We start from the raw sequence: 71697 nt of genomic DNA, 5'->3' as shown, positions 1-71697 counted from the left end.
AGTGTTGTTTGCTGGGCTTATGTATCTTTAGACATATAAGGCACAAGAATTGTATATACCTGTTTCTGTCCTGCAACCAACACCTGAGCATCATTCCGCATCTTCAAAGGGGAGATGAGTGGGCACAAAAGACAAGACAGGAACACAATTAATACAGTTGTAATATTACAATAGCAAACCATGCCAAAGAGCAGGAAAGGGGGGGAAATAACAGAAGAGGCCATTAAAAGCAGCACAGCTTCCTTCCAGCAATTGAAACAATTCAATAAGAACTGAAAAACCTCTCTTAGCTCAAAAGCCTTCCTCAAAATGAAATCACCAGTGCCCATATACCATTTTCATATTTTGGCACTCCCATGATCTCTTTTAAAATAATAGAATAGAATAGAATAGAATAGATTCTTTATTGTCATTACACAAGTGCAACATTGTACAAAGTGCAACGAAATTGGATGCCATCCCTTAAAACATCAAAAGCAAAACAACAACAACCAAACAAACCACATTCCAGCCACACCCACACCACACCCATCAAACTCCCAGGTCACACTATCGAGTTACAGCATTCAAAAAGGCCACAGCTCTTGGATAGAAACTGTTTTTCAGTCTATTTGTCTTTGACTTGATGTTTCTATATCTCCTGCCAGAAGGCAGTAGTGCAAACAGACCGTGTCCCGGGTGAGATGAATCATGCAGGATGTTATTTGCTTTCCTAAGACAACGGGAACCGTACAGTTCTTCCAAAGATGGGAGAGGATGACCAATAATCCTTTGGGCTGTGGTTATGACCTTCTGGAGCACCTTCCTCTCCCTAGCTGTACAACCGGAGAACCAAGCACAAATACAGTATGTAAGAATGCTCTCTATGGAGCCTCGGTAGAAGCACACCAGCAGTCTCTCACTCAGATTGTTCTTCTTTAAAAGTCTGAGGAAATAAATAAAAGCCCATTACTTAGATCAAAATGTCTTTGAACTTCTTTTTTTAGGCATTTTATATCATCCTTCATATTTGTTTCTGGCAGTTTACAATTTTTTCAAAAAAATCAGCAATAACCTGGGACCTTTAGTTACAGATAGGTAGCCGTGTTGATCTGCCATAGTCAAAATAAAAAAATTCCTTCCAGTAGCACCTTAAAGACCAACTAAGTTAGTTCTTGGTATGAGCTTTCGTGTGCATGCACACTTCTTCAGATACACCTTTAGGTGTATCTGATACTGGGACCTTTAGGTCAGACATCATGCTGTTGGTTGGGTTGGAATGTCATGATTCCACAAACATTTTCTAGTTTTCCATTTTTTATTCTCCCTCCCTCTCTCGCTCTCCTTTCTGCTTGAAGCTGCTGCAGTCCCATTACTATGGGCTTTGCTGCCACCATGTGGAACGCCAAAAAAATTCTCACATTTGATAGAACTGTATTTGTCACAGGTTGACATACAGTGTTACCTCGGGTTAAGAACTTAATTCGTTCCAGAGGTCCGTTCTTAACCTGAAACTGTTCTTAACCTGAAGCACCACTGCCGCACCGCCGGAGCACGATTTCTGTTCTCATCCTGAAGCAAAGTTCTTAACCCGAGGTACTATTTCTCGAACCCACAAACCTGATTCTCAGGCTCTACTGACTTTGCAGCTACAGTCTGGAACATGAAGAACTACACAACCAATTATTCTATTTCTTTCATTGTTTGTTTGATTTAAAGATTTTCTTGGTTTATGAAAGTAAACCAAACCTTGTCTCTTTTTTCGGGTTGTACAGTCTCTTACAAATCAGTTACATTTGGTGTGAGGCATTAGTGTTGAGTACAGTATAAGGTTGGGGGAGAGGAGAGGTGGGGTGTTTATATAGTGTACATGTGGGGTTTGGGGTCAGCGTCAACTGGATAGGTTCTCTTTCTATTACTATTTATTCTATTTACTATTCTAATGTAGTTTACTATTCTAATGTAGTTTACTATTCCAATGTATTCTAATATAGTTACTATTCTAATGTAGTTCTAATACTATTCTAATGTAGTTTATCACATTTCCTTGGTAGTGAGAGGTCTTGTGGGGCAGGGTGTTGTTGGTTGGCTGTGGTTTGCTGCAGTGGGGTTTGTTTGCATTTGTGAAGGGGTGAGGGCTTGTTGGATCAGGAAAGCCAGAATGATTCGTATGCTATCAGTGGATTCTTCTTGTTGGGCTGTGTATGTGATAAACGGGAGCCATACTGGTGTCCTCTTCTATTTGTTCCCATGTCAGTTTCAGTTTACAGTGGTGCCTCGCAAGACGAAAAGAATCCGTTCCGTGAGTCTCTTCGTCTTGCGGTTTTTTCGTCTTGCGAAGCAAGCCCATTAGCGGCTTAGCGGATTAGCGCTATTAGCGGCTTAGCGGGCTTAGCGGATCACCTGATAAGCGGTTTAGCGGCTTAGCGGATCAGCTGATAAGCGGCTTAACGGATCAGCTGTTAAGCGTCTTAGCGGCTTAGGATCAGCTGATAAGCGGCTTAGCGGCTTGGGGAAAAGGGGGGGAGGGAAAAAACCCCGCAGGAACTCGCAAGACATTTTCGTCTTGCGAAGCAAGCCCATAGGAAATTCGTTTTGCGAAGCACCTCCAAAACGGAAAACCCTTTCGTCTAGTGGGTTTTCCGTCTTGCGAGGCATTCGTCTTGCGGGGCACCACTGTATTGGTTAGCTTTTCTAGTAAGGCCGTTTCCCATACAATTTGATACCATCGGTCCATGTTTACTCCTGACAGGTGTCTCCAGTGTCGGGCTTGTTAGAAACACACCCTGGGAAGGCTGCCAACCTCCCACGTCTTCGAAGCATCTCTCATGGTGGTCCTCTCTCTCTCAGTCCAGAGAGACTAAGCGACCCTTCTCTCCTGAGAAGAGCACGCTAGTCTTCTGGTATATCACAGCAGAAGAAAGACTCAATCGTAATTCTAAACTACTTTATTTACAGTCTTATAATACAGAGACTCCATCAGTACATCTGTGCCCTCTGAACACCAGTACAGTGGTACCTCAGGTTAAGTACTTAATTCATTCCAGAGGTCCTTACTTAACCTGAAACTGTTCTTAACCTGAAGCACCACTTTAGCTAATGGGGCCTCCCGCTGCCGCCGCGCCACCGGAGCACAAGTTCTGTTCTCATCTTGAAGCAAAGTTCTTAACCTGAAGCACTATTTCTGGGTTAGCAGAGTACATATGTAACCTGAAGCGTATGTAACCTGAAGCGTATGTAACCTGAGGTACCACTGTACAAAAATTGTGACGCATACAGAAGTGAAACTAAATTCCAATAGTACTCAGACTTCCTGCTTCACGCTCTCTCAGACACTCACATGATATATACAAAACAGTACCACTGCTGGAGCAGCTTGGATAGATAAAAATCCTAACAGGGCTATGAGGTTTCTGGCTGCTGAGAGTAGGTGGGTTATAAGCTCTGTATAACGTGAGTGGTCATTAGGATCTTGGAAGATGTTCATTAGGGCCAGTTCTGGGGTGAGTTCTAATAGCTTTTTAGTTATTTTGCATATCTCTTGTAGGACTGCTGTCCAGAAGGGTTAGATTTTAGGGCAATCCCACCACATGTGGCGGTTTGAGGTTCTCCAGTCGTTGCAGGGTTTCAGGCATGTCAATGGCCATGTGTTGTGTTGTGTCAGTTGTTACAAAGAGGTGAAGGGGGAAGCCCCATCAGTACAGTGGTACCTCGGGTTACAGATGCTTCAGCTTACAGACTCCGCTAACCCAGAAATAGTACCTCGGGTTAAGAACTTTGCTTCAGGATGAGAACAGAAATCACGAGGCGGCAGCACGGCAAGAGCGGGAGGCCCCATTAGCTAAAGTGGTACCTCAGGTTAAGAACAGTTTCAGGTTAAGCACGGACCTCCAGAACAAATTAAGTTCTTAACCTAAGGTACCACTGTACTTGATTCCTGCTTGTTGAAGACATTGGATACATGGGCGTAGGTGGCTTAGGGTCTCACGATAAATCCTGAAAGGCCAGAATTGGGGTTGGGTTTTTTCCCATATCGGAGGTTGGTTGAGTTTCTGAGGTTGTTCCATACTTTTTCTTTCTTTTTGTAGCGGGAGAAGCACACAAGGATGTCTCATGGAGGAGTGTTGGCTTTCGGCATGGGTCTTAGAGCTGACCTCTGGACTTTGCTGGTGTGGATTGACCCCCGGCCTTTGAACTTTGGACTTGACATACTGACTTGTCACCAGGTATGACAGGGGTTCAGGACAGTTAGGCAGTTAGTGTTTAAGAAGAGTCATACCCAGCCAGGTTCGGAAAGCAGCTATAAAATTAGTTTTGTAACTGTCCTGGGATGGATCTACACACAGGGGGGAAACCCACTATAAAAAATCAGAAATTAAATCTTTATAACAAAAGAAAAAGACACTATGGAAAATTGCAAACGCCATCTAGTGTTGCATGTTTATAACACATTCAAAATGCTGGTGTTTTTTTTACTAATGTAGCTGAGTGCCTGGTTTTTATACTAACATTTTGATCTTACCAGTTGATTGAACAGTGGATTGTTCCATATTCTATGTAACTTTTCATTTGACAGACTCCCTCGAAATATGGTGGACTCTCCTTCCTTGGAGATTTTTAAGCAGAAGTTGACTGGCCCTTTGTCATGGATGCTTTAGCTGAGATTTCTGCAATGCAGGGGGTTGGAATAGATGACCATTGGACATAGCTGTCAACTTTTCCCTTTTCTTGTGAGGAATCCTATTCAGAATAAGGGGATTTCCCTTAAAAAAAAGGGGAAACGTTGACAGCTGTGCCCTTGGAGGTCCCTTCCAACTCTACAATTCTATGATTATATGATTCTATGGGCCTGGTTTTCTGTACTTTTAAAAATTTCAAAATCTGCCCTTCCCTCTTTTCAGCCAGAATAATTTAAAAAACACTCATCAAATTAGAAGGGGGGGGGAAGTGTAGCAGTTGTGGAAAGAGGAAGCAATTAATTGGATTGAAACCAGCAGGAGGAGACTTTAAAAAAGAAAAAGAAAAACAGGAATCACCTGTGGAGATTCTACTATAAATCTGCTCCTTTCTTAAAAATGTTGCATTTTTCTGTGGTGGGCGAAAACAGGGGGTGGTTGTTGAGAAAAGAGGCTGATTACTCAAGGAAAGAGAGGTCATTTGGATCCCTCATAAAATGTGTGTGAACAAGGCATGGCTATTCGACTCACCCAGAAGCGGCTTTATTTTTAACTCTGTACCCAGAGCATGAGATCTGGGGCACCGCTGAAGATTTTTCAAACTCTGGTGGACAAAAGAGTGTTATTATTCGCAGATCACAGAGCCTCCTTGCTGATCTCCGGTTCTGCTTCCCTCGTCTGCTTTCATAAATGCTTCTTGTAATGAAAAGGCAATGTATTCCTGGTTGCTGATGGTATTCAACCTCTGGGTCACTATTTTCAAAGCCCTCTGAGCAGCTTAAGAACATATTTAGGTGGCAATTTCAACTGCCGTTCGAAAATGGAGAGAGTAGAATGGGAATAATAATACAGGGTTTAAACACACACAGCCCATAAAATTTATGTTTCCATATCACGGGGGGGGGGAGAGATGGTATGTATATGTGACATAATGAGAAAAAGAGATGAACACATACAAAACCAAGCAGCTTGGACCCATCTTTTCTTCAGATGTCAAGGAGATAAACAACTACCTGACATTTAGAAGACATCTGAAGGCAGCCCTGTTCAGGGAAGTTTTTAATGTGTGACATTTTAATGTATTTTTAACCTTTGTTGGAAGCCACCCAGAGTAGCTGGGGAAACCCAGCCAGAGGGGCGGGGTACAAATAAATTATTATTGTTGTTGTTGTTTTGTTGTTGTTTTACAAAAATAGCAGTGGGACAATAATAATAGAATTGTAGAGTTTGCCACATGGGGGCAGTGAGCAGCTGTTCCCTGACAAACTGAGTCAAAAATAATTTTCTGGTGATATATTTCTTTAATCCCCCACCCACATCTTTTCTGGGGCTGCTCTTGAACTATTGAAGAACATTCATAGGATCATAGTGTTGAAAGGGGACCCTGAGGGTCATCTAGTCCAACCCCCTGCTATGCAGGAATTTCATCTAAAGCATCCATGACAGATGGCCTTCCAACCTCAGCTTAAAAACCTCCAAGGAAGGAGAGTCCACCACAACTTCCCAAGAGTGTCCATTTCACTGCCGAACACCTTTCTTGTAATAAAGCCATTGGCTTGAGTCCTACCCTCCAGAGCAGGAGAAAACAAGCTTGTTCCATCTTCCATGTGGAAGCCCTTTAGATATTTGAAGGTAACTATCCTATCTCCTATCAGTCTCCTCTTTTCCAGGCTAAACATACCCAGCTCCTTCGAGCGTTCCTCATCAGGCTTGCTTTCCAGACCCTTGATCACCTTGGTTGCTCTCCTCAGCACACCTTCCAGCTTGTCAACATCCTTCTTAAATTGTGGTGCCCAGAACTAGACATAGGACTCCAGGTGGGATCTGACTGAATAGAGCACTACTATTACTTCCGAAGAATTGATGCTTTTGAATTATGGTGCTGGAGGAGACTCTTGAGAGTCCCATAGACTGCAAGAAGATCAGACCTCTCCATCCTTAAGGAAATCAGCCCTGAGTGCTCACTGGAAGGACAGATCGTGAAGCTGAGGCTCCAGTACTTTGGCCACCTCATGAGAAGAGAAAACTCCCTGGAAAAAACCCTGATGTTGGGAAAGATTGAGGGCACAAGGAGAAGGGGACGACAGAGGACAAGATGGTTGGACAGTGTTCTCGAAGCTACCAGCATGAGTTTGACCAAACTGTGGGAGGCAGTGGAAGACAGGAGTGCCTGGCATGCTCTGGTCCATGGGGTCACGAAGAGTCGGACACGACTAAACAACAACAACAACAACAATTATTTCCTTTGATCTGGACACTATACAGTCGTACCTCAGGTTACATACGCTTCAGGTTACATACGCTTCAGGTTACAGACTGTGCTAACCCAGGTTAAGAACTTTGCTTCAGGATGAGAGCAGAAATTGTAATCCGGCGGTGTGGCAGCAGCAGGAGGCCCCATTATCTAAAGTGGTCTTCAGGTTAAGAACAGTTTCAGGTTAAGAACGGACCTCCAGAATGAATAAAGTTCTTAACCCGAGGTACTACTGTACTTCTAGGAGCATTTGAGATCTTTTAGTTTGGAGAAAAGGTAACATAAAATAAGTTTATAAAATCATCATCATATGGAAAAAAGTGTACAGAAAAAATTGTTTCTCTCCCTCTCTCATAGCTCTAGAACCCATCCAATGAAGCTGAATGTTGGAAGATTCAGGACAGGGCCTAGTTAAACTATGGAACTTCCTCCCACTGGAACCAGTGATGGCCAGCCAACTTAGAATCATCGAATTGTAGAGTTGTAAGGGATCCCAAGTGAGAAAGAGATAAAACTACAGTATACACAGAAAAGGAAATTTGATATAAAAGCACAATTTAAAGTCCTGAATCAGCAGTCAGTTAGTGGCCCTTATTCTGATTGCCCCTGCTATGAACCTAGCAATCTTTGCTGTTATCTGCTCATTTTGATCTGATAGAAGAAAGGACATTGTGGCAGTGGTTGAGCGCCCTGGGATGGTTAGTACGAGTGGGGTGATGATCTCATTCCCCAGGTCTTTGTAGAGACTACAGGACAGGAGGACGTGTGCCGCTGTTTCGGTGCTACCGTCTCCACAGGGGCAAAGACGTTTCTCAGGCGGGATCTTTTGGAATCGACCCTCAAGTACCGCAGATGGCAAAGCATCCAGTCTTGCAAGTGTAAAAGCATGTCTGTATTTTGGGATAATAAGCTTGTGCAGATATGGAGCCAGAGAATCAAAATGGAGAGGTGGAAACTGGACATACCAAGGGCAGAATTTCCTTATAGTGGCCAGGTTGTTCTGATGCTTGATATCGTTTAGACGTTGACCAATTAGACTAGTTACAGATAGGTAGCCGTGTTGGTCTGCCATAGTCAAAATAAAAAAATTCCTTCCAGTAGCACCTCATTATACATGACTAAGCCATTTCTCACCTTCTCACCCCTTGCCTTAAAGACCAACTAAGTTAGTTCTTGGTATGAGCTTTCGTGTGCATGCACACTTCTTCAGATACACTGAAACAGAAGTTGCCAGATCCTTCTATATAGTGAGAAGGTGGGGAGGGGTATTACTCAGAAGGGTGGTGGGAATGGGAGATTGGCAGATAGCTGAGATGAGCCTGTTGACGACTCTTAACGACTGTAATAGGTCTTACAGGAAAAGGCAAGGGGTGAGAAGGTGAGAAATGGCTTAGTCATGTATAATGAGATAAGAATCCAATGTCTTTGTTCAGACCAGGTCTCTCCATGGTTTTAAGTTTGGTAATGAGTTGCAATTCAGCAGCTTCTCTTTCCAGTCTATTTCTGAAATTCCTTTGTAGTAAAACAGCTACTTTTATGGGAGTCTTGAAGTACTAGGGATAGTAAACCGGGGGGATTTGAAGGGACCCTACGAGTCATCTAGTTTAGCCCCCTGCAATGCTTGGATGGCTTTAAAAGATGACTGGAAAAATCCATTGGGGATAACTCTATCCATGGCTACTATCAGTGGCTATGCTCTGCCTCCACAATCAGAGGCAATAGCGTGAGAGGTCTTCTTATGTCCTTACATAGCTTGCCGAGAGCAAATAAGCAAATAACAAGCTACAGTTCCCAAGATTCTTGGGGGGCTTTTTAAAGTGGTGTGATACTGCTTTAAATCTACAGTGCAGATGGGGCCGTGATATTTGACAAAGACCTGAATTTGACACAGTCTAAAAAGTGGCCCTGGGTGGTAGGGGTGCTGCTGCTGCTGGAGGGATGCTTAATCCTTCTCCTGCCCCCTTATTTCTCTATATGCTCACCTCCCTCTTCTGTTGCCCCGTCCTGAGCTGGAGGAATGTGGTGGCTACTGGGGGGAAAGCGGGTGGCAAACTTAGGGGAAAACCTGAAGTTTGTTGGAGGGGAATAAGATCACTTTAAAAGCTGTCCAAGATTTCCCTCGCTCTCTTTCATAGACCTGGAACAGATGGGATCTTTTATCAGAGATTTGCAGTTTTCACCCAAATAGCGACAGACAAGAAAGCAGCACAATGTCACTCTGGAAACAAAACAAAGAGAAACCGAGTCCCCAATCTTGAGCTCATCTCCCTTTGCTGCTATCAGCCCTGCTTCCCTTTAAAGACCTCAGTGCAATGAGATAAAACTAATCTTTGTCAGTTGCTAAATAATTAGGGTACCCTAGGGTTCTGGCAGTCTGGAATGCTTGAGATAAAGATCGCTTTATTTTGCTAGCAAGGAACTAGAAAGGAGATTCTGACTCAACAACAGGAAGAAGTTTCTGACTGTAGGAGCTGTTCAACAGTGGACTCCCAGGAGAAGTGGTGGACTCTCCTTCTTTGGAGTGTTTTAAGCAGAGGTTGGATGGCCATCTCTCGTGGATGCTTGTGCTGAGATTCCTGAATTGCAGTGGGTTGGACTAGATGACCCTTGGGTCCATCCCAACTCCATAAATCTACGAGCAACACCAGCCTATGAATGTCCAGCTGAGTTAAAAGGGCAATACTCCCAAGTAAGCATGCATAGTATAGCAGTCCTTCTCCTGCATAGACAGGTAAAGTGTGTACAGAATCAGCGCCTTTTGAAACTTTGCTTCACCTTGGGTCAGACTGAATAAGAGCCAGTTGCTCTCAGCCTATGCTGTCTCACAAGGCTGTTGCGAAGAGAAAAGATGGCCGGGCAGAGAAGACCCACATTGCGCTTCCTTGGAGGAAAGGCAAGATATAAATGCAATAGAATAGAATAAGGAGCAAGGACAACTAATTGGCATAGCCCATTAGGTACGATTGATTGGCTACTGATGTAAGGATACTGTGGGGGGAGTGTTATTGTTTTCATGTGTTACTATGCTATGTGTTTTTATATTGTAAGTTTCCCTGTGATCCTTGGATGGAGTACAGTACAGTGGTACCTCAGGTTAAGTACTTAATTCATTCCAGAGGTCCGTTCTTAACCTGAAACTCTTCTTAACCTGAAGCACCACTTTAGCTAATGGGGCCTCCCGCTGCCACCGCGCCGCCGGAGCACAATTTCTGTTCTCATCCTGAAGCAAAATTCTTAACCCGAGGTAATATTTCTGGGTTAGCGGAGTCTGTAACCTGAAGTGTATGTAACCTGAAGCATATGTAACCTGAAGCGTATGTAACCTGAGGTACCACTGTATAGAAACTTAATGAAAGAACAAATAAATGGGGAGCAACTGGAAGATATGCAATTCTGTTTTTATATTTTGTTGTTGTTATAACCTTGAGTGAATAAAAAGAAGAAATTATACTGGTCCTGTAGGGGATGTGAATCATAGAATCGTACAGCAGACCCACGAATTGTCCATATTTTCCAGGGAGGTCCCTGATTTAGAGAAGCCACGCAGTTTCTGATTTGATCTCTGGATTGTCCCCATTTTTACTGGAGAAATGTTGGAGGGTATGGAGTTATCCAACCTCAGAGCTGTCTGAAGGCAATCATGTAAAGGGAAGTTTTAAAAAATGTTTAATGTTTTATTATATCTTTATATAGGCTTGCCATATGTCAGGAATGGATGGGTGGATGGTAACGTGATGGAAAAAGCAGCGGAAAAAGATTAAAAGCACTATTTTTTGGGTTCGGTTTCTCCAAAAAAAACTCTACAACTTTGTGGGTGTCAGGAATTTTACTTTTTGAAATATGGCAACTCTATGTTGGAAGCTGCCCATAGTGGTTGGGGGCAACGCAATAAGATGTGTGGGATATAAATAGTAAAATTGGGGAATGGGACATCCCTATTTTCATCAGAGAAATGTTGGAGAGTATGGTAGAGTTGGAAGGGACCCCAGGGGTCATCCAGCCCAACCCCAAGCAACACAGGAACCCTTTTGCCCAATGTGGGGCTCGAACGTATGACCCTGGGATTCAGTCTCCACTGACTAAGCACATGCAGAAAATCAAGTAGGAAAACGCTTAACTCCTTCGCAAACGGGAACTTGCTTTTTAAAATCTAAAACGCAGATAGCTGAGCAGATAAAAAGGAAGGAAGGAGGTTGCTTAGAGAGAGAGAGCTTTTTGTTGTTGTTTAGTCATTTAGTCGTGTCAGACTCTTCGTGACCCCATGGACCAGAGCATGCCAGGCACTCCTGTCTTCCACTGCCTCCCGCAGTTTGGTCAAACTCATGCTGGTAGCTTCGAGAACACTGTCCAACCATCTCATCCTCTGCCGTCCTGTCTCCTTGTGCCCTCCATCTTTCCCAACATCAGGGTCTTTTCCAGGGAGTCTTCTCTTCTCATGAGGTGGCCAAAGTATTGGAGCCTCAGCTTCAGGATCTGTCCTTCCAGTGAGCACTCAGGGCTGATTTCCTTTAGAATGGAGAGGTTTGATCTTCTTGCAGTCCATGGGACTCTCAAGAGTCTCCTCCAGCACCATAATTGAAAAGCATAAATTCTTCAGCGATCAGCCTTCTTTATGGTCCAGCTCTCACTGCCATACATCACTACTGGGAAAACCATGGCTTTAACTATACAGTGGTACCTTGGGTAAGAACTTAATTCGTTCTGGAGGTGCGTTCTTAACCTGAAACTGTTCTTAACCTGAAGCACCACTTTAGCTAATGGGGCCTCCCACTGCTGCTGCACCACCAGAGGATAATTTATGTTCTCATCCTGAAGCAAAGTTCTTAACCCAAGGTACTATTTCTAAGTTAGTGGAGTCTGTAACCTGAAGCGTATGTAACCTGAAGTGTATTTAACCCGATGTACCACTGTACGGACCTTTGTTGGCAAGGTGATGTCTCTGCTTTTTAAGATGCTGTCTAGGTTTGTCATTGCTTTTCTCCCAAGAAGCAGGCGTCTTTGAATTTCGTGACTGCTGTCACTATCCGCAGTGAGAGAGCTACCAATGCCTATTTTGTTGCAGTGCATATTTGGCACACAGGCAAACGGGAGAAGGGCGCCCCTTCCTCTGATTCTGGTCCCGCCCCCTCCGCTCCTGCCCCGCCCCTCCGTCGGGGGATTCCCCAGGCCTGCTCCCTCCCTCCGCCCGCGGAGCCTCTTCCCTAGGCCGCCCCGTTGCCCCGGCAACGGGAGAAGCCCGCCGGGCCCTCCCCGCAACTGCCGCCCGGGCGGAGGGGGCGGGGCCTGCGCGAGGCGGCAGCCGCGGCGGGAGGGCAGGAGGGCGGCGGGGCGGACGGGCTCCTTCCCCGCCAGAGCGAGGGCAGCCGCGGCTCGCAGCAGCAGCAGCGGGGGAAGGGGCAAGGTAAGCGGGCACCCACCCACCCACCCATTCTCGGTTTCTGAGAGCTCTGCAGGCAGGGAGTCTTCCTCTGGAGAAAGGCTCTCTGTGCATGCTCAGAGGCCCTCTTTCTACTGCCCGGTTTCTGCGTGCTCCAGAGCTATTGACTGTCTGGAGGAAGCCTCTCTAGCTATGCTCATAACCGTAGGGGTCAAGACCCCTAGAGAGAGCCCTCTGTGTGTGTTGGTGGCATGCTGAGAGAGGATGGACAAAGCTGTTCTGTGCATGCTCAGAGGCTCGTTTTTTTTATCTCTTCCTTTCTCACTTGCTCCAGGATGGAGTATGGAGTTTGGAAAAAAGGCCCCTCTGCATATGCTCAGAGGAACCATTCCACCCTTTCCCACTGGCAGACTGTTGAGAGCAGGGAGGGTTGTCTGTGGCACTCCACATAATGCTAGTATCTGTTACTGGGAACCATAGAATCAGAGTGGGAGAGTTGGCAGGATACCCAAATGTCATCTAGTCAAACCCTGTGAAATGCAGGGATCTCAACAAGCAGTCTCCCATCCAGTTGGAAACCATACAGGACCCTGCTTAGCTTTGCAAATGTGCTAGCAGTTTTGTTGCGTCAGAGTGCTGTTCCCTTCTCATCATCCTGCTTCCAGGTTTCCTTTCCTCTAGTCAGCCACTGTGAGAACAGGATACTGGACTGGCTGGGCCACTGGCCTGATCCAGCCGGTTCATTTTATGTTCTTACATTGGATTCCAGCTCCCTTAATCTGCGACCATTAGCCATCTGGGGCCGGTGGGAGTTGTAATTTAACATTTGGAAAGTCACAGGTTTGCCTCCGTGACCGAGTCTGAACTGAGGAATCCCCTCTGTATATGCTCAGAAGCACATTCCTCCCCAAGTCCTATAAACTCCAGGACAAGGTATGCCCCTCGATGTTCACAGAAAGCTGCCTTGTACCAAGTCAATGGGTCCATCTAGCATAGTATGGTCTACTGGGAACTTCTCTTGAGGGTTTCAAACAGGGTTTCTCCCGCCAACCCTCCCTGGAGAGAGCAGAAATTGAACCCAGGACCTTCTGCATTTAATGCGCTCCATTGAGCTTTGTCTCTTCTGACTCGCTAGGTAGCCTTAGACCAATCTGTTTTCTCTCTCAGCCTCCACCCCCACTATAAATGCTAATTATTGTCTCATTAGTATACCCCAGTGACATGCTGCTTGGCAGCTCAATTCTGCACCTGTTTAACTCAGAACACAAATAGGTTCCAGCGGATTCTACAGGACATATTTCCAGTTAAGAGTATATGTAAAATTGCAGCCTCCAAAAAGCCATCTCACATAGCCTGCCTTGGTTGTTCAACACCTTGGTACTCGTACGTTTTGGCTCCTGAACGACCGAAACCCGGAAGTGAGTGTTCTGGTTTTCAATTTTTTTTTGGAAGTTGAACGTTCAACGGGGCTTCCGGTTGGCTGCAGGAGTTTTGGTTTCCAAATGTTTTGGAAGTCAAATGGACTTCTGGAATGGATTCCGTTCAACTTCCAAGGTACGACTGCATAGCTTTTGCTAATGAAATCACCAGATTTGAGGATTCCAAAAGACTATCAGAGACTCACACAGATCTCCTGAGGGGATCCTTTTTTCACCGTTTGAAAACAGGTAATCATGGATGCTTTCATTGAGATTCCTGCATTCCTGGGTGCGCTTCCACCTCTAAGAGTCTATGATGCCACATAGTGAGCTCATTCTGAAAAGTGATGAGAATTTTATCTCTCCCTGCTTCCCTCGACCCGTCAGTTTCTGATCAGGCACAAATCCACCACTGGGCTGGATGTTTTATTGATTTAATGAAGCTATGACCCACCCTTTAATGTCAAGATATTTCCAAAGCAGATTAATAGTCCCATCAGTTGAAGACCGCATATTACGTGCACATTGATGTTAGCTTAACAGTTAAGCCACAGCAAACAGCCCTATTCCCACCCCACTGACCTGACATGTTTTCACTTGGAATCATAGAACTGTAGAGTTGGAACAAACCATGAGTGTCATCTAGTCCCCCAATGTAGGAATTTTTTGTTTGACACAGGACTCAAACCCACAACCCTGAGAGTAAGACTCTTGTACTTTGTTACTGCTGTTTCTCAAGTCTCTCCTTTTAACTATGAGTCTTCTATGTAAATGAATAATTAAGGGGGGAAATATTAACCCACCCACCCCCAAAATATTCTTAATAGATTGGAGAAATGCTAAAATGGAGAAGAAAATAGAAGCACTTCAGGAACAAATGATGACTAGGTAGGTTGACGCATAATAATTTCCTGGTCATTCCTGGTTTATCTTCGCTTATTTACTCCTGTACGCTCAATATGATGTAGAACTTAAAACCTTACACTTAAAGATTTCAAAGTTCTGTGGTCTTTTGATTCTTCATTACTGCTTATCTCATAAACACTAGGCCGAGACTGCTCAGCAGCAACTATATTGAGCAGGAGTGGCCACCTTGTTTGTTTGTTTGTTTATAAAAATATTTATTTACCACTATGTCACTTAAAAAAATCAAAGCAGTTTATAACAATAAAACAGTACAATGAAAACCACATTAAAAAGTTAAAAACAGACATCACTTAATCATTTGTGGTAAAACGTAATAAATCTGTTCTTAGCCATACCGTAATGCTTGACATTGATGAGTTTACTATTTTGTATATTAGGCAAACCATGAAGCGGTAATGCGGCTTATTGCTTTTAATGAAGAGTGCACCCCTAATTGACCTACATTTCTTATTGAAATTACTTTTCAGGCCTGGTCAAAGCAGTAGTGGCATCTTTTGTTTAAAACCTTCAGAGTGCATAACCTTTCCAATTAGAAAATGTTACGATCTGGAAACTGCACTGTAAAACTCACCCCTGTCGAAAGACTATTGTTGGGAAAGCTTTTTAAAAATCATTACCTAATTAGAGTTGTTCGGAAGCCTTATATAAACAGAATAAGATTACTGTATCATGAAGAGGACACTTTTTTTAAAAAAAAATCTTTTTCTGCAGAAGTGATGTCATCAACCTGCTTCAGATTTCTTTGGGCTCAGCTATACACAATTAAAATGTTTTAAGTGTGTTGTAAAGTGCATTCTACAAACGTGACACTAGATGGCGATGGTGACCTATGGCAAATTCAATATATTTTTTCAAACCTTTTTTTGTAAAAAAGCATCTTCACAACGTTTTTTATATGTGTCTAGATTCTACCTTTATCTTTTTGACATTTTGATTGCAAAATTATCCTGCTGAGACTTAGTCTGATGTAGGTGTTCGTGGGATTGCAGTTTTATTGTATTTATTCAATACAATTAACTGCCCAGAGTCAAAGATTGGGCTGGTTATTTGCAAATCAACATGTGAAAACATCGTTTCTGACCTTTGCAGTTCCTGATCATGCAAAACTCATTCTCTCTCTCCATCTAGGACAATGGTTGGAGGCAGGCTGTTAGATGAGGAGGGTGGGGAGTTTGTCGAGGAGGAAGCAGAGGTGGCAAAAAAGTGATGTTTTAGGGGACCAAAGATACTTTGTTGCCCAAGTGCCCACAAAAACCTGGAGCAAACTAGTTACTTTGGTGGGGAAATTAACAAACCATCTAATCATCATTGTTCAAAGGAACAAATATAAAGATTCTTTCCTGGCATAGTAGCACTGTTTCATTGTTCATGCAAGTGAAGATTAAATGCAAATATTAATTATTAAATATTTATTATTGCTTGTAAGCCGCTCTGAGCCTGGCCTTGGCTGGGGAGGGCGGGGTATAAATAAAAAATATTATTATTATTATTAAATATGCCTGTCAGCAGCACACCAAACTTTCTGGCTGCTATGAACATCACAGACTTGACTGTCGATACTTCCTCTCTCTCTTTTCATTTGGTTTTCTGTTTGCATTTTCAAAAACAGGAACAGAGAGCATCTTTAACCCCCTTCCTTCCCCCCTCCCCCTGTCCTACCTACAACTTCGTACCAAATACAGCATATATACATATACCATATGACTTCACTTCCACCCTTTTCCTGGTTCCTTTGCTTTTCTGCTACTCCGCGTAATCCACATCTTTTTAACCATCTAATTTGTTGTCTATTAAAAGCTCTTTTATCTATTTCAACTCTGCTGGATTTCCTTGAGACCTGCTAAGCTGTGTATTTGTTTATACTGGTTCTTAAAATATTCAATAAACATTATCCATTCCTCCTTATGTTCCTTATCTTCGTTTTCACTTACCCTGTTCGCCAGACCAGCCAGTTCAGCATATTTGAACATTTTACACTGCCATTCTTCCTTAGTGGGTACTATACTTATTCTCCACCTTCGTGCCAATAAGTTCTAGCTGCGGTGGTGGCATATAGTAATAAACCCTTTTGTTTTTTTGAGGGGGATCTACATTGTTACCATCCCCAAGAGGAAAATCTCGGGGGGGGGGGTGTTTCCCCTCCTTTTAAAAAATATTTCGAAACAAAAAAAAATTACAAACATCAAATTCAAAATCCATATTCATTTTCTAACATAAGCCTATTATATAGATTACCTAAACTAAAATGTATCTAATTGCTCTAGGCTGAGGAAAATCTTTGGGGTTTTGGGGAGAAGTTTTTTTTAAGTATCCTTTTTAATTCATTATATATAGTTTCCCAATATTCCTTAATTATTTTACAGGGCCACCACAAGTGAAAATAGATCCCTCATTTTCATCACACTTCCAACATACACCTTTTTCTTTGAATGTCAATACTTCCTTATGGCTTACACTGACAGATTAGTGTCTTTGGTTGGTTGGTTGGTTGGTTGGTTGGTTGGTTTGGTTCGGTTTGGTTTGTTTGTTTTTAGCAACTCTCCAGGTCTCATGCAGAGATCTTTCACATCACCTGCTACCAAATATCTTTTAAACTGTAGGTGCCTATGGTTACCAGACGTCCCCGTTTCCCAGGGACAGTTCCCGGATTTACAAATCTGTCCCCGGACAAAATCCGTCCCCGCATTTCATTTAATGTCCCCGGATTTATATTTTAAGTGTTGTAGATTTATTAGTAGGGAATGAATGTTGCGTGATTGGTTTAACAGCACAAGACACATCATATGGGGACTTCTGGTGAGTCAAAATGGCGGGTGGTACGGCAGCGAGCAGCTCCTGAAGCCAGCCAGAACCAACTATGCTACCAGGCTGGCTCCAGGCTGCTGTGACTGTCGTTGCCGCTGCCACTGCCCGGGGGGAACCGGGGACGCCCGCCACGTCAACTGGGGGAACCGCTGACACACACACACCCCGCGACCCAAATTGAGCTGGGAGCGAGAGCGCCCGGTCACCCCGCCAACTGCCCAGTGGCGCTCTGGGGCCAGTAAAAACCCCAGAGCTGACGTAGGAAGAAGGAGGAGAGGAGAAGGAGAAGGAAGAGAGAGGAAGAGGAAGGAGAAAAAAGAGGGGAGCCCCGACCTTGCCCCGCCGCCGCCGCTGCTGCTGCTGCTGTCGCTGAGGAGAGGTAGGAGAGCACCGGGAGGGCAAGGACATGTGGTCGAGCCCAGGCCTAACCAGAGCCTACTCCACAGCGGCTAGCGCTCCAAGAGAGCAGGCTGTGCGACAGAGGAGACCACAGAATAGAAGATATTACTTCTTTTTTAAAAAAAAAATTAAAAATAACTTTTTTCTCTTTTTTTTAAAAAAACTGTCCCTTGAGTCTTTGAAAAAAATCTGGTAATCATATGGCAAGGATTACATTTGGTACCTTTCAGAGAAGGCTGGGCATATGCTTTCCCTGTATTTCCTCCTCTCACTTCACTGAACCACTCCCTCTTAGTGGTCTCCTTCCCTGGCCTATCCAGCCTCACTTTGCCTCCCTACTGCATCCTCCCTCCCTAAGCCTCTCCTCCTGTCACTACTTTCCCTGTGGCTCTTCTGCCTGCCCTGCTCCTATTCCTTTGTAAAACCTGAGCAGCTCAACCAGTAAGGACACGCAGACCCCTTTCTGCCCCTCTTTAACCTTAAGGCATTGTAGTTCAATCACTGCCAGAGGCTTCAGCATCACAACAAAGGGCAAAGTTGCCCATCCCTCCCTAACCTGCTGTCACTCACAAGAACCCATTGCTCACATATAAAAGCTGAAGGAATACGGGTGAAAAGGCAGGAATTATGTCAGTAATATGGCAATTTCCTGCAGCAATCCACGGCCACCTTCATTCCTGGCCTCCGGAGCAGTTTCCTTTGTGAGAAAGCTACTCCACAGGGATATGAAAGCAACTGTAGATTCGACAGCATAGTTTTAGCAAATTGCATTTTCTCCTAGCAGGGCTGCTTCTTCTCTCCCCTCTATCCTAGCATACTCAGCTGCTTTAATTCCTTCCATTTTGTGCTGTCACATTTCCACAGCAGGTCTTGTCCGCACACAGCTTGCTGTCTGGCCCGGTGAGGAAACAGAGCCCCGCTGTGGCTGCTGAAAGCACAGTTCAGGATCCCTGACAGAGAGGATGCCAAGGAGATTTGGCACTGGGGCCTGCATCCCTGTTTAGCTCTGCTTTAATTGCAGCTTTCCCAGGCAGATGATGCGAGGCCTGTTGATCTGGAGGCCCCATCAAAACACAAGGCGGGTTGCAGGCAGAGGTGAATCTGTTCAGGCAAACTGACCAGCGCTTGGGCACATGTGTCTCTTCTCTAAAGACAATTTTTGGGGGGACATACCTGGAGCGTTTACAGGGCCAGATGAAACCTTGTGCGCCATATGGCACCTAATAACCACTTAATAGGCATTTCCTTCCTATCCACTGTAGGGGTGGCATAGAAGTTCCACATATACCAGTGGCACACAGTCAGTGGACTAGGGGGACTAGGCAAGTTCCTTAAATAGGGGTAAATTAGAGTGTTGCCTCCTTCCCAAAGCCTGGGGAACTTCTGCCTGGCTTAGGGAGGGAGGTGTGATGCTCCAAAGGGTGGGCCCAGGTGCCTTCCCAAAGACCACCTGGCTTTAGGAAATAGGCAGCCAAGCTCCAGCATCCTATCAGTGAAGACCTTACTTGGAAAATATATACAACCCAAGTGGTTAAGAAAGCCCAACAGAGACTCCATCTCCTCAGAGTATTGCGGAAGAACAGTGTCAATCAACATTTGATGATCTCCTTCTACTGGTCAACAATAGAAAGTGTCCTTTCATACTGCATCACGTTGTGGTACGCTGGTTTGACATCATCTGATAGGAAGTGCCTACAGAGGGTGGTGAATACAGCACAAGATATTATGGGCTGTCCTGTGAATCCTCTGGATGAAATAGCGGAAGAACGTTGCCTCAGGAGAGTGAGGAAAATTCTCAGGGATGATTCACACCCTGACCGGCACTTTCTTGATCTCCTGCCCTCAGGCAGAAGATATAGAAGCATGATTAGTCGCACCAACAGGGTAAAGAACAGCTTCCATCCGTGGGCTGTTAGGCTGCTGAATGAAAAGATAACAACAGGGCAACTGACTTTCGGGTTTGGTGGGTGTGCGTCAGTAAACGAGGGGAATTAAGACTAAGAGATCTGAGTGGGGAGTGCTCGAGTAATCTCACTGTATACAAGTTGGACAAGTGACAATAAAGTATTTCAATTTCAATTTGTTTCAGTTTCAATCAGAGCCCTGGCACCTCCTTCCCAAACCCCAGGGAGCTTATACCCCGTTTAGAGAGGGAGGCAAAATGCTTACGCATGGGATATCAGGCCCCCAATTGCCCTAACAAGCCGGCCCTCTGGCCCTAATTGTTCCCTTATGAAAAAAATCGCTGCACTCCTCTGACATATTCCATCTTCTGCCAAGCTGTCTTGGCGATGCAGAGAGTCTTGCCAGCAAGAAGAATGGAGCGAAAGGAGTCTGTAGCCCAACCAGTGTGTGGCGGGACAGGGTGTTTTTTTATAGGGCCACGACTCACATGGGCAGGTTCATTTTTGAGCTGCTGCTCTTTGTTTCTCACCAGGTGGGTAGCTAGGATGAGGCACCGTAATACATTGCGTTTGCACCAGGATCATAGAATCATAGAGTTGGAAGAGACCACAAGGGCCATTGAGTCCAACCCCCTGCCAAGCAGGAAACACCATCAGAGCACTCCTGACATATGGTTGTCAAGCCTCTGCTTAAAGACCTCCAAAGTAGGAGACTCCACCACACTCCTTGGCAGCAAATTCCACTGTCGAACAGCTCTTACTGTCAGGAAGTTCTTCCTAATGTTTAGGTGGAATCTTCTTTCTTGTAGTTTGGATCCATTGCTCCGTGTCCGCTTCTCTAGAGCAGCAGAAAACAACCTTTCTCCCTCCTCTATATGACATCCTTTTATATATTTGAACATGGCTATCATATCACCCCTTAACCTCCTCTTCTCCAGGCTAAACATGCCCAGCTCCCTTAGCCGTTCCTCATAAGGCATCGTTTCCAGGCCTTTGACCATTTTGGTTGCCCTCCTCTGGACACGTTCCAGTTTGTCAGTGTCCTTCTTGAACTGTGGTGCCCAGAACTGAACACAGTACTCCAGGTAAGGTCTGACCAGAGCAGAATACAGTGGCACTATTACTTCCCTTGATCTAGATGCTATACTCCTATTGATGAAGCCCAGAATTGCATTGGCTTTTTTAGCTGCCGTGTCACACTGTTGGCTCATGTCAAGTTTGTGGTCAACCAAGACTCCTAGATCCTTTTCACATGTACTGCTCTCAAGCCAGGTGTCACCCATCTTGTATTTGTGCCTCTCATTTTTTTTGCCCAAGTGCAATACTTTACATTTCTCCCTGTTAAAGTTCATCTTGTTTGTTTTGGCCCAGTTCTCTAATCTGTCAAGGTCGTTTTGAAGTGTGATCCTGTCCTCTGGGGTGTTAGCCACCCCTCCCAGTTTGGTGTCATCTGCAAATTTTATCAGGATGCCCTTGAGTCCATCATCCAAGTGTTGATGTAAATGATAGCAAGTGTTGATGTAAATGATAGGCCACAGTTAGAGCAAGCCAGGATTCATAAAACAACTTCAAATCTAAGATCCTGGTTTTACAGCCTCCAACAAACCATAGCTTGTGAGGGGGCCTAGGTTCCAATATACAACCAAACCATAGGGCGGTATTCAACTTAAGTTTTACTTAGGGTAGGTCTGTCAAAATGAATGCACCTATCTTAGTTGTGTTCATTAATTTTAATGGGTTTTACTAGGAGTAAAACTTAGTAGGATATCACCTGTAGTTTAGCTAAACAAATCACGGTTTAGTGTTACATCCAAACTGGACCAAAGAAACATTGACTAAGGGGAAAAAAACATTAAAATAAGCCATTTGGTTATTCTCAAGTTCAATATGAGCTCACTGGAGGGAAAAAATAGCCTGAAGAATAATATTTCAATCTGATCATTTTAAAAAGACCTCTTTTTCTTTTTTTTAGATCCGTCCCTTGCAATGTTGAGCTTCAAGAATTAATGCATCAGATTGATATCATGGTAAACAACAAGAAACGAGAATGGGAAAAGAAACTGCAGGCTTTAGAAGCGCGAATGACTGTCCGGGATCAAGAATTGGCAAGTGCCCAAAGCAGGTTGGATCAGAAAGGTCTAGAGGTATGGGATGCCTACTGTTTTGTGAATGAAGCATTGACCCGGAGGTACTACTTAATTGCTCGCTTTATTAACATACATGTTCAGTGCACTTATCAACAGCTCTAATCCTGTACCCAGCCGTGAACATTTGAGTACACATAATTCCCCTCACCCCGGACCCTCTGTGTACGGTGAGATCAGAACCGAGTTTCTGACTCTTTTGCACTGTCTTGGGTATATGTGTGGAATGTAATGGCTCGGCTGGGATATAGGACACTGGTTTGAAGCTCTGGATTCCCTAACTTGCAAAATCCAATCCATATCTGAAAGAGTAATATGCCTAAGATCTGTTCACTGCGTGTAGATTTGGCTGGGAGGAATTAGGTGTCTAGATGTAACATACATGTGTTTGCATCATGTATTATATGTCCAATATCCCAACATTTTGCCACTCGGGTATGACCAGGAACCCAGGACGGGGGGACGCAGCAGACTGTTGTGGTGAGGGCAAAACTTGCCTTCTATCCTGACACAGATGGTCTAGTCCTTGCAGACTGGAATCCTGCCAGGGAGTGCAGTGTGTCTGTTTGCAAAGTGCACCAAGATCAACTGTAACCCTGGCAGCAGTGCTTTTTTGGGGGTGGTACTTTTTTGGGGGTGGCACATGGGACTCGGGTGGTGCTGTGGGTTAAACCACAGAGCCTAGGACATGCCGATCAGAAGGTCGGCGGTTCGAATCCCCACGACAGGGTGAGCAGTTCAAAAGCACGTCAAAGTGCAAGTAGATTAATAGGTACCGCTCCGGCGGGAAGGTAAACGGCGTTTCCGTGTGCTGCTCTTGTTCGCCAGAAGCGGCTTAGTCATGCTGGCCACATGACCTGGAAGCTGTACGCCGGCTCCCTCAGCCAATAAAGCAAGATGAGCACCGCAATCCCAGAGTCGGCCACGACTGGACCTAATGGTCAGGGGTCCCTTTACCCTTTTACTCACTGGCACAGAGTACCATTGTCTCATTATTTTGCTGCCCGCTAGATACCAGCACCTCATTTTATTTAACTTTATTTTTTTACCAAAAAAGCAATGGCTATGGGCATTTGCAACACATAGACCTTCTCTTTGCAGCTACCCCGCTATGACCCACCATCTTGGACAAGTCACCCAATTTATAATAAACTGTGAAAAACTACCTACCTTGGACCTGAAATCAAGCCGAGATCTGCCCCAGCCGTAAAGTTTTACAAAACAATTAAGCCCACATTTATATCTAACCATTGCAATAATGCATTAGATGTATTGGGGAAGCTTTTTCACCAGTTTCTCCTCTCACTCACCTCGCCTTCAGATGTATTAATCAGTACTCTTTGTATGAAATCCAGAAGGAGCAATTGCTTCCTTTCTAAGCTTGGTTCAGAGTAAGTAAGTATGCTGCTACACTAGGTATTTGTTCTAGAATTTTGTTCATTTGCCACCCATTGTTTGTTCTTTGTATGGGGTGCCTATCATCAAATCGTTCTCCTGCCTTTCCCCCATACTTATCCCATTTCTTTTGAGAACTCAACATACCTGAGCAGCACCTGAGCAGCAAAGGTGCCCATTGCCTTTAAATTTCTCTTTGAAGATGCACTCGTATTTTCCTGATGATGCTCTTCAGAAAATCCAGCATCACATGGAAGATCCATTCTGTTGGCTTGGAGGGCTCCTGTCTCCTGATCAAAATGGAGCCATCTCCAGCTGAAATGTCCATTGCCGTCCTTGCAAATCTGGGAAAGGCTCCATTTAAAGGCAGCAGCAGCAGAGTGTTCCAAATTAGGAGGGGTGGCTTATCCCTACTCCTAACAAAATATATTGTTTTGGAGTGCACAGCTATTACGGCATGGCTTTTGAATTGTGCTATGTGTACCCATGTGATACCCAAGGATTTGACATGCGCTTCATTCATGTCTACTAGTTCAGAACTTCATAGGCACTCTTTAAGGCCAAACAATTGCATGAATGTTTTTATAGTTGCAAATAGCAGCCTCTGGAGAGGCAGGCAGGATCAGGGCCAATAGGATGGAGAGGGGGAGCTTAACCCTTTGTGCTCTGACATAACCCTGACGAAAATCCCCTTGCCCCAAGATCCTGTTTTCATTACAAGCAAAATTAGTAGCATTTTTGTAGCCTCATAAAGAGAAGAAATAAGATACATTTACGAGATTGTGAGAACCCTCTTAGATTAGGATAATCTCAGCTGCACTCTTATATGGTCTCAATCTACCACTGTGTGCCTTTCAGACACAGACTTCAAAACCACTTATTTTGATTTAGTCTCTTAGGCTGTGGTCAGGCAGCTTCAGAACATGAAATGTAACGACTTGAGATTTAATCAAATGCAAAAGGTTTGTAGGGGGAAAGTGAAACTTTTCAGAAGATTCATAGATCTCCCTTTATGATCAAATTGATGTAAAATTCTCGCAGTCCAACAAAAATGGATCAGAACATGCATCTGGGTAGGCTTGCCAAAACAAAAATGTTTTTAGCAGGTGCTGAAAAGGTAAAGGTAAAGGGAGCCCTGACCATTAGGTCCAGTCGTGGCCGACTCTGGGGTTGCAGTACTCATCTCGCTTTACTGGCCAAGGGAGCCGGCTTACAGCTTCCGGGTCATGTGGCCAGCATGACTAAGCCACTTCTGGTGAACCAGAGCAGCGCACGGAAACACCATTTACCTTCCCGCTGGAGAGGTACCTATTGATCTACTTGCACTTTGACGTGCTTTCAAACTGCTAGGTTGGCAGGAGCAGGGACCGAGCAACGGGAACTCACCCTGTCGCAGTGCTGAAAAGTGTACAGCAAAGGCTACTGCCTGATATTAATATGCAGGGAGTTCCCAAGGGCAGGTGTGCACTGGAATATCAAGGTCTTACAAATGTGGAATGGGTATTATGTGGTGCATGTAACTTGCATTTTATGTTAATAGCATGCTGTTTGTTAATTTTTTAGCAGTGATATCTTTATGCTTTTAAAAATGCCTTTGGCTTTTGGAACTCTTTTGATGCCCAGTATCATGTCCACTTCAAATACAGGTTGGGCTACTGAGGCAGAAACTGGACAGTTTGCAAAAGACAAAATACGAGATGGCTCAGAACTATGACACGCAGCTTCAAGCCCTGAAGAATCAAGTAAGGAAGGGGAAATCTCATTCCTATTTTATAGTTCGTAATATTTCAAGCTAGGTTTAGTAGATTGCAGGCTGCTTTGTAACTAGCTCAATGACTGCCTATACTGTGGTGGCTGATCTTTTTCGCCCTGAGGGTCCAGTTCATTCTAGCCAAACCCGCCAGGGCCCAGGGGCTGATAAGCCTTCCCATCCCCTCATGTGTGCAAACACAGGATATACCGTATTTTTCGCTCTATAAGACGCACCAGACCATAAGACGCACCTAGTTTTTGGAGGAGGAAAACAAGAAAAAAAATATTCCGAATCTCAGAAGCCAGAATAGCAAGAGGGATCGCTGCACAGCGAAAGCAGCAATCCCTCTTGCTGTTCTGGCTTCTGGGATAGCTGCGCAGCCTGCATTCGCTCCATAAGACGCACACACATTTCCCCTTACTTTTTAGGAGGGAAAAAGTGAGTCTTATAGAGCAAAAAATACGGTACACAGCTAGAGAGGATGTGTGTATATACGTGCATATAGGCACACTGTCTGGGTTCTCCTGTTACTTTCACCAACCCTAATGGAGTTTTCAACAAGTGACACATTTATCCAGCTTAGTGCAGCCCCCACCCCACCCAAGTGTCAGGCTTAAAACTTATGACAAAGGTGATTTTTATTTTTTTTAGATCAGGATCAAGCTAGTTAACCCCGCTGTCTAACTCTGAAGAACTATTAAAGCACCAACACAAGATGGCGCTAAACTGATGCAAAGCACTTCCCACAAACACCAGGCAAGACATCCCTGTACATCGGAGCTTTCCAAACTTATCATGCTGGGCACACGCTTTTTAGACATGCATTGTTTCGCGACGCAGTAAATAAGTTTTACTAGCAAGCTGCAGGTTAAACTACCCCCTTTCCAGCTCTGGAACACACAACACACCTACACACTGCAGCCAATGCACTAACGTGACGTGACACAGATTTTGGAAAGCTCTACTCTACATGGTAGTATAAAGCAAATATCCAGGCAATCTGTGTTTAAAAGTGCAGTTATTTAACATCACAGCACTGGAAAGCACTGGCTTGTTCACCCTTAACTGTTTAGTTGTAATAGCTGGTACAGGTGGCTCTCAATTTCGACTGGGATTGCATTCCTGGGATAGCACATAAAGCCAAAATCAAGTACAGTATAGTCGAAATGTATTGGGTTCAATGGGGGGTGGGATTGCCAAAGGCTTTCTTCCCGGTTGCCCCCTTCCTTTCTGCCTCCCTATTTTCTTTAATTTGCCAAGTGCATAAAGCTGAATGTGCACCAGTTAAATGCACGTTAAGTTGCTGTACTTGAATGCACGCAAGTTAACTGTATTTTTTTAATAAAAAAAACCCCAGCAACCCAGATTAGATGGCTGATTAGATCATTTAAGCTTAACTGCCTTTGCCAATTACACCTCCAAAACCGAGGCAAAAAAATAAGGCGTTTGTGACGTTCATTCCTCTTCCAGTTTGCCAAGCTGACACAAAGCTACGAAAAGCTACAGCTGCACCAATTAAAACAAAAAAAAGCTCACAGCTTGGAGAAATGTACAGAAAATCAAGAAGCCCCATTTCAGCTGAGCAGTTTGAACCAGAAATTGGAGGTCAGTTCCTGTATCAAAAGGAGCCTATTTCTTCTTCTTCTTCTTCTTCTTCTTCTTCTTCTTCTTCTTCTTCCAAAAGTATGCCTTGTGACCACAGGATTCTTCTCAGTTGTGTCTTAGCCCATCATAGGGTTCCATTGGACCTACAAGGCCATTTTCTCCCAAACCAGGCTTACCTGTCTATCATCACTGGGCAATGTCAGGGGATGGGCGGGGGTGCCAGGTTCAATCCTGCTGAGAGCAGGGTTGGGACTGTTCCTTACCACCAGTGTGGTATTTGGGTGGAATCTAAGAGTTGGAAGGGACCCCAAGAGTCATCTAGTCCAGCCCCCTGCAATGCAGGAATCTCAACTAAAGCATCCATGGCAGATGACCATCCAACCTCTGCTTAAAAACCTCCAAGGAAGGAGAGTCCACCACCTTCTGAGGGGGAGACCATTCCATTGTCAGAAAGTTCTTCCTGATGTTTCGTCGGAATCTCCTTTATTGTACCTCCCCCCCCCTTTGCCCATCTGTAAAGGTAAAGGGACCCCTGACCATTAGGTCCAGTCGTGGCCGACTCTGGGGTTGCGGTGCTTATCTCGTTTCATTGGCCAAGGGAGCCGGTGTACAGCTTCCAGGTCATGTGGCCAGCATGACCAAGCCGCTTCTGGTGAACCAGAGCAGCACACGGAAACGCCGTTTACCTTCCCGCCAGAGCGGTACCTATTTATCTACTTGCACTTTGACATGCTTTCGAACTGCTAGGTTGGCAGGAGCAGGGACCGAGCAACGGGAGCTCACCCCATCACGGGGATTCGAACCGCCGACCTTCTGATCGGCAAGTCCTAGGTTCTGTGGTTTAACCCACAGCGCCACCCGCGTCCCTGCCCGTCTTTAGAACTGTGCAAAAAGCTGCTTAGCCCCTTTTTCTCAGGAGCAGAAGTTCAACCAGTGTACACACCACAAGGAATATACTTCCGCTCTCTGGGGGGAAACATCATCATCATCATTTGTCTCCAACTGTAGTTTGTCACAACAGGCTATAACTGCCCTGGCTATAGGGAATTTTTTGGTGCACAGTGTTCTTCAGATGTAGGGGAATATTTACTGGCACTAGCTATGATACTAAACACACGCTTTTTGTGACCATTGCTTACTGAAGTGGTGTGTGCATTGTCACCTAATTGCCGATTTACTGCTGGCTTTTTTCTCTGGAGCTGTCCTTGTCACTGTAGAACCTACATTTTGCCACCAGGAATTTACTGCTGATTTCCCAGGGCTTCTTCCAAAAGAGAGTGCTTTTGGAACAGAGGGCAGCCACTTCAGTTGTCCTGGGCTGAAACAGCAGAGTTAGGCAGCTTTGTCCTTTGCTCAGTACTGAGAACGGAGAGTAAACACGGTATTTTCTTCTTAGTCTGAAAGCAAAGCAAAGAAGAGCAGCAGTTGTTTATTCCCTTCTGAAGCAGACATGGAAAAGTGCAGAAGGGGAAGAAGCTCATGGTGGGAATATGCTACTGCCGTTTGAAGGCACACATGCATAAATGCCCCAGGTTTCATGGGACATTGTCCTAGGTTGTAAAGACTGCGGAGAGAATAATTGGGTGCACTCTTCCCACCTTGGATCAAATCTATGCTTCCAGGTGACATAAGAAAGCTGCAGAGATAGTGCAGGATAGTGCGCACCCCGGAAACGATCTCTTTCAGCTTCTGCCTTCTGGAAGAAGGTACAGGGTTATAAAGACTAGGACTAGCCGCCTGAGAAACAGTTTCTATCCAAATGTGATTTTGATTTTAAATGCAGTGTAAGGAGTCTCTATGGGAGTATATTGTATTTAAAAATGGGGTATCAGAGTTTTTAGGGGGCTAACCAGGTTGGGATAGCTGGGATAGCAGGCTTGTTGGTTTTTTAATGTCATGTAGATTTTTTTCAATTTCGTTGTTCTGTATGGGACAATGACAATGAAGAGTATTGTATCATAACATGAGAATATAAAAAGAGCCCTGCTAGATCAGTCCAAAGGTCCATCTTAGTCTTTTTCCAATGTTGACTAGCCAGGTAGGATGCTTATAAAGATGTGAAGGCAGCAGTGCTTCTGTGTTGTTTGTCTGCCACAACTGATGTTCACATGAACTGAGCATGGAGGCGCCATGTAGCTATGGTGGATCATAATCATTATTTTATTATTTTTACCCCACCCATCTGGCTGGGTTGCCACTCTGGGCATCTTTCAACACATATGAAAACACAATTTAACACCAAACGTTAAATACTTCGCAATACAGGGCTGCCTTCAGATGTCTTCTAAAAGCTGTGTAGTTCTTTATCTCCTTGACATCTGATGGGAGGGTGTTCCACAGGGAGGGCGCCACCACCAAGAAGGCCCTCCGCCTGGTTCCCTGTAACTTCACTTCTCACAGTGAGTGAGTCACCAGAAGCTGGTGACCTCAGTGTTTAGGAGGAATTTCCTTTCTTGAAGCCATTGATTCAGGGCCTATCATCCATGTCAAGAATGTATAACTTGTTGCTGAAATGGAATACACAAGATGAAACAGTTAAATCAGCTATGATTAAGTGGGCACAGGACATTGGTCATAACATCATGTTTGCTGACTGGGAACAGTTGTGGACCACCGGTTTGAAATTTACGGCATGTAATGCCTTAAAGGAAAATATTATGAAAATGATCTATAGGTGGTACATGACCCCAGTCAAGCTAGCAAAAATCTACCATTTGCCTGACAATAAGTGTTGGAAATGTAAAGAAACTGAAGGTACTTTTTATCACCTTTGGTGGACGTGCCCGAAGATTAAGGCCTTCTGGGAAATGATATATAATGATAATGAATCATATATAATGAAATGAAAAAGGTACTTAAATGTACTTTCCCTAAGAAACCAGAGGCCTTTCTCTTGGGCATTGTCGGCCAATTGGTGCCAAAGAAAGACAGAACTTTTTTTATGTACGCTACCACAGCAGCAAGAGTACTCATCGCAAAGCATTGGAAGACTCAAGATCTACCCACTCTGGAAGAATGGCAGATGAAGGTGATAGATAATATGGGATTGGCTGAAATGACCGGCAGAATCCGTGACCAGGGGAAAGAGACGGCGGATGAAGATTGGAAGAAATTCAAAATTTATCTTAAGAAACATTGTAAAATTAATGAATGCTAAAATGTTGAGGTTTTAGGGGGAAAAGGGGGATTACAGCTGTAAAAGATTAAGTAAAAGAAAAGAATAAGGGAAAAATTTGATAAAACCAAGGGCTAGGATTTGCTGAAACAAGTTTGGAAATTGGGATGTAGAAAGGGGAGGTATGGGGAAGTCGGTGAAGTAAGGTTTAAGAAAAAAGGATATGAAATTATACATGGTCGTTTGTGTGTTTGTTTGTATTGTGTATTGTTTGTGTTTATAAAAACTGTGAAAAACCAATAAAAATTTTATAAAAAAAATAATCATCCAGAGCAGTAGAAAAACAAGCTTGATCCATCTTCCATGTGACAGCCGGTTAGACTTTAGCCCTCCCCTGGAGAATATTTGGCAAAATGGCCTCCCCAGTGTTGCCATCCTATAGATCCAGTATTAATACTGTTTAATATTATTTAAAGAAGCAATAGTGGTGTCAGGTGATGCTGCCCTTTGAAGCCTTCAGTTGTTCCTTTGAAATCTTGCCCTTACCTGTCCCACACCTGACATCAGGTGGGTGGGGCTTCCTGAAAACAGCCCTGCAGGGCAGATGGGAAGCTCCCCTCCCCTGATTTAAATACTAATAATTATTGATAGTTGTGAAAGTGCTTTGCACTTTGCAAGTACTATATAAATAATAGCTTAACAGTATCTAATGCAATAACTTGAAGTGCTTCCGACATTTTACTTCAGTAGCCACATATATTGACCCATTTATGTTCTTTGTGTACAATGTGCTTTTCATGTTCTCATTTTATACTTTTACTTCTTCCTCCCCACCAATATTTGTCCCCTGTTGTTAATTGTTATAAATAACCGAAATAGCTTTATACTTGAAATTGCAACATACATTATTTTTCTGGTCGTATGCAGAGAATATACATATATAGAGATGTGATTCATTTCTTTTGCGGGTTTCTCTTTTTTCATTTTTCAGGAATTTAGAGCAAAATCAAGAGAGTGGGATAAACAAGAAACGCTGTATCAGAACCACCTCGTTTCATTAGATGCTCAGCGAAAACTATTGTCTGAGAAATGCAATCTGTTTCAGGTACCATGCTGCTGTTTCTACTTTCAAAGAGAAATTGTACCTAAAACTGTGCCGGTCTGGATAGTAAAATCACCTTTTCAAAAATGGCTATGTGGAGATCATTGCAAGTCAGGGCTCTAAGTGTCATTAAAGGATTTTCTGATATAAGTACACAAAACGTCTATGTGCTGTAAGAAAATGTAAACGTCTCAATCTCTGTTGTGAAATAAGTGGTGCTGGAGATTGTTGTCTGCTCACTAGCAGTGCCAGGGGAGTCACATAGGTGTGGAGTGGGTATGTTTTGAGGATGTTACATATTCTTTCAGGAGCAGGTATATTTTCACTGATTCTACCCTCTCAAGACCAAACTACAGGCGACCTTGGACATCTGTGATCAGATTTCCTGGCTCTGGGTTTCCTTAGATGGGCTTGTGTGTGTGTTTGTGTGCAAATGTATTTTCTCTCTGCAACTAATAGCAGCTTCAGGAGTGCTACCATTTGCTGGGACCAAACATTTGTGGGGGAAGGTGCAGTATTTTGTTGCGAATACCAGAACCAAGAAATGTTGCAGTTAAAGCAAAGGGGCTGCTGTGGGTGACGTTATGTATATATATGCCTTGCTTTTCCACTGTAGGGCTGAAGGTTCTGCACATTATCCTCCTCTCCCCATGCTTTCGTCTTTGCAAGAGAATCTGCCTTATTCCTGTGACTGTAATTTGTCCTTTAAATTGTTAAAAAAACCAAAACACAAACGAATCTTACAGCATTAAAACCTGCCCTGGGACCTTTCAGGGGAAGGGCAGGTAAGAAATCAAATAATAAATGAATACTATCAATATTGGCAACAACAGCCCTTTTGTGGTAGGCTATGCTAATATATAAGGGTGGTGCTGTGGGTAAAAACTCAGTGCCTAGGACTTGCCGATCGTATGGTCGGCGGTTCAAATCCCCGCGGCGGGGTGAGCTCCCGTCATTCGGTACCAGCTCCTGCCCACCTAGCAGTTCGAAAGCACCCTTAAGTGCAAGTAGATAAATAGGTACCACTTTATAGCGGGAAGGTAACGGCGTTTCCGTGCGCTGTGCTGGTGCCGGCTCGCCAGAGCAGCTTCGTCACGCTGGCCACGTGACCTGGAAGTGTCTCCGGACAGCGCTGGCTCCCAGCCTCTTAAGCGAGATGAGCACGCAACCCCAGAGTCGGTCATAACTGGCCCGTACGGGCGGGGGTACCTTTACCTTTATGCTAATATATGTACATAAGCAGCAGGTCTTGTAAATAGATTGCAGTGGGGAGCAAGCCACATACAAAATACCGGGCCTGGGAAATCTTATTGGCATCCCAGGCTAGGTGGACTGATTCAGCACAAAGCAGCAACTCATGTTCATTCAAGGAGATGGGGGAGTGCTTAAGAATTTGGGAAATGCCAACCAGAGTCTAAGGTTACCAGATTTTTTTCAATGAATCCAGGGACACTTTTCAACTTCCTACTAAATAGATGGATTTTGTCAGGGGACTAATTTGTAAATCCGGGGACTGTCCCCAGGAAACAGGGACGTTTGGTAACCTTAAGCCAGAGTTCTATGTAGATTATGAGGATAAGAGCACCGCATGAAAATAACTCATGCAGAAATGCCCTCGGAACAGTCTAAAATGCCTTTAAAATTCCTATGATACTCGGGTTCAATTAGCCGCTGGCCCCCCCCCCCCCATTTTGGTTGCTCCGTGCACTCTGTAGGGTTTACTAAATTACAGAGTATTGGATTAGAAGAACAAGTTTGAGAATAATGGACCAGGTCACTCTCATTTTCATATTTTTGTCTGATTTAATGGACTCTGCCTTTGATGTGGATAAAGCAGATGTCCAGCGTTCTCAGAGCAGCACAATTACCATAGTAACATCGTTTTTCTGCCTGGCTTGTCGGGTGTCAATCAGAGAGCCACGAGTGCATTTCTGCCCTCAAAAAAAGGCACGTAAGAAACGCTCGTCGAAATCAATGGAACATAATCAAACAAAACAAAGGTAGCAGGTGACGAGGGTTTTATTTTTATACGGCTAAATTATGTGCCTCTGTTGTGCAATGGGTTTAACTACGCGTAGCCATTTATTGTCACATTTTTATTGGGATGTTCTTACTGTTTGATATCAGCTTTCCTAGCCTCCTCAAAACAGGCAACAGTTGCAGGTGTGGATGTGTTCAGGGCATGCAGGGGCGGCAGCTAGAGCCCATTAGGGCTGGTAGGGCAGAAGGCAGGGAGACTGCCAGTAGGTGGCGCTAGAGGCAATGGCAGGCAGGGCCAACACATTCCTGTTTTGTCTCCATTCTCCTCCATGCTGAGTTCCACAGGGGGCAACAATGAGGCTAAGGAAGAGGAAGTGGACAGTGGGAATGGAGGGAAGTAGACGTGGTCAGTTGGGGTTGCAGTTGGTGGGCAATGCCTTCTTTGCCGTAATGGTCCAACCTCCACCGGCTGGACACGAAAGCAGCACAGTACATCGCAGCTTGTGCAAATCGCCACAAAAGTGGGAACAGCCGATAGAAAAGGATGAAGGAAAAAGATAATGATAAGATGTTAAGCTATTTTAAGCAAAGGATTGTACGCACTATGATGCAGCAAGAAGGGAGGAGAAGGGAATCACTGCAGAAAACAGGAGGGGAAGTCAACTTTGTACAGTGGTACCTCGGGTTACATACGCTTCAGGTTACATACGCTTCAGGTTACAGACTCCGCTAACCCAGAAATAGTACCTCAGGTTAAGAACTTTGCTTCAGGATGAGAACAGAAATCGTGCTCCAGGGCCACGGCGGCAGCAGGAGGCCCCATTAGCTAAAGTGGGGCTTCAGGTTAAGAACAGTTTCAGGTTAAGAACGGACCTCTGGAACGAATGAAGTACTTAACCCGAGGTACCACTGTAATTCGTATTGAATTAGCTGGATGTAGATTCATTAATTTTTTTGAAAACTAATAACAATTAATTGGTTAAAAAAAAAAGTGGGAGGACAGGGAGATTTAAAAGTGCAGGAGCTGAAGTTTTTCCCCAGCCCTGTTTTTAATCCCTAAAACTGTGAGCAGAAACACTGCAACTCAGTGGTATAAGGTCCCATTTCAGTCCCTGGCATCTCCAGGTCAGACCTATTGTCTGAAACCTTATAGAGCCGCTGCCAGTCAGTGCAGACAGCACTGAGATAGATGGAGCAATGGTCCAACTCATCATAAGACAGCTTCCTATGTAGTCCCAGGAGAAAAATTAACCGGGGAAGAAGTGATTGTAGGGGGCATCACCGTGCCATCTTTTAAATCTCCACCCCACTCTCACTTTATAGGGAATTGCCTGCGACCCATTGCAGTTGTGTAGATCTGTCCTGTGTAACCTGCCTCCCCATGTTCAAATGTGTGGGGACCACAGTGGTAGCCTGGCCCAAGTCTCAGGAGCATACAAGTCTGGTAGCAAGTCTTATGTCAGAAACCTGCTGTCAAAAAAATACCGTATTTTTCACTCTATAAGACACACTTTTTCCCTCCTAAAAAGTAAGGGGAAATGTGTGCACGTCTTATGGAGCGAATGCAGGCTGCGCAGCTATCCCAGAAGCCAGAACAGCAAGAGGGATCGCTACTTTCGCTGTGCAGCGATCCCTCTTGCTGTTCTGGCTTCTGAGATTCAGAATATATTTTTTCTTGTTTTCCTCCTCCAAATACTAGGTGCGTCTTATGGTCTGGTGCATCTTATAGAGCGAAAAATACGGTAATAATTTCTCCAGTGTTGGATTTCTGCTTCAGCGTTCTAAATTTCTGCACAGAAAGCGACTCACAGAATGGGAGAGGCACCTCTGTGCAAAAGAGATGGATTTCATGTGGGCCGTTTTCCTTGTCTCGCCAGAAGCAAGCACAGCACTGTCAAATCCAGACGCGGTGCCAGAAGCTAAGCCAAGACGACGCGGGTACCTGCAGCCAGTGCCAAACCGAGCACCCCGGCGTTCAGCGTGACGTCCTGGCAGAACCCGCCGAAAGGAACGAGCTCTTTATGGAAAAACTGAAGTCGACCGTGAGCGAAATAGCAGTGAGCAGGAACAGGCTGCAGGAGGAAAACCGAAAGCTCCAGCAGGAAGTGAAAATGTACCAAAGGAAGTGCCAGGTAAAGAGCCAGCGGCAGAAATAAGGACCTTCCCAGGTGTTAAGATCAGTGGGGGGGGGGGGCCTCTTGGTAGTGCCACTACCCTCAGAAGCTGGATTGCCTGCCCCAGGAGAGGGTGTTCTCTGTGGTCAGTCCCTAAGTTGTGGAATTCGCTCCTTACATCCTTGCATCCGACACCTTCACTGCACGCTTTTTGTCCTATGCTGAAATTACATTAATTTAGCCTGGCCTTTGACACTTGAGAGGTATGTTTTTATGGTGTGTACCCTACTCTTGTGATTACAATTTGTTTTAAACTGCTCTTGATTTTCAATTGCTGTGGCCGACCCTGGCACCGTAGGGTGATGGACAGGATAATAATAGTAATAATAATAATAATAATAATAATAATAATAATAATAATAATAATAACAACAACAACAACAACAACAACAACAACAACAACAATAACAACAGTCAGTGCTTTTTTTCTGGGGGCACGCAGGGGTACGCAAACCCTTAAACATTTTGTGAATCTTTGTACTTTTGTCCATTTACTGTATTTATTTCCCCCGATTTGAACTATAAAATGGTGGTTTTCTTGAGTCAAAATGAGAGTACCCCTAAACGCATTTTTAGGGGGGGAAAGCACTGGTAATAGTAATAATAATTCATGGTCCCAGGGTTGCTTTGGAATGTAGATGGATATGGCTGGAACAAGTCAAAAGAGGAGTCAGAAACAGGGAGGTTGGTACCCTCTCACTTGCTCCCTATTTGCCGATTCTGATGCAACTATTCCCGCTACCTTCACCGAAAGCTTACTTGTGGGGAAAAGATAAGTTTCGAATCTAAAATATACAGTGGTACCTCGGGTTATATATGCTTCAGGTTACAGACGCTTGAATGATGGTCAGGGGTGCCACAGGCAACACTGGCCTCTGTTCCTCTTTCCCTCCCTCCCTCCTCTGATGCCCTCTCACATCTCTGCCTCCCAAAGGCTGGCACAGCTGTTTGTTGCCACAGCCCTGGTTTACAAGCTCCCCAGGCAAATGGTGCCTCTGGGGCTAGCCAGAGGGTGCTTCCCAGGCTCTTGTGGGGCAATGGGAAGAGGCACCTCTCTTTGGGGCAGAGGGAGGGCAGCTCAGAGACCAGGGTGGCAGCAGTGGCTGCCCGCAGGGACTCCCAAGGGAGAGGGGAAAGGAGAGGAGGCTGCAAGGGAGGGTGTTTGAAAAATGGTGAGGGGCTGCCCGCTCTGCAGGCAAGGGGTGACAGAATTGGGGTCCTGAGCCCCACAGAGGTGCCACAGAAAGAATGTAGTTGGCCAAGGGAGCTGTGGACTCTAAAGGTTGAAAACCTCTGGCTTAATAGTTCTGCACTCAGCTAGCCCAGCCAGCCTGGCCCAGTTCTGCAGGTTGCATTTCCCCTTCATTTCCCAAATATTATATAAATACTACCGTTCTTTAGTTTCTAATATTGACTAACAGACTCTCGTACCCCAGCTATAACCATGTGTACTTTTCCTACCGAGTCCACTTTGCGAAGCAGCTGCATTTTTTAAAAGCTCAGATAAAATAAAAGGGCCAGCAGAGGGCGAAGCGACAGCATGTACCCAAAACACCCTATAGTACAGATGGCTGCGTCTAGGTATTATAGTAGATAGTAGGACTGCTTCTAAAAATAGCTGTGCACGTCTGACTTTTCTCTCCCCAGTATTGTGTAGTGCAAGTGTTAGAAACCTCTGGCCCTTTGGACCTGCCCCTGGCAGAACCCCTCTCCAGCTTTGCTTCATACGCTCCTTGGGTGTTTCTGCCTGGCTGGAATGTGCCCTTGAACTCTGGGGTGCTCATCCTCTTGGCTCTCAGCTCCACCCACCCCTGGGAAAACAGCTCTTTAACGCTCAATTGGTGCAAACTGCGATTCGGGTTTTCTCCAGATAGATGTTTCCCTTAAAGAGTGGGCTTTCCCCAGGAAAGGAGTAAGGCAAGAGGGAAACCTAGAAAGCTTTTGAGTAGCAGGTAGCTCCCGGCTAATTAAGAAGATTACCTTGTGAAGATGGTACAGTCTCGCCTGGGCTCCTTGCAGCATCTGAAGGAGTTGTACCCCCTCCCTTCTTCTGCTAATTGCGTTCCATTTTCTCTTGCAAATAAATGGCCCAACAGCCCCTTCAAAATAGCCAGAAGTGGTTGCCATTGGGGGGGGGAATCATTTTCTCCTGTGGCAGCAAATGAGCTTGAACTGGCTTTGCTCATAGGGTCTATGAGTTGGGACTGTACCTGGGAGGAAGAAGAGTTTGGATTTGATATCCCGCTTTATCACTACCCTAAGGAGTCTCAAAGCAGCTAACATTCTCCTTTCCCTTCCTCCCCCACAACAAACACTCTGCAAGGTAAGTGGGGCTGAGAGACTTCAAAGAAGTGTGACTGGCCCAAGGTCACCCAGCAGCTGCATGTGGAGGAGCGGGGAAGCGAACCCGGTTCACCAGATTACGAGTCCACCTGTCTTAACCACTACACCACACTGGAGATGAAGAATGACCCTGGGGCTCACTTCCTTCCTCCCCCTTCTCTCACTTTGGGGCAGAAGTGAAGCAAGCCAAAACATCTCACCTTTGTATGGTCTCCCATGATCTTGTGAGACTGGCATCCCTTTAAAGAGACCCCCTTTTTTCTAATAATGAGTAGATTGCTTCTGTGCAACACCTCATCTATATTTGGGTAGGGTTATGATGGAACCAGTATTGAATTGTAGAGGACAGTGGTCCGTGAATCATCTCTTCATTAATTTTCATATAGGATGCCTGTTTCATTCATTCATTGTAGTTAGTTCTCTTCCCTTCCCCTTCTACCATTTCGAAAAACGTCTCCAAAAGGCCTCTCAAGGCACTTGTTTTCCATATCACAGCAGATCATTTTTGGAGTTGTGAGTCACCACCATGACTATTTCAGAAGCTTTCAAAAGTTTGGCATTTCAGTTTGAAATGTAGTCAAATAAATGGAAGCAATAACTCCCACACTTCCACGTTCCAATGCTGAAATCTGCAGCCTTTCTCTTTCTCCTGTTGACGGATGATATGGCTGTTGATATAATTTAGTTTGTTACCGTCATATGGTATAGCTTGCCTTGTGGATAACACGGTTACCACTTACCATAACAGTAAAACATATAATTCCAAATATAGTGAATGTATTTCTGGGAGATTTTTTTTTTTTATTTTTTTTGGAGGGGGGGGCTTCTAAATTACAGACTTAAATTGGTTTAAACAGTCATTCCCTTTCCCAAGAAAATATTGGGCATGTATTTATGTGATGGAGGACTAGGGATCTCTAGGAAGAAATTCTTGCCCTCAACAAGCTGCAGTTCCCAGGGTTCTTCGGTAAAAGCCATGGCAGTTAAACTGATATAAAACCTATATATGTCTTGCTAATGCAGATACGAGAGTTGGATGTTGAATGTAGGGACTGAGAAGCAGTCTCTGCATGGAACTTCCCAAAACACCAGCTTCCAAGTCTATCTCTACATTGCATTGTGCCCCCCTGATATCCTTACAACTGGGTAGGCTATTTTGAACGCATTTCTTTGTCTTTGTTCAGAATATTGAAGCAAGGCTCGCCCAAGTGACGAACGAACTGAAGTCACGCGAGGATCTCTTGAATATGGTCGAACTGGAGTGCCAGCAGCTGCGCAATGAAGTCGCCAAAATGGAAGAGTATAAAAATAACGAAGAAAGCCGTGTGAAGTAGGTATTTAAAATACAGGTCTCCCCTGCGTGAATTGGTGCATGTTGACGTGAGAGTGAGTGCCTCTGGGTGGTGATAGCAAACATTACACCTGCTCAGAGCAGAGACACTGAAATGGATAAACCGGTCCATTGGTTTCATCGGATTCATCAGCCATTGGTCTGACTCAATATAAGTTCGCTACACTTGCCAAAAAATAGTGACGTGCATAGCAATGCACACTGTTCCTGTTATAAATATAGGCACGGTACAGTGGGAAGTACAAAAAGGGACGCAAGTGGCGCTGTGGGTTAAACCACAAAGCCTAGGACTTGCCGATCAGAAGGTCGGTGGTTCAAATCCCCGCGACGGGGTGAACTCCCGTTGCTCGGTCCCTGCTCCTGCCAACCTAGCAGTTTGAAAGCATGTCAAAGTGCAAGTAGATAAATAGGTACCGCTCCAGCAGGAAGGTAAACGGCGTTTCCGTGCGCTGCTCTGGTTCGCCAGAAGCGGCTTAGTCATGCTGGCCACATGACCTGGAAGCTGTACTCCGGCTCCCTCGGCCAATAAAGCAAGATGAGCGCCACAACCCCAGAGTTGGCCAAGACTGGACCTAATGGTCAGGGGTCCCTTTACAGTGGGAAGTTCTCCTGCACATGCCGTGTTGAATTGGATGGGCAACCACCTTGGATGGATTTGGGATGCCCCCCCAAACACAAATGAATGGGAAGACCAGGATAATTTTGTCCCCTTTTTCTCTTTGGGTTCTTACTTATAAAAGAAACAAGCAATTTGCTTTTAATAAACTTTCAAATATAGGAGGGAAAGCTGTCATCAAGAGAGTCCTGAACTCTCTTTTTTTTTTTTGCAGCTTGATCGATAGGGATGGGCAGTTTAATAGATGTATTTTGTGACACCTTTTGTTTGATAGCATGCGCGACGGTGGCTCATCGGAGGGGTCTGGCATTATGCAGATAACTGAGAACCTCGAGCACTCGGCCTCGAAATAATTAGCTTCTGAACTGTGTTGTTTAAGGTTGCTTTTTGTGTTCACATCAGGGCACCTGACAGTGTGATGCCAGTACGGGCATTTTACTACATTTAAAGGGCAGGAGCTGAGTGCTTGTTATTTCTTCCTCGTGGCCAAATGCCTAGGGAGCCTAAGGTTACAAGCCGGAGCCATTATTGGGGATCAGCACTGACTGAACCCCTGTTAGAGCTCATGACCCAGCAAGGGGCCTGTTGCCAACACCTGGAGAGCCTAGCTGCTGCTGCTCTTTGTCCATAATGTTGCTGCCATTTTGCCTGCCCTCTGAATAAACAACCAGCAATGGAGCAAGGAGAAGGTGTGGGAGCCAGGTGCTTCTCTCTGCCTCTGGGAGATGCTGCAGTTTGGGCCACCTAAGACACGGGTGGCACTGTGGGTTAAACGCTTGCTGATCAGAAGTTTGGCGGTTTGAATCCCCGCGATGGGGTGAGCTCCCGTTGCTCGGTCCCAGCTCCTGCCAACCTAGCAGTTCGAAAGCATGTCAAAGTGCAAGTAGATAAATAGGTACCACTCCGGCGGGAAGGTAATGTGCTGCGTTTCTATGTGCTGTTCTGGTTCGCCAGAAGCGGCTTAGTCATGCTGGACACATGACCCAGAAGCTGTACACCGGCTCCCTCGGCCAATAATACTAGATGAGCGCCGCAACCCCAGAGTCGGCCACGACTGGACCTAATGGTCAGGGGGCCCTTTACCTTTACCTTTAAGATAGAGAAAGCAAAGGAGGAGTGGCTTTTGAAAGTAGTGGGCTATGCAGAAATGGCAAAAAGCGGACAGCAAAATAAGAGATCAAAATGAGGAACTTTTTATAGAAGAATGGGGAGGCTTTTCATGGACCACTTTAAAAATAACATGACAGCGGGCAGGAGTCGAAAGAAAAGCAGCAGACGAAAAATGGCAAAATAATTGTGACAGTAACTTTGTGTAATAGATAAAAATATAACAAAGTAGAAAAGGTTTGAGTAAAAACGCTGTGGAGGTGAGGCTGGGCTTATGTAATACTGTAATTATTTGATTTGAAGGTTATTGTGAAAATATTTGAAAAAATTATATATATATGTGGGGGACGGGGACCTCGGGCACACTTCAGTTTACAGACTGCGCTAACCCAGAAATAGTACCTTGGGTTAAGAACTTTGCTTCAGGATGAGAACAGAAATCGTGCTCCGGCGGCGCAGTGGCAGCAGGAGGCCCCAGAATGAAAAAAGTTCTTAACTCATGGTACCACTGTATATGAATGAGACAGAGAAGATAGTGGGGCCCCCTGAGGACTTGCCCAAGGTCCCCCCATAGCCAAGAGCTTGCACCAGCCATAGGTTTCCGAAGTGTGTTGCAAAGTTTCCTCATTTGGGCTGAGTTCAGTGGGACACAATCTTACCGCGCTACTCAGAAGTAAGTCTCACTGTGTTCCATAGGACTCGCTCCCTTGCCAGCGCATTTGCAACAGCAGCCTTCCGCCCCCAACCCAGTCTAATAATTTATTTGTAAAGTGTATACAATACTTGCCAACCTAGTTTTTTTCAAAATTGCTGATGCCTGAAGCACACTTTCTTCCTGACTTAAAATTGGGGGCACATTTCTTTCTTTATGTCCTGAATGGTTTCCATCTTGAGTCCACTGACCTGAGTGTGGCCGCTGATTGGAAGAAGCAACTTGTAGGAACCTCTTTAAAATTTTACAATTTTTTCACCCTCTCATCACACTGGTATTTACTAAAAACAGTTTGGGAATGACTACACTATGTGTATCGTCATATAAACATAATGTAATGTGTTTCATATAATAAAACAATAAATTTGGGTTGGTTTGTTTTTTAAAAGGGGGAAACTGGACTCGTAATAGCTTTCTTTCTTTCTTTCTTTCTTTCTTTCTTTCTTTCTTTTTTCTAGACTTCAGTCAGCTTATGCACAATGCATCAAGGACCTGGAAGTAAAAAAAGCTCAGATTCTTGCCTTGGAACAACAGCAGGAAAATCAGCAGAAAGAGCTGAACCAGGTACGTTCTGATCTTATTCCGTGGGTCACAATTAAGGAAAAACTATGATCCAGGCTGCAGAAGGGCATTGGCACATGAGAAAGAAGCTTTCTGGGCAAACTGTGGGTCTCAGATCTCTCTTCTCCAGATTAATGCAAGTGTTCTAAGTGTATTTCCAATGTGCCGTCAGTGTTATCAGCATCCAGTCACTGCTGTTAAAGCTGGAAGTGGAATAACAACTCTACTTCCAGACTTTTACACATTTCTTTTGCCTGCTGGGCAGTCCGCCTTTCCCAAACCCCGAGTGTTTTGCAGGGGCTGGGGTAATTTTCATTGAGATTGTGGTGTGGGAGAGAAGCACTCCCAGTTACGATTACTGCCCCACTCCATCCTTGCTGTGGTTTAAGGAAGGTGGTGCAGAATATAAAGGCGATGCTGTTTGGAAAGGGAAGAGAGGGATGCCAACCAACCAACCAGAGGGATAAAACGGACTCCTAAAGAGGTGAGAGACGGAATTGGCTTCAGCAGGCAATAATCTGCCAGAAAAGCTATCGAACAGCTGCACAGCGGGCTGTCTGCACTTGGGGCGACTGCATAGCTGTTGCTTTTGTGTTTTAAAAAAAGCAAAAAGCAAGAAAGTTGGATTTTCCGAGCTCTGAGAAAGGAAGGAAGCTGAACAGGTAAAATATGGGCAGGGTACGTCTTAAGGGACGCGGGTGGCGCTGTGGGTTAAACCACAGAGCCTAGGGCTTGCCGATCAGAAGCATGTGCCCAGTAACCCTTAATATTGCCAGAGGGGCAACTTGCATGTAAGAGTGCAATGAAAATCAATGGCAATTCATAAGGAAACAGAATACAACTGAACGTTGCTTGATTGGCCCTTTTTATATTGGCATCCTGAAGGGCTGTATTGTTCTAAGAAACAGGAGGATTTATTGGCATCTCGCTATTTGTTATTGGCAGAAAACTTATGAAAACCCACAAGCTTCTTTATACTCTCGGGGGAGAGCGAAGCAGTACAGGAAATGTGACCTTCAAAGCTAATAGCATAGAACAACCCATTAAATAACACTAGTGGCAAGCTTATTTTCTCTGAGAGTGGGGCTTTTTTTGCTTCTTTTTTTGGTAACACTATGTCAGCATAGCCTTTATTTATTTTTATCATGTTTTCTCTTTTGTGAGCTGCTAAAAGTTATTTCTGGTAGTACCTGGTACTTTAACTATTGGCTTTCCTTGCTTAGAGGGGGGACAGTAGACTCCGGTTACTACCTGCAACCTGCTTTTAAAGCTGATATAAGTAGTTTCTAACCATTTAGCCCTTTTGGAAAATTCCTTTGCCTCTCCGGATTCTCCTTGGAGAAAATTTGGGGGTAGGCCCTGGGCTTCTGGGCTTGCTATCCCAAACTCCTTCCCGCTCCCTTCACCTCAGGGATAAGAGAATACCTTGAATTGCAAGGTGAAGGATGTCCCTGTGTCTGTATTTTCTCCATAAATAAGAGTGCAGAAGGGAATCTACATACAACTTCTTGCCTGATGCTCACTCCAGGGTATGAATTGGTCAACATCATGTCCAGACAGTGTAACGTTACACTTTGTGACATCAACAGCATTGACGGAACATACTCTGAGCATTTGTTTGCTGATGCAGATATCCTTCTGTTTTCGCGAATGCCAAAAATGGCATTTTGCAATTTTGCTCAGAACTGAGCAGAACAGAACAAGTCGCGTTTGCTGTGTGGTGATCACAGTAAAGTGAAGGACCAACAAGGCAATATATGCAGCTTGACAGCTGTCAGGAAACTGACATCAGAGCAACAGGAGAAGAAGAGGCTCTCCGATTCTGCAGGAGAAGGTACTAGCACCAGGGGGAGACGCAGCTTGATAGAGGGGGAAGGAAATCAGCGTAACACCAAGGATCCAGGAGAGCAAATGGGTGAAAAGGGGCAAGGGCTCCGGGATTCTTCCCTGGACATCAGTGAGGAGAGCACTGATCCTCCACTACCCACGCCCTCCCTGCGCAGAAGACTCCCGTGCAATGAGAGGTGGAGACGACTGGGTGTCAAATAGCTTTTATGCTGGAAAAGGTTTAAGAAACGCCCACAGACAGATTCTGCTAGCGACTGAGGCAGCCACGCTGAGATGGTCTGTGCAGTCAAGACGGTTTAACCCAGGCAGTTAAGCTCCCAAACGGGGACAGTTTATGCACGAGTAACTCCAATCCACTACAATAGCCTACAAACCACTTTCATCCTATGAATGTTTTAAAACAGTGGTAGGCAGGGAGCAAAATGGGGACCTCTGTGCCTCCGTGCCTCTTCGGAAATCTCCCCAGGTTGCATGCTGTTTCAAATTCTGAATGTTTTTGACTGGCTGGGATGTGTCCTTGACCTCTGAAAATGCCTCTTGTTCATCTGGGTGGCAGATAAAGAGGAATGTGTTAGAAACTAGCCTCCTCCTCCTCCTCCTTCTTCTTCTTCTTTGGCAATCACTCGTAGCCGAGTAAGATTGTCTTCCATAAACACGGCTTTAACAAAGTGACTGTGGAGGCCAATTCCGGACCCACACGTCCTTCCACAGTGGGGACATAGGTTCCCGGGCGGGAGTTGGTCACTGTGTGGATTTGCCAAGCGTGCCTTCCTCTTAGCACGTTTCTCCCTTGCACCCTGAGTTCGAGTGTCTTCAAAGCCCATGACACCTTTGGTAAAGGCTGTTCTCCAGTTGGAGCGCTCACAGGTCAATGTTTCCCAGTTGTCGGTGTTTATACTACATTTTTAAAGATTTGCCTTGAGAGAGTCTTTAAACCTCTGTTGTTGACCACCAGCATTACGCTTTCCATTTTTAAGTTTGGAATAGAGTAGAGTAGAAGACGGTAATCAGGCATCTGCACAACATGACCAGTCCAAACAAGTTGATGTTGAAGAATCATTGCTTCGACACTGGTGATCTTTGCTTCTTCCAGTACACTGATATTAGTTTGCATGTCTTCCCAAGTGATGTGTAAGTTTTTTTGGACACACTGGTGACCTTTGCTTCATCCAGTACACTGATATTAGTTTGCATGTCTTCCCAAGTGATGTGTAAGTTTTTTTGGAGACACCGTTGATGGAATCTTTCGAGAAGTTGGAGGTGGCGTTTGTAAGTGGTCCATGTTTCACAAGCACACAGTAAGGTTGGTAGTACAATAGCTTTGTAAACAAACATTTTGGTTTCCCTGCTAATGTCCCGGTCCTCAAACACTCTGCACTTCAATCGGGAGAAAGCCGCACTCGCAGAGCTCATGCGATTCTGGATTTCGGCATCAGTGTTGACCCTTGTGGAAAGATAACTGCCTAGCCAGGAGAAGTGATCGACATTTTCCAGTGTTACACCATTGAGTTGGATTTATGGCACTGCAGAGGGGTTATTTTGTACTTGTTGGTGCAGCACTTTGATTTTTTGGATGTTGAGTGACAAGCCAAGCTTTTCGTAAGCTTCTGAGAAGATATTTAGGAATGTATTAGCCAATTGTACAAAGGTAAAAACTTAGGTTCATCGCATTTTCTGTCATTCACACATTTGCGTTTTTTACGAATATTTATTTGTGTAGATGAAACCATTAGAAAACAAACAAACAAGATACATAACTGGGATAGCTCAAGTCAGTGGAGCATGAGACTCTTAATCTCAGGGTTGTGAATTTGAGCCCCACATTGAGCAATAGATTCTTGCATTGCAGGGGGTTGGACTCAATGGTTTTCATTGTCCCTTCCAACTCTAAAGTTCTATGGTTCTATGAAAATAAAATGCCCAACACAGTTCTTAAAACCAGGCATTCTGTCAAATAGAAGTTTGCTTCCCTGGATAATTTAACTTGCATTTTCATTTTATATTTATATCGTAATGGCCACTGGCTACAAACAACGATACAACTTGACCGCATTTGTTGCCCCACCCACTTTTGCCTCTGGCCACGCCCCCCTGCCATGTGGCCCCAAGAAGGTTGTATAGAAGGAAATGTGGCCCCTGGTCTGAAAAAGATTCCCCGCCACTGTTATAAAATATCAGAGGTTGTACTGCCGGGTACATTAACATTGGTGGGTAAATTTTCTCTCACTTGACTTCCTTTTGGCAGGGGTGCCAACTTGAAAAAAATACTGTGGGCAGTGGCGTAGCGTGGGTTGTCAGCACCCGGGGCAAGGCAAGTAATTTGTGCCCCCTAACCCGTGGATTTGCGCCCCCTAACCCTAACCCCCAGATGTTGCGCCCGGTGCGGCCGGCCCCCCCTGCACCCCCCACGCTACGCCACTGACTGTGGGGGCCCAGGTAAGCCCCGCCCCACAAAATCGACCACATGACACAGTATACACACCCCATTTGAATGGGAATACCAATCAACTTTGTGGGGGCCCAGCCTCCTCAAATATTTTATTGTGGGGGCTGAAGCCCCCCATGCCCGCTCAGAGTTGGCTCCTATGATTCTTGGCATGGAGGTTTAAGCAAGAGAGGAGGTGGAAAGTGTGAACTCTAAACTGAAACACAGAGAAGCTGGTCTGAATCGTAAGCCTTTCTGAATCTCTGCGCTATCGCTAACACGGCTGGTAGGGTTGCTGTGTTGGAAACGGAGAACCCCAAAAGTTGGTGGTATGTGAAAAAAACGATGCTATCTGCAATGCCAGCGCTCATTCTTCCCTATTTGCTGCAGATAAGGGACCGCCTTTATCAGGAAGAACAGTCCCATCGCTCTGAGGTGGAAAGAATGAGGACGGAAATCTCTGACCTGACAGAAGAGCTTCATCAGAAGGAGATTACTATAGCAACTATCATGGAGAAAGCTGCTCTACTGGAAAGGCAGTTACAAACGGAGTTAGAGATAAAAGAGAAAATGTTAGGGAAACAACAGGTATGCAAACAGAATAAAAAGCAGCGGAGGTCATTTGGTCCTTACGGAGATTAGCACCTATTGACGTTTAAGGAAACGATTGCCTCATAGAATATGGGCAGGGAGTGCCGGGGGGGGGGGGACAAGACTACAGCAGGAAATAAGACCATTTGACATAACGCTAATCTTACACTTATCATACAGAACCAAGCATTCTGGGGTTTATACTCCTAGCATACACATGAAAATCTTTCCAACGTTCCTGCTCATGTCTCTTCCCTATAACCTGCAGTTTCTTAGCAGTATTTGCTGATCTGCATTACTTTTCTGAATTTCTTGTTGAGATTATTTGGGTGCGGCACCCATGGGCGTAGCCAGGATTTTTGTTATTTTGGGGGGGGGCAGCCAAAGTTGTTGAGATTTTTTAAGGAAATCCAAGTTGTCAAGCTTTTCTTGGAAAATCACAGTTAAAAATACCCCGTAAATAGGGCATTGTGGGGATCAGGCTTCTGCTGGGGGCTAGGGGAGAACCTCAGATAATTGAGTACTTTCAATGCTTTTCAAAAATAGTTGTGGATCTAGCACCCTTGGCTATGCCCATGATGACACCTGTAGACCTTGCTAGTTTAAATTGTGCTAATAAGCAATTAACAGCGCTGCTGTTCTTCCTGCACCACCAGAAATTGCAAGGGGAGTCGCGGCTACATGCTTGAAGTCAAATATCTGTGTTAGCATCACCAAATTGACCTCCCCTGAGCGCAAGCCTAGGCAGTGTGTATGGAAGCATATAGATATATACGTGTGTGTGTGTTAACATTTAAATGTGCAGTTCCCCACCTGTGCTCTGAAGTGCTGCTTTTGACACATATTTGCCTTCCTAACCATATGTCGGAACTATTTCAGCATAGTGTGATCCCACCCTGCAGGACCATGTGTGGGAATAACATAAAACCACATGAGCAGGGTCAGTCCCGTGGCCTGCAGCCTAAGACCACACCATGCTGAAGTGTTTGTGTCTGAGTGTAGTGTACCTGAATCAGCTTTCAAAGAGAGGGTGGGGAAATCAAGGGCATATAGCACACCAAGCAACTGTTAAATCACATAAGTTGTTTATATTTATAATTTGGGTGGGCCTCTTTGGGAAGTTACAGCAGAATGGCCACTGATCTTGTCTATCAAAACTTGCTTTTATTTTCCATTCCGCCCACAGGAAATCACTCGCACAGTGTCTAAGCTTGAGGATATTACATGAATCTTTTACACTTGATAGTTTTCATGCTGATTACTTCTTGTCTTTTTCGAAAACACAAAGCATCTTGATATTGAAACAAGAATTTAGTTCGTTGGAATGCTGCACTCCAGAGTGGTGTGTTTAATTAACAAATCTGAGCTGTTCAAGGCCTCCATTTAAAGTTTTTGAAACGTCTGCTAAACTTCCCAACCCCCTTTGCAAATTGTTGTTGTTGTTTAGTCGTTTAGTCGTGTCTGACTCTTCGTGACCCCATGGACCAGAGCACACCAAGTCCTCCTGTCTTCCACTGCCTCCCGCAGTTTGGTCAAACTCATGCTGGTAGCTTTGAGAATACTGTCCAACCATCTCGTCCTCTGTCGTCCCCTTCTCCTTGTGCCCTCAATCTTTCCCAACATCAGGGTCTTTTCCAGGGAGTCTTCTCTTCTCATGAGGTGGCCAAAGTATTGGAGCCTCAGCTTCAGGATTTGTCCTTCCAGTGAGCACTCAGGGCTGATTTCCTTAAGAACGGAGAGGTTTGATCTTCTTGCAGTCCATGGGACTCCTCCAGCACCATAATTCAAAAGCATCAATTCTTCGGCGATCAGCCTTCTTTATGGTCCAGCTCTCACTTCCATACATCACTACTGGGAAAACCATAGCTTTAACTATATGGATCTTTGTCGGCAAGGTGATGTCTCTGCTTTTTAAGATGCTGTCTAGGTTTGTCATTGTTTTTCTCCCAAGAAGCAGGTGTCTTTTAATTTCATGACTGCTGTCACTATCTGCAGTGAATCATCTGCAAATAGAATCATATAATCATAAATAGAATCATACAATTTTGTATGATGATTATGATTAGTAGTAATAACAAAAACAAAATTGGTTAATGCAATTTCTTAAGCACTGCTGGCGCATCCTCTAGACCAGGGGTCAGCAACCTAAGGCCCATGGGCCAGAAGCAGCCCACGGAGGTCGTTTGACCGGCCTACAAGCCGCCCCTGAACCAAGCCAGCCGCTCGCGTGCTGTGCTAAACCGGTGCAGCGCGGCGCAGGAACTTGCTTCCACGGCACCAGAAATTGCATCTGCACAGACGCAGGCACTGGATATCGCGTTTGTGCATGCGCAGGCACTGCAAATTGTGGGCACGCGCACAATCCGGCCCACAGAGGGATCTCCGTGGGACCGATCCGGTCCAGGCAAGATAAACCTTGCTGACGCCTGCTCTAGACAACTTACAGTAAAATGTTAAAAAGCAATCCATCATGAAAGAGCCATTATTTGATAAAAACAGTGGAACAAGACAAACGACTAAGCCCAAGTTATCCCCATCCACATAGGAACATAACTGGGGTTTCAACTTCAGCTGGTAAAAGATGCTCCATGATATACTGGATGTAGCTGGTGGGAAATGGGGTCCAGCAATATATGGAGGGCCACAGCTTCTACCTCTCTGATAAATCAAGGGGGAAATATGGGAATAAACCCTTATTTCCACCATCAAGTGCTTTTCAACCTGGAAAAGAAATGCAGACTCAAAATATTATATTTGTCCTTAACAGCCAGTAATATCGCTTTGGAGAGCCCGCTGGCATTCATGTCTCCCTTTTTTTATCTGCCATTCAATAAAAACCCCAGTGATCAGATAAACCTGCAAAGATGTTTTATCTGAAGAACTGTTTTTGTTAAGGAATGCAAAAACCCACAAGCCTATTACGAGAGAGACTTCAGGTCTGAAGTAAATGGGATGGAGGTTGTAATCCTAAACATACTTTCTAAACTCCAGAGAGCGAGTTCCATCAAGCTCCAACTTCTGAATAAACATCCTTAGGATTGTGCTGTAAATCAGCTTATAGTCAAGTATTCCAGTTTAAGTGTATGGTGAATTAGGCTGTTTATACGAAGTGCTTGACATTCGGATCCAGCACAGTTGAATGATAATGGAGTGTGTGAGAGCAAAATTTGAGCTTTTCCCCTCTTTTAACTCCCACTGAGGTGTGAAGAGTTCATTGCATTACAAAATAAATATATATGTGTGTGTGTCCCTTGCATATTTCATATCCCATCCCATGAAAAACCATCTCCCCTTGTAGTTCTTAGTGTCACTGCAAATCTATGATTTAACTTTGTAGCAACTAAGCAAATTAAACATTTTGTAAAAGTCCCATTGCTTTTTAATGGAAGAGGAAAGTTTGTGTGTGAGAGTTTGCTCTGTTTTAATCAGTGGGATCATGTCTCCTGTTTCCTTAATAAACCGCCTCCAAAATATTTAACATGGCATTGGTTATGCTTTTTAGTCAGCACTTTTATTTTTTTATATATAAAATATTTATTAAAGGTTTTAAACAATATAACCAACTTCACATTCACAACCAAAGGGAAAAAAACACCATCACAGTCAATCAAAAAGAAACCAAAAAATACAAGAAAAACATACGAAGCATACAAAAAAACAGAGAAAAAGCATAAAAAAGACATGAAAAAAAGAAAGATTCAATTTCTTAGATATTATTTCCATAACCCTCTTTCTTGACTCCCTCACATCTCCCTTTTCTGTGTTCTCATTTACAAGATCTTATTCAGCAAAACTTCACCTTCTTTCAAATCTTATTTTATATTATACATTTCAACTATTATGTCTCCAATTTCCCCCCCCTTTATTTATCAATTATTTGAGCTTGATATAATATTGTTCAGATTTCGCCTTTGTTCTTATAAACCAATTTTGCATATTCCTCTCAAATATGTCACTAATGCCATGTTATCCTCATATCCTGCATCATTCTAACATTCATACAGTTTACAATACTTTTGCAAATAGTCTTTAAATTTCTTCCAGTCCTCTTCCACTATCTCTTCTCCCAGGTCTCGGATTCTGCCAGTCATTTCTGCCAATTCCATGTAGTCTATCAGTTGCTTCTGCCATTCTTCCAGAGTGGGCAAATCTTCTGTCTTCCAGTACTTTGCAATGAGTATTTAACATGGCATTGGTTATGCTTTTTAGTCAGCACTTTTAAGGCAATTTTTCTCATTGACACGAGGATATTGCAATTTTATACATAAAGGTTTTGAAGGAATTATGTAGTTACAACTTCAGCATTTTTCTACAATGCTCCCTTTCCGGAAGCATAACTTGAGGGAGCATTATAATGAAAATATTTACAACTCTGGCAGCTAAGGATGTCTTCAGTGCCTCTTTAAGACTTCTGAGGCAAGCAGTTCAAATGTGTTGAGTGATTTGAAAAAAAGAAAATGAAAACACAGTTTGCAGGGTTCATTGAGCAATTGTAATATGGTGCTTTTTTGTGTTACACAGGCTATTATCCTTTCTACCCATTTGTCTTGTTTGCTATTTCTGGAGGCAGTTCTGTGAGGGTTATCATTTACAATAAATGCTGTATGATTACATATGGTAAATAAGCAGTGAAAATATTGCCCCGTGCCTGTTTCTTTGTTGAATTGTGTGAATTCAATTATGATGAAGTTGTAAACAAACTGATCTTTTTTTTAAAAAAAAAAAACATAAAACAAAACAATTCCTTCAACAGATGATAGATTTCTCCAAGAAAGAACACGCGGCCTATTCCGATTCCATCGATAAGCTGGAGCGCGAGAGTGGAATGTTACGCAATGACCTTGCAAAATTGCCAAAGGACAAAGAAATGCCTTTGCGAGTGAACCCCATTATGTACTTTGGAAGAAATTGTGCCAAGCAGACGGCAGTAAAAGTGGAAGAGAAAGAAGAGAGGTAGGTGCATGACAGTACACAAATAACTGCACTTTGTCTCTCCGTAGCTATTCTTTTTTCTTCTCTGATGTCTTCATGGCGGGTGGAGGGGAATTGCTCTGCAACTGACATAAGACAGGGCTCAGCAAACTTACCGTGCCTCAGGCTGGTGTCTCCAGCGCCAATCGCGCCGGGGAGCGCATGCCCATATGTGTGCGCACACGCTATTTCCGGCGCACTTCCAGGTTGGAGGAGCACCGGAAATAGCTTGTGTGCATGTGCACGGGCCTCCTCCGACCCGGATGTGCACAGGAAATAACATTGCACATGTGCACAATTCTTGCACATGCGCACAATGCTTGTGCATGCGCACAAGCTATTTCCAGTGCTCCTCCGACCCAGAAGTGGGCAGCTACACAGTGCAGTGCCGGTAAGAGTGGGCAGCGGGGGTCGCCACGGGCTGGATAAACGAGTCCCTCGGGCCTTATCCAGCCCGCGGACCTTAGTTTGGGGACTCCTGACATAAGAGGTGCCTTGCTGGCCAAATGGTCAACCTGGTCAACTCTCTCTTTCCAATAACAGCTAAACCATATGCCTCTAGCTTGAAGCAGCTGTTTAGCATCAGCATCAGCAGCCTGGATCCTGGCATCTAAGACACAGTTCTCCTTTGCAGCTGTAAAACTGAGGAGGGTGGGAAGGTGCTAGCCTTGCTAAGCACAAAGACTGTTAGGGACTTCAAGGAGCTGGGGACAGCATGCCCTGGGATACTAGAGTCAGACTTGGCATGTGTGTCACCTGCCCACACTTGGAGAATTTGTGAAAGTTGGAAATAAATGTCAGTCTCTCAACATTCCATGCCACACAGTTCTTAACAGGGTTTTGTACAGAATCATTTTGTGCTCTTCAATTAAGGAATGTTGTTTCAATATGAGATCACAGTGGAGAGACACTAACACGGACACAGCGGAAGAATTTACTGCTGTCACTCAGTATGGAGGCATGGTGGTGGGAATTACCGGAGGTCAAGTTGATATTAAAGAAGAAGCTCAGTTGACATTTACTATTAGGAGTAATAATTTGGAAAGTCCTCTTGGACTTTTCATGGGAAAAGGAAATGAGTGATTTTGAGATGCTTTGATTTAAAGGAAATATTGCTTAACAGAAAGTAGAGAAGATGTCGTTCAGCCCAGTCACTGAGATTCAGCGCCAAGGGCCTTCTGGTGGTTCCCTCATTGAGAGAAGTGAGGTTACAGGGAACCAGGCAGAGGGCCTTCTCGGTAGTGGCGCCTGCCCTGTGGAACACCCTCCCATCAGATGTCAAGGAAATAAGCAACTATCCTACATTAAAAAGACACGTGAAGGCAGCCCTGTTTAAGGAAGTTTTTAATATTTAATGCTGTATTAACACTTGTTTGGAAGCCACCCAGAGTGGCTGGGGAAACTCAGCCAGATGGGTGGGGTATAAATAAATTATTATTATTATTATTATTATTATTATTATTATTATTAGTCATTGTGGACTGAATGTCTTAAATGCCTTTTTCTTATGAAATGGAAAATCAGAAGTCCTTTTTATTTTTCTTTATTGTTCTTTTTCCCTTTCCTTTTTCTTCTCTTATTTCCTTTCTTCTTCCTGCTTATTCTCTATCCTCTTATCATGAAAAACTTTAATAAAAGATTTCAACATGCAAAAATATTTTTGTGCCCTGCTGTCTCGTGCAGTTCTTCTTTGGAAATGGAAATGGAGAGTTGGGAAACAATTCTTTCATCAAGGGATAGGACATCTCAGGAGGAAAAGGGAGTCCCTCCACAATCTGTAGAATGCCTGTTACGGTGAGGTGTTATAATGAATGTCCGAGAGCCTCATGGCTTATGTGTCTGTTTTCCATCCCTCCCTCATCCCCTCTGCTTTGGAGATGGCAGCGTATTGAAAGTGAGCTTGACCCCATTTGCTCTTCTCTAATGACACTTCAGGACACTGTAGTTTATTGGGAGGCTCTGTCTGACAGTGCCTTTGCAATTATATCCGTTATAGCAGGGAGCAAGCCAGGGAAGCTGAGCACACTGCTATCCTTCATACGTTAACCAAGGGAGCAGGACATTCCACAACAGTCGGGGGACAATTATAATGTGGTCGTAATGGGTTACATGACCTGAAAGAAAATGCATCTTTGATGGGATTGCTCAGCTCTAGACCTCTGCCAAGGAGAAACAGGGGCCTTGCCCCCTCTTGAGCGGCTCTCCGTTAATGGGTTTCTTTCAAGGCAGAAAAAGGGTGACATAAAAACACAAGAAGAGCCCAGCTGGATCAGAACAAGGACCCACCTCTAGACCATCATTCTGGTCTCACAGTGACCAAGCACATGCCAGTAGGAAGCTCACTGTGATGGCCTGGGAATCGGATTCAGAGGCTGAACCTGAGGAATCCCAGCCTGCACAGGACTGGCTGAGCCAGGGCTGGGGCTTGAACCTGAAGGGCCCTCACCTGTGCCGGATCCTCAGGAGCAGACACCAGATGAATCCACTCTGGCTCTGGAGGTGATGGAGGACCCATTGCCTGCAGGTGCTCCACTCTCAGCCCCGTCAGGGGAAGGTGAGGTTGCCTCTGGGTCCAGTCTCTCCTGTCTCTCCTGAGCTGCAGAGACTCAAGGCAGAGAGGCGGAGGGAACTATGTTCTCGCAGGAGGAGTGCTTGCCTCCAGGCCAGGAGAGGCGAGTCACCTGCGGACCTCAGGGCAGATAAAAGCCAGCCAGCCCAGTCCCAGGTTGCGGGAGCAACATCGTTGGTAACCTGTTCCTGCCGGCACCCTGTCCTGCTCTTCTGCCAGAGCTCCTGACCACACCCGACTCCTTGCCTTGTACCCCGCTTCTGCCTTGACGGACAGCCTCCATACCACACCCTTGACCTCGGACTGGACTTGGACCACGCCGCACGGTAATCCCCCAGGACCAGCACACTCACAAGCAGCACGTGAGCACAATTGCGCTCTCCCAGTTGTTAAACTGCATACAATTGCCGCATCAGCTGTTAAACAGAAATATACTGTCTCTGACGTCCAGCACCAAGATGAAGGTCTACCAAGCTTGCATGTTGAGCATGCTGCTTTAGTGTAGTGAGTCATCAGAGACGTGCAACCTCCAGGAGTGACACCTCAATGCCTTCCGCTTGCGCCGCATCAGGAAGATTTTGGGCATCATGTGGCATGACAGAGTCTCAAACAAAGATGTGCTCTTCCAAGCCCACATTCCAAGCATGTTCGGTGCCTGGAGACAGTCAGGTTGTGCATCCGTAGCAGTGAAGAGAGGCGGAATGACTGCTGGGAGGAGCACAGAGAAGAAACACCATGGTGCATCTGCAGCAGCACAGCTAGATACCTCCAGCTGCCCCAGCTGCAACAAAACATGTCTCTCCCATATTGGTCTCTACAGCCACAGCAGGCGCTGAAACCTTCCAACAGTTTGACTTCACCCCCAATGGCACACTCCATCATTTTCTCCCATGCCAGTTGGATGCCAACAGCACTGTCTCTGAGGCTGGCGATCTTGAGCCATAGCCATAGACAGCCTTGCCTTCCATGCATTTGCCTAATCTCATTTCCAAGCCATCCAAGTTGATGGCCATCACTGCATCTTGTGATAGCCAATGCCATAGTTTATTTACTGTATGAAGGCGGGCTGCTTCTTTTTCTGTCCTGGATCCTCCAACCTTTTGCTTCGTTGGATGACCCCAGATTCTAGCATTTTCTAACACAGTGCATATTTTTTTATTATGCCTCTGTCATGTCTCCTCCCCTCTTACTTGCTTTTTCTCAAAACTAAAAAAGCCCATACAAAATAAAAAAAATCCTTCCAGTAGCACCTTAGAGACCAACTAAGTTTGTTATTGGTATGAGCTTTCGTGTGCATGCACACTTCTTCAGATACATGCACATGTACGCTTATACCAAGAACAAACTTAGTTGGTCTCTAAGGCTCCATGATCACTGCAGATGGTGACAGCAGCCGCAAAATTAAAAGACGCCTGCTTCTTGGGAGAAAAGCAATGACAAACGTAGACAGCATCTTAAAAAGCAGAGATATCACCTTCCCAACAAAGGTCCGTATAGTTAAAGCTATGGTTTTCCCAGTAGTGGTGTATGGAAGTGAGAGCTGGACCATAAAGAAGGCTGATCACTGAAGAATTGATGCTTTTGAATTCTGGTGCTGGAGGAGACTCTTGAGAGTCCCATGGACTGCAAGAAGATCAAACCTATCCATTCTTAAGGAAATCAGCCCTGAGTGCTCACTGGAAGGACAGATCCTGAAGCTGAGGCTCCAATACTTTGGCCACCTCATGAGAAGAGAAGACTCCCCGGAAAAGACCCTGATGTTGGGAAAGATTGAGGGCACAAGGAGAAGGGGACGACAGAGGACGAGATGGTTGGATAGTGTTCTCGAAGCTACCAGCGTGAGTTTGACCAAACTGCAGGATGCAGTGGAAGACGGGATTGCCTGGTGTGCTCTGGTCCATGGGGTCACGAAGAGTCAGACACGACTAAACGACTAAACAACAACAAAGGTGTTACTGGAAGGATTTTTTTGATTTTTTTTTGACTACGGCAGACCAACTCGGCTACCTACCTGTAACTAAAAAAGCCCAGTTATTACTACCTTTTCCCCCCTCACAGGGGACTTGCTCTAGCCGTCATCCTGAAGCACTCATCCTGATTTATTTGCAGGGAGATTAGACAATGTTGGCTGTTTAATGAGAACTCGGGTCTGATTTGTTGGCGGAGGCTAGATGACGTTGCATCAAAACATCTTTTCCTTTCCAGAGCATTTTCTCATCACTTTCCTTATCTCAAAAAAGGACTGATCGTTTAGCTATGCAAGGCATTCCAACTACAGTTGCACAACCTGAACCTGCCAATGTGTGACTGAATCCCACCCGGAAACTGTGACAGACTGGAAGGGCCCAGAGTAAATTCCATGACAATCGCATCAGTACTGCCCTACACGCTATTATCAGTTTCACGGCTCCCTCAGAATTGGAAACGTAATCTATACAGCAACTAGTTAATAATGGAAGCACACCGTTGAGGTCTAGCCATAGACTTGTAGATGAGTAAGAAAATGGCATATATATTAACCCAGCTATGAAGCTTTTATGATAACTCCTGATGAAACACATGGGCGTGTGTGTTTTATTCCTATTAAATTGCCTTGGATTGTCTTAAACACCTGCTATTTCTTGCTTTTAGGCCTCTTGCTAGGATTTCTTCGAAATAATAACCAATTTGTCTTACCTCTGCATTCTGCAAAGGTGGTGCAACAAGCTTCGCCCCTCGTAAACCTCAGAGGTCTGGCATGGGAATTTATTTATTTTTATTTATCTCTGTAGCAATAATTTCTAACTGTTATTGAATTTGGCACAAGGCTCACATGGAAGCTTTCCTGATTCTGAAAACATTTAATGGAAAATCCTTTTCTTCTTCTTCCACAATACAGCTGTACCTTGGATCTCAAAAGACTTGCGAGTCAATCGTTTTGGGTCCCAAACGCTGCAAACCCAGAAGTGATTGTTCCGGTTTGCAAACGTTCTTTGGAACCCGAACGTCCGACACAGCTTACATGGCTTCCGATTGGCTGCAGAAGCTTCCTGCAGCCAATTGGAAGCCACACCTTGGTTTCCGAACCGTTTCAAAAGTTGGATTCCATTTGACTTCCAAGGTACGACTATACTAATTTTCCATTTGTATATGGCAGAAACAGGGAGCATCTACCCATTGGGGAAAACTACCAAGTTCTTTATCCCAGCCTGGGATGAAGGAGATCAACTTTGTCTGGGATTTGTGAATCTTATTGAAGCTCAAGCTTTTTCTTAGTTCATTAAGGGCATTTCTTAAGAGATTACCTCAAAAAGAATATTGTATGCGTTATTGCAGATTCTCTAAAATTGAATTGCAAGATGAGAAAGAACAGATATTATACGATCTCCTTAGTCTCATGTTGTGGGATAGCCAGCCTCATATAACCAACATGTCTAGTTAGTGCATGAAGGGGTTAATGTCATAGAGCAGGCTGTCCTGCCAGGCCACTTGTAATCAAGCCTACTTTTGTATTAAGTCTACTTGAGATGCTCAGCGTGTGGAGAGGTTTGAGCTGGTTGTTCCCTGACTCTCTTGAGTTCCTATACCAATGATCTAGAAACTTACACCATTTTGTAACTAAGCTAAGTTCTACTACCTGCACAACTTTTCGGAAGCGCATGAACCTGACCTTTGAAGCGTTTGTAAGTAAGCCCATTTTTAACTTGCCAAACATGTCTTTTCCTATGCTGGGAGAAGGTAGAAACTTTGGAAAGAAACTTTTTAAGGGGACCTTTTGGAACTCACTTGGAGGGGCATATATTTTAAAGGTCTAACAGCCAATACAGTGGTACCTCGGGTTAAGAACTTAATTCGTTCTGGAGGTCTATTCTTAACCTGAAACTGTTCTTAACCTGAAGACCACTTTAGCTAATGGGGCCTCCCGCTGCCGCCGCGCCGCCAGAGCACAATTTCTGTTCTCATCCTGAAGCAAAGTTCTTAACCCGAGGTACTATTTCTGGGTTACTGGAGTCTGTAACCTGAAGCGTCTGTAACCTGAAGCGTACGTAACCTGAGGTACTACTGTATTTCTACACTTTGCTTTGCTGCATGTCTTCTGGTTTTTTAATCTCTACTGGGGTCGTCCCAAACTTGGACCTTGGCATCCAGAAATTCTCTTTTCTATATTTTCCCCACCAAAACATATTGTATACTGGATCTGCTCTCAGAGCCATATATCTAAGGTTATCCAGCCCAGAACTATGTACAATATTTCAGAAGAGGTCTTTGATGCTAAGTCAGGTGCTTCCAAATCTTAGAAATAGACATAACCTTTTGTGTCATAGCCACATAAACTTTTGGATGGGACAGTCCATCAGCAAAAGGACCTCCCCTAATGCAACAGAACTCCCACCGCCCTGCTTCTCAGCACTACTTTGGATACAACCTTTTGTAATATATTATCTTGATTCTCCCCCTTGCTTTTCATTTTACAAGCCACAGAGAATATGTTAATACTGTCTAATAAAAAAAAAATTAAGCGAGGGCCAGAGAAACCAGTGTGAGATGTAAACTGCTCAGCAGGAGATTATTTTAATAAGCATCTTGAACTACACCTGCCATCTATCATCTCTTTCTCTCCTGCCAGTTTCAGTTTTTTAAAGTTTCATTAAAAGTGTTTCAATGCTTTTTTTGTGATTTTTAGTGCTCCCCATTGAGTCGACATGAAAAGCTGCAGCATTTCAGATGGTACTGAATAAATTAATATCACATTAAACTCATACGCGCCATGAAAGAGCAGCGCAATATATAACAATATCCTGAGCTCAGTGGAAAGAAATAATTTGTAAATATATCTCTGGCTCGTTCATTTTTAGCCAGTCGCCCACTGAATTACCTTAAATGTTTCATAAATACTGACACACACAGTTTAAAAATAATCCTGAATTGCTCACTTAAAACGAAAGAGGAAGGTATGAAATTTGGATAAGATGAAATATTTTAAATGGTAGGAAGAAGAGGAGAAATTCATTCTAGTTTGGCTTTTACGGCAAAGCTATTTGCTCTTTCCAAAACAATATGGAAACTGAAAGACAGCTGTGCATTGAAATTCACATTTCCCTTACATTTTGTAGTGTAGTTCTCTAACCAAATAAGATGTAGAAAATTGTGCATATTGTGGGAACGTGTGCATCAAAATGCATATATTTGTAAAGGCGACATATAAAAATGAATTATTTTAGGGGAAACTGCTTGCAAAAATGTTCACGTAAGGAAAAAATCACACTGATTTTTTAAAAATTAAAACAAAGACAGAGGACCAAAATTTCACAGGGGAAGGAGTAAAAAGAAAAAGTAACTTGACTACGATTCTGCGAGGTAGAAATATGTCAATATGTGAAATGCCTGAGAATTTGTACTGGGGCCATGTGAAACATGAGTGTTCATTGGACAGGCCCTGAGTCTGAGATGCACCAGAGATGTGAGCTCAGTTGAGGACCTGTAAACCCATAAAAACTTCCAGAGAGTGCTGATTTGGGGGGGGGTATTGGCTTTGCAGTTTCCCCCAATAATCCATCTGAGCCTTGCTACCCTACAGATCTTCTGCTGCTGTCGAACTCCAGTGATTTCTCGCCTTCCAAAGTCGCTTGAATTCCTAGCACTCATTCCTTTCTCGCACAACACCCTCTCTGCCCATTGATGGGACTTGTCAGAGCAACGCAAATGGTTACTTGTCTTCCAAATCCAAGCTGAACCCCAGCTGAAATCTTACCAGAATTCCTTTACCTTTGCTTGAACATCCCATGGAACATCCCACCTGCACCTGGTCCTCAGAATTTGTGCAGCAAAACTGCCCTACCTCAAACATCTCCCAAGAAGAAGAAGAAGAGTTGGATTTGATATCCCACTTTATCACTACCCGAAGGAGTCTCAAAGCGGCTTCAAAGAAGTGTGACTAGCCCAAGGTCACCCAGCAGCTGCATGTGGAGGAGCGGAGATGTGAACCCGGTTCACCAGATTACGAGACTACCGCTCTTAACCACTACACCACACTGGCTCCCAAGAGGCTACTAATTCCTTTTCCTTTGCAAAATAGGGCCAGGCTGATTGGTAGACAGAAATGTATATGGTAAATTCACTTACCTGGATTGTGCAACACCATTCTCTGATCTGGGGGTAGCAAAATCTTAACAACTGGTTGTCAGAATGTGCAAGGATTTCCTATGTGGGCTATGGACCTCTTGGTTATTCCATAGACCAGGGGTCTGCAACCTTTAAGACAAAAAGAGCCACTTGGACCCGTTTCCGAAGAAAAAAACACCTGGGAGCCGCAAAAACATTGCAACATTTAAAGCATGCACGCCGCTGCCCTCCGATCTGACAGCGGGCGGGAAGGTGACGTCGGGACGGTGCGTGACTAACGCACGCACTGCCCCCATGCAGCGTCACAGCCAGTACAGCGCCTGCCACAGTGGGGAGTGTCGGGGCGCACAATGCCCTCCCCTCGCTAGTATCCGTCCCGGAGCCGCGGCAAAGGTGTAAAAGAGCCACATGCGGCTCCGGAGCCGCGGGTTGCAGACCCCTGCCATAGACTATTGTGAGTTGCATAAAGTTTCATTGGTTGACTTTGGGAGTGTGCTGTGATGAGAATAAGGTGCCACAACTGGGTTGTTGGTAGAGCACACAATCCAGACTTAATTGTTAAAACCACAGCAGGGATCGCTAGGCAAATATGAATATGGGTTGATTTAATGCGGATGTCAGGTCCATATAGTTTATCTACAAATTGTGGTGCCTCAACATGAAAATTCATACATAGTTTTAAACATATGCCGGAAATCCTAGTATCTAGGTTCTGGTTTTGTAAATCAGGAAATGCACCAATATTTTCCCCCAAAAGCCTCAGTTATATTATCAAGCATCAAACAGAAGCAGACAAATCAAGCTATTGTTGCTAGCTTGTTTTGACTCTAGGGTATATTTTATTTTATTGCGGACATAAACCATGTTTTTCTATTTTAATTTGCTGTTCTGTTTCCATGGCAATTATGCCAAGGAATGAAGGGTAAAAGGATATCTTTGAGATAGTAAAAATAGAAAACATGTGGTGAGGTTTTTTGGGGGAAATGAGTTGGTAATTGGCAATTTCCAGATGCCATGCTAATGTCTTTGTGCTGTTTATGTTTATGTGTCTTGGTAACATTTGCCCAGTGGAAAGCAAAAATAAAAAAATAAAAATTGAGTCAATGCTAGTAACTTCACAATTGTTTCCTTCAGTTTGTCGCTGTATAGAATCAGAAGTGTGTAATCTCCAAGAAAGCCTCAGTGGGAGATTTGCAGCAGGCATTACTGAAGGCTAACACTCACTAAGGAGGGGAAAGAAATTGAATTTGGTTCACATTTAAAGCCAAATCAAATGTGCATGTTCTTAAACAGTGTAAGAACCGAAGCACAGCCAGCCTTTGAAATTTGCACTTATCTGAATTTTACAATGCATCTCTCCAAACAGTGTTTACAATGGGGGGGAGGGGATGTGCATTAAAAAATGAATAAGTGAAAATGACATGCAAAAAAAGTATTAGGAAAAAATGCCTTCAAAATGCATACACAATTCAAAACTGAATACAAAAATATGTTTATTAGGATAAAATACTGAAGAATTTTCATGAGGATTTCTCTTCAAAAATTCACAAATTGCTGCAGGAATGTGGAGAACTGATTTTAAGACTGAAAAAAAGGAAAGCGGAGAGAACAGAAACTGACAGATCGAGCCCTACAACTTACTCGGCAGAAACTGATTAGAAATAACTTCAGAATAAACAGTAGAAAGTGCCTCTCCACTGAATAATTATTTTATTTTATTTTATTCATTCATTCATTCATTCATTCATACCCTGCCCATCTGGCTGGGTTTCCTCAGCCACTCTGGGTGGCTTCCAACAGAAAATTAACGGCACAGTAAAATGTCAAACATTAAAAACTTCCCTAAACAGGGCTGCCTTCAGATGTCTTCTAAAAGTCAGATAGTTGTTTATTTCCTTGACATCTGATGGGAGGGCATTCCACAGGGTGGGCGCCACTACCAAGAAGGCCCTCTGCCTGGTTCCCTGTAACCTCACTTCTCACAGTGAGGGAACCACCAGAAGGCTCTCGGCGCTGGATCTCAGTGTCCGTGCTGAACGAAGGGCGTGGAGACGCTCCTTCAGGTATACTGGGCTGAGGCCGTTTAGGGCTTTAAAGGTCAGCACCAACACTTTGAATTGTGCTCGGAAACGCAGTTAGGGCCAGATTAAGCATGATATTTGTTACAGGGGTGGGCACTGCATAGTGGTTTATTAACTCAAATGGAAGAACTTGGGGAATTGGACATACAAAAGGCCTCAGGCTCAATCCCCAGTTAAAAGGCTCTCCAAGAGTTAGGCAAGGCGCCCTGGCGATTGTCAAAGGGGCATGCCAGCACAAAGGCCCCCCAGGCCCTTGCCTGTACTAGATTCTATGGGCCAATGGTCTGACTTAATACATCCGTACAATTTAAAATTGGCTGTGAATACTTTGGCCTTCCCATGGCATTTCCATTCAAATCTATGGTCAGCATCTTGCATATGGCATGAAAACGTTGGACTGCAAATTGTGGGAATGTTCAGGGATGCAGGAGAGGATATATTGTCTGATAATAGCCTTTCCAACTTCTGTTAACAAGTTCACAATTTAGCAGAGTAACATTCCCCCTTTTAAACTTGCAGCCGATGCGTTCGCTCAGGCTTGCTAAAGCCTCTATAATAACTGTTCTGGTATTTCCCCCTTATTCCCTCATAAAAGATAAGAAACAACAGTCTTCTATAAAAGTATAAAAAGAGTTTACTTGCATATCATTCTGTTCACAATAGGATCCCAGAAGGTAGACTTAGCTTAGAAAAGTAACATAGACCTAGAATCTATCTCATAAGAAGACAGTCCCTTTGTCCTCTCTTGGCTGGAGCCAAGAGAGCATCTTTGGCTAAGCAGATGTTGCTTCTTCTATGCATGTAGTGAAAGAGTGAGAGATGGCTGCCCTGCCCTGTGCTTTTGTCGTTACCTGCACAGGTGAGGCCACGCCCACCTCTAGTCACATGCAGAGGAAGTCTGTCCCAGCCCAGAAGGAAACAGGAAGTTTATCTGCTGCCTGGACAAACATTTCTACCCATGTGTAAACATGTTCACTCTAGGAATGTTCTACTTGACTGCTCTTGTGTTTCGCATCCCACACAAATTTGGCAAAAGTCAAGCCAAATTTCAAAGTTGAGTGCTTCTTCTGCCCTCCAGCCCAGAAGGGGGCCTCACTCTGAGTTCTGTAAAGCCACGTTCCATGGGTCATTTTGTAAAAGACTGTTTCATGTCAGCAAATATTTCATGGCAGTAAACCAGCTTGTAAACCTTTTAATTCCTCTTTTAGACCTGCGCAGAACGAAAGTGAATGGGCACCACAACCTGCAGCTTATGAAAACTTTGGGCACTACAGGATGCAGGTTCCTGCCTGGCATGGCCAAGGCGACATCGTCAGCGTCGAGAGCAGCTGCACATTGCCTCTTCAAAGACCAAGCAGAACCCGAGAACCCACAGCAGATGGCAGATCTCCATCACCCCAAGAGGCGTATCCAGCGCATTACAGCAGCTGCCTCCCTGAAAAGAACAAGTCTGAGACGCTACTGAGCCAAATCTATGTTGCAGATGAAATCCGGATGGTAAGAATCTCCAGGTCTTGTTTTGTAAGAGGAACACTGGGTTGCATCCACAACTTGGGTGAGCGGAAGGTTGCTGTGCAATGGAGCTTTCTCGCCATTCTTGACGGTCCTCTGAAAAGTCTCTCCTGAGGATCTTCAGGGAAAGTTTGAAGGGAGCAGGGTAGAGATAGGGGTGACTCAGACTCAGGCAAAGGAAGCATCCCTCATTCTCTTAGATTCAGGCAGATGGCATGGGCAGCTCAGAAGGGCCCTCGCAAAAATGCATGCATGCCAAGGTAAAGGCCTGATTGGAAAGCTTAAAGCCCACTGCGACTACACAGGAGATGGATAGAAGAAAAGGAAATATGAATTGGCCCCGCCCTGTAGCGTGACCAATTGCAGCTGGGAGCAGCTAGGAGCTAGGTAGAGTCAGAGATCTAAAAAAAAAAGTGTAGACTTGCACAAGATGGGCCAGCTTCCGTTTTGACTTGAAATGTTCATTTGGGGCTTCTCAGAAGTACATATAATAATAATAATAATTATAATAATTTATTATTTATACCCCGCCCATCTGGCTGAGTCTCCCCAGCCACTCTGGGCGGCTCCCAATCAAATGTTAAAAACAGTACGGCATTAAATATTAAAAACTTCCCTAAACAGGGCTGCCTTCAGATGTCTTTTAAAGATAGGATAGCTGCTTATTTCCTTGACATCTGAAGGGAGGGTGTTCCACAGGGCGGGTGCCACTACAGAGAAGGCCCTCTGTCTGGTTCCCTGTAACATCACTTCTCGCAATGAGGGAACCGCCAGAAGGCCCTCGGCGCTGGATCTCAGTGTCCGTGCTGAACGATGGGGGTGGAGACACTCCTTCAGGTATACTGGACCGAGACCATTTAGAACTTTAAAGGTCAGCACCAACACTTTGAATTGTGCTCGGAAACGTACTGGGAGCCAATGCAGATCTCTCAGGACTGGTGTTATGTGGTCCCGGCGGCCACTCCCAGTCACCAGTCTAGCTGCCGCATTCTGGATTAATTGCAGTTTCTGGGTCACCTTCAAAGGTAGCCCCACATACAGTGCATTGCAGTAGTCCAAGCGGGAGATAACTAGAGCATGCACCACTCTGGTGAGACAGTCTGAGGGCAGATAGGGTCTCAGCCTGCGTACCAGGTGGAGCTGGCAAACAGCTGCCCTGGACACAGAATTAACCTGCGCCTCCATAGACAGTCCAAAATGACTTCCAGGCTGTGCACGTGGTCCTTCAGGGGCACAGTTACCCCATTCAGGACCAGGGAGTCCCTCACACCCGCCCTCCTCCTGTCCCCCAATAACAGAACTTCCGTCTTGCCAGTATTCAACCTCAATCTGTTAGCTGCCATCCATCCTCCAACCACCTCCAGACACTCACACAGGACCTTCACCACCTTCACTGGTTCTGATTTAAAAGAGAGGTAGAGCTGGGTGTCATCTGCATACTGATGAACACCCAGCCCATGAGCACGTAAAGGCAAGAAGCGGGCAGGGGGTACACTGGCCTGCAATGGCGCCCACGTGAGAGGTGCCGGAACTGCACTCCAGTGTCCTCTGGCTGAAAATAAGCTCTGCTCCCCACCCAGGTGGGATTGCAGCATAAGGCAAGGTCAGCTGCTATTGCACATTGGCTTCAGCCATCTTGCCCATCTGTGCTACAGATCCTTGGGAGCTGCTTGATCCTCGGAGTTCTGGCACCACAGACATTGAGGCTGAATCCAGTGCAAAGCTACCGCCCCGCATCACGGTCCTAATGGCCGGCATGTCTCAGCCCCCAACCTTGCAGGACTTTTATTTCCACAAGCACCTGGGAATTAAAAGCAGGTAGAATTCATGTGGTGGGTGCAGGGATATAAGCTTTAATTGATTTAATTGGCAGGTGAAGGTTTAGTCACAAACTAGATTTGCATCACCCCTTAGGCTACTCTGACTCCTTCCTTGCTTTGCCAAATTTGATTTGAAATAAACAAACAAACTTAGTACACAAAACTGTTGGAATGATAACGATGATGATGTTCAGTTTTAAAAACCGCATCTTTCGTAATGCTGATGCCACTTGAATTTGAACCCTGAGCCAATTGTGGGGGTGGGCAGAGGAGAGGAGAGGAGAGGAGAGGAAAGCCCCATTGCACTAGTGGGACTTACTGGCCTGGCTCCTCCTCGTGCAACTATTTTGTTGAATCCAGCCTTATGAATAGAAGCACCTTCAAGCTGTTCTGAAGTCTCACAAATATATTTGCTTCCCTTGGTCTCCGGATCACTCTCAACAAAAGTATTTTGTTGGAAGAGGGGTCAAGTGCTATGAAAAATCTTGTGTGGTGATTAACCTGTAATAGGGCATCACTTGATGCTGCAATCAAAAACAATTAATATGTGTGTGTGAACAAGCACTTAGCTTCGAAACCTTTAAAACAGCGCACAAGGTACGAACAAGATTCTTGAAGAAGTGCGGGGCGTCCTGTGTCTACTTGACCCTCACTTTGTGAAAACAGCTCAGAGATGAACACTTCCCTTAGAGAAGGCTTCCTTCCTTTGGTGCTGAAGTAAAGTGTAGTGTAGCTTTTATTGGAAATAATAATAGGAACGCATTGATTTGAACTGTTATCTGTTGGCAAAGTGTGTGTGTGTTTTGCAACTTAGTTCTGGGTTTCTGGGTAAAACCGATTATCAGGGACTCTTCCTCTCTGGCTTTGGACTGCAATTGTTTTGGTTACCCTTGTCCATGACTTGTGCTGGGACAGAGGGAGTGTGATCCTGTTGATTCTCCTGGCCATCTCAGTGGTGTTTAGTCACCATTAACTGTGGTGCATTTCTGGGATGCCTTGGCAGGTGTGGCTATTAGGAGCACCATCTCGAGTCGGCTCTGCTCAGTCCTGTGAGGTAGGACCCAGAAGGTAGCCCTAGGACTTCGCTGCTCTTTCCTTTGGCTTGCGGCCTCTGGAGTTTTTCTCTTTTCTTCCCATGCTGCTTAGCAGCTGTTCAGAGATTTGGCTGCGTATGTAAATGATACCCAGCTCGACCATTTCCTTCTGAACACGGGGAGGTAATGGATCCCTTAAATGCTGTCTGTCAGCCGCAAAGGACTGGATGGGACAGAACAAACTGAAACTTAATCCAAACCTGTGAGGAAGTTTGGTCTCTTGTCCTCCATTATACTTTGGCCAAGAAGACAGGTCCTTTCTTAAATACACAAGTGCCAAGGCCGTCTTACCCATAGAGGCTAGTGGCGCAGGGCACCAGGGCGCCAAGTTCTGGAGGGCGCCAGGGAAGACGTGGCGCCTCCCTGCATCAGCTTGCTCCCATCGCCGCCATGCTGCGCTGAAGCAGCGGCGTGCCCGGAGCCTCCGTCTGCCGTGCCCACCACAGCACGAAATGGCCAGCTGAGCCAGGAGCCGCCGCGTCCAGCCTCTGCCTCTTCCCCACCGGAGGAGCTGCCCCCCAGCCGCTGCCCGCCTCCTCCAGCCCCACAAAGCCGGGTGCATCACTGGCAGTGCTGTTGAAATATACTTGGAGTCGAGAGTGGATTTCATGCTCTTTATTCAGCTCATAGTGGTGAGGAGGAATTAATGTTCCCCCAAAATATCTGCTTTGTATACATTATTTACACAATGGGCCGTACGTGATTGGCTAATTCCGGGATTCTCCTGTAGGCCAATCAGGTTGTGGATTCACTTCCACCTGGATCTGGATTGGGTGGCTCCTGTGGACCAATCAGACTGCTGCATTGTTCTAGGACCAATCAGACTGCTGCATTCTGAATCCTATTGTTCTAGGACCAATCAGACTGCTGCATTTTGGATCCTATTCAACTCAGTACGTAACAGCCGTCCTCCCTAAAAAAGGTCGGCAACTCTGGGAAACCGGGGTGGAGGGTGCCGGAAGGATATTTGCACCACGGCGCCAGATATGCTTAAGATGACCCTGACAAGTGCCTAATTAAATTCTATCTAGCAAGGAGATAGAGAAACCTGGCAGTGAATTACACCCTCGGCAGCCATCTTTTCCTGCTCCCAGGAGGTGTCTGCCATCTCCTCACCACCAGCCTATAAAAAAAAGGTGTAAAGCTGACCATCTTGACCTGAGAGATGATTGGCAGGACATGGCCACGTGTCAATCAAGACCCACCTGGCTCAGAGGCTCTTTAGAAGGTTACTCTTTCGAGGCAGTTCTTGTCCCTCTTGATCCTGTCCAACCTGCAACTGATTTCTGAAGCTGCCAGGACCAGAAGTGACCATGTGTTTAGCAATGTTAGTTTGGATCAAGTGATGTGTTAGTTAGACTTATAATGTTTTATTTCAAGTTTGAGCCGCGCCCTTGCTGTTTCTTTCTCTTCTTTCTATTTACACGTCCTCCTTTTAAATAAAATGTTTAAATCGGCTTTCTGGGCTGTACTGGCCTCAGGGGCTGGACATGTGGTTTAGGCTGCCGGGGTCTACGCTGCTGGGAGAGCGGAGTGTAGATGGGCTGAAGTTGCCAAACCAGAGGCTTGGATTCTGCTGCTTGTTCCCCTACTCTTGAGGAGATCAAGTGGCGGCGGCAGCAGCAGAGAGAGGACAAACTCCCCAGTGCTAGTGGGTTAACCTACAGGGTTAGCTGACCTGCCTTTTTAGGATGTGATTTCACTGCTCCTAAAATATCAGGTTCACAGCTTTGGGAGTCCTCCTTGATGTGACTGCATGTGCAGCTGGCAACAGTGGTGAGAGGTACGCTTTTCTTTCCAAGCTTTGGTTGGTACGCTAGCTACAACAACCCTTCCTGCCTAAGCCACAACCACGCCACTTTGGTTCATGCCATAATCACACACACACACACATACATACACTTAGGATCTGCCCTTGAAAACTGTTCAGAAACTTCCCAGGTTTTCAATTCAGTGTGTTGGTTTTAACTTTTAAAACCTTAAATTTCCCCAAGGGCTGCCTCTTTTGATATGTTCCTCCCCACACGCACCTTTCAAAAATCTAAGGCCTTGCTCTAGATTGCTTGGATAAATGAGATTCCGCATACACCTGCTGCCTTTTTGACGGTGGCCTACTTTGTGGAACGCCCTCTCCTGGGAAACTGATCTGTCCCAAGCATGTCATTCTTTTAGGGATCTGGCCCAAACGTGGTTGTTCCAGGAGGATCCTTAGTCAATTGATCTCTTAGGGATGCTATTTTAGTGCTGTACCTACATGCTTGCTATTTTGTGATATAGGATTATTTTTTTAATGGGCATGTTTTTATGTGGTAAAGGTAAAGGTACCGCTGACCATTAGGTCCAGTCGTGGCCGACTCTGGGGTTGCGGCGCTCCTCTCGCTTTATTGGCCGAGGGAGCCAGCATACAGCTTCTGGGTCATGTGACCAGCATGACCAAGCCGCCGTTTACCTTCCTGCCAGAGCAGTACCTATTTATCTACTTGCACTTTTTGGAGTGCTTTTGAACTGCTAAGTTGGCAGGAGCAGGGACTGAGCAACGGGAGCTCACCCCGTCGCTGGGATTTGAATCACCGACCTTCTGATCAGCAAGTCCTAGGCTCTGTGGTTTAACCCGCATACATGACCCTTTATACTCTAAGCCGCATCAATTTAGCTTATGAAAAAAATGGTGATGTATATGGTTTTAAGACAAATGCAGAGACTGGATAAATACCTCTTTGGAATAAGAAACACAAAAATCAAGACTTAAAATTTAAGATGTGAAATGAGGCAGAGTTTCAGTAATGTTAAAATACTGGTGTTCATGCGCTTTTATAGTAAGGAACCTTAAATAAGGGATCCGTCCCAGCATGGATATTGTAGTTTTTCTTCTTCCAATTTGATGGCAGTGGCGTCCCGATATAGACACGGACTTATCCCAGCGGGATGTAATACCACAGGCTGAGCTAAGTACTCTGTGGAACAGAAGGTGCAAAAGAAGGGGAGATTGTTTCACCAGTGCAGTATTGTCAGTGTGAAAGCTAATAAGAAAAGCTGGCTAATTATACCCCGTCCTAATTGTGCCAATTCTTTGTGTCGTTCAGGCTTCCCCAGAGACTCCATTTGCTGCAACGGTGACGGAGAAGTTCTTACAGGAGGAGGAAAAGCGAGCGAGAGATTTTGAGCAGGTTTTAAACTCTCACATTGAAGAGCTGCAAAGGCAGTCAGAGAACACCATAAAGAAGTACACCGCTTTCAAGCAAAGCAGGCACAGATGAGCCTGGAAAACAAGAAAGTCTAAAATGAAGTGACAATCCCAGAATAAATAATCAGCTGCTGCTTTACAAAAGGGGGAAAGGGGGAAAAGAATCACCTTTATGCAAAGAAGTGTTTGTAATGTGAGATTTTGTATATACTTCGACTGTGGATTTCATTTCAGCATGAATTTGGAATATTGTGTATTGCAGAGTGTATGAGATCTTAAAAAAAAAGAAACCTGGAAATTAAATATGAAAACTTTTTAACCTTTAAATGCATACCAGATGTCCATATTGTTACGGAAAAATCTAGGTGTGAGGCTGCTTAGTCACCCAGCTCGTCGGGCAGAGCCCACAGGTCCCTGCGGAATAAAAGAAGGATTCCAGCCACCAACCAGAGTAAATAGCTGTAGACCAGAGTTTATTGCGCAATAGGTTCAAGGAGGAAATTTGAACCCTGAGGATGGGGTGACAAAGACTTTTAAAACTTTCCCACCATATCCCAGAATACAGTTTGTAGAGCATCATTGCTACATCACTGACATGTCACAAAAGGGGAGGGGTAGACAGGGGTTAAACTAGTTTAACCTTGGCAAACATGTCTTGGTACAAGATTAGCATAGGCAGATATGGCAGGGCAAGACTCAGGTATAAGATTAGCCTAGGCAAACACCTCTGAAGTCCCACCACCCAAAGTACAATAGAACTTCCTTTGCACGTCTGGACCCCTTGGCAAGTCTGGTGATGGGATTAGGCTTTCCTTGGCCAACAAGCAGCCCAGCAACTGTCACCTCTGGGAACTTCCTGGAGTCCTTTTTCAAGGGGAAAATAGCTTTGGAATGGAGGAAACTGGCAAAGGAGTTGATTTTATATTATTTTTAAAGCTAGGTAACTTCCCTGAGCTGTCAAGTTGAAAGGATACATTCAGGCATAATATTTGTAACATTTAACTTTAAAGATGTGCCCCCCCTGTAATTTCCGTAACAATATATTGAACTTAGCAGATGCTAAAATATAATAATTCAAGAGGGTCCCAGACCACTCCTCCCTCACCTTGGATTCTGTCTGTCCTTCACTGCACTGTAAAGCAAATATACAGAGAGAGCAAACAGTAGCTGGCTAAAAACCTTCATTTATTTATTTATCCCATCCTGTTTCCAAAGTCCTCAAAGCTGTGTTAGTTTCATATTAACCCTGTAGGTTAGGCTGAGAAACAGATGACCTGTTGCAGATTAGGAATCTGTTTAGGACTGGATATGGGAAACCCCAAATGTTGCAGCGTAAAGGCACAGTCTCAGGAAAGGGCTGTAGCTCAGTGTTAGAGCATCTCTTAAAATGCAGGGAGTACCAGGTTCTCAATGTATGAAACCCTGAAAAGCAGCTGCCAGTCAGAGTAGACAATAAAGGTGGAGCTCATCCCGTCGCAGGGATTCGAACTGCGACCTTCTGATTGGCAAGTCCTAGGCTCTGTGGTTTTACCCACAGCACCACCCACGTCCCTGTAGACAATACTGAGCTGGTTATGGTCTGACTTAGTAAAGGCAACTTCACATCTCCTTTGCCTTTCTCTGATCTATTTTGCACATTGTGGTTAGGCTTTTTATTATAAATACAGTTTTCTTGACTTTCATTATATGACAACAATTAGAAAAAAAGAAATGCGAAAACAAAATCCCAGTTTACCCTCCTCCCACCTCCAAGATGGATCACTCTATTTAAGTTTGCCAAAATCCAGTCTGTGATTTGGGTGG

At 44.7% G+C, this 71697-nt stretch overlaps 1 protein-coding gene and 1 long non-coding RNA gene across 3 annotated transcripts; one reads left to right on the top strand and one right to left on the bottom strand.

Annotated features, from left to right (window-relative positions):
- The first annotated feature begins 12208 nt into the window (after positions 1-12208).
- DEUP1 (deuterosome assembly protein 1) lies at positions 12209-70221 on the top strand. 2 transcript variants are annotated; one of them, XM_081197374.1, is made up of 13 exons: positions 12209-12310; positions 14532-14592; positions 21712-21883; positions 24925-25020; positions 26502-26636; positions 30743-30856; positions 34714-34965; positions 38535-38680; positions 41595-41700; positions 46361-46558; positions 51315-51514; positions 63493-63781; positions 69794-70221. In XM_081197374.1, exons 2-13 carry the CDS (start codon positions 14549-14551, stop codon positions 69965-69967), a joined length of 1926 nt encoding a protein of 641 aa, XP_081053500.1. In that variant the 5' UTR covers positions 12209-12310; positions 14532-14548; the 3' UTR covers positions 69968-70221. The 2 variants fall into 2 exon arrangements, with proteins under 2 accessions (XP_081053500.1, XP_081053499.1); XM_081197373.1 differs by having other exon boundaries at positions 34711-34965.
- Positions 47625-63486, bottom strand: LOC308588848. The gene is made up of 2 exons (XR_014008926.1): positions 62927-63486; positions 47625-48564 (listed from the first exon to the last, which is right to left on the bottom strand). It is a non-coding gene; the product is annotated as an uncharacterized lncRNA (long non-coding RNA).
- Positions 70222-71697: the final 1476 nt, after the last annotated feature.

Source organism: Podarcis bocagei (assembly GCF_964188305.1).
Source record: "Podarcis bocagei genome assembly, chromosome: 6".
NCBI classification, from domain to species: Eukaryota; Metazoa; Chordata; class Lepidosauria; order Squamata; family Lacertidae; genus Podarcis; species Podarcis bocagei.
Note: the sequence above shows the minus strand (reverse complement) of the source record. Positions and strands in the feature narration are given on the sequence as shown.

What these genes read in the sequence shown, in the direction of transcription:
- DEUP1 (XM_081197373.1), top strand. Translation starts at nt 14,549, where the DNA reads ATGGAGAAGAAAATAGAAGCACTTCAGGAACAAATGATGACTAG. An exon ending in AGAAATGCAATCTGTTTCAG is followed by an intron (nt 30,857 to 34,710) that starts GTACCATGCTGC and finishes TTGTCTCGCCAG; the next exon opens with AAGCAAGCACAGCACTGTCA. An exon ending in GTGGAAGAGAAAGAAGAGAG is followed by an intron (nt 51,515 to 63,492) that starts GTAGGTGCATGA and finishes TTCCTCTTTTAG; the next exon opens with ACCTGCGCAGAACGAAAGTG.